Raw genomic sequence first — 60,948 nt, 5'->3', positions numbered from 1 at the left:
TTTAGTCTTTGGATATTAACAGTCCCAAGTATGTGACTTCTTATTTAACAGCGATATTACAGATAGTATTTGCAGGGCAGTCTTTAATTGCTAGTAACTCACACTTTTTTAGATTTAGGCATAAACCAGAGGCCTCAGAGAAATCACTAATCACAGTAAGAGCTGGAGGGATTTGGTTTGCATTCTTCGAGAAGAGTGTGGTGTCATCGGCTAACTGGCTGATGACGAGCTCCTTATCAGCTATGGTGATTCCTTGTACAACACTGTTTGAAATATTAGTTGCAAGAATTTGTGTACAAAGTAAAAATAAATATGGTGAAATAGGACATCCTTGGCGAATACCACGTTTCAGGTCAAATCTCGGGGTGGAGCCGTTAATCATTTTAATAGAACCATTGCCATTTGTGTATAAGGTTTTGACAGCTTTACAGAAAAACTTGCCAAAGCCAAATTTTTCCAAAGAGTGGAAAATAAATTGATGTTCAATTGTATCAAAAGCCTTATAAAAATCCAGGAAGAGAATGAAGCTATTGTCAGGTACCAGATCAGAGTAATCAAGTAAATCCAAAACCAGTCTAATGTTATTAGAAATGTGTCTGTTTCTCATAAAGCCTGATTGTGTCTCATCAGTAATTGTTTCCAAGACCTCTTTAATTCTGTTAGCAAGTATTAAAGCCATAATCTTATAGTCATTATTGAGCAGGGAGATGGGTCTCCAATTATCAATAAAGAGTAAGTCTTTGTTTGGTTTTGGAATAAGTGTTATGAGACCTTGAGTAAGAGGAGGGAGGGTGTTATTCTCTATACTTTCTGTAAAAATCTGCAGTAAAAACGGAGCCAGGAGATTAGAAAATGATTTATAAAACTCTGCAGTCAAACCGAAAAGAGATATTATAGCAGAGGTACGTATAGGAACCAATTCCCTACATCGTTTATTTTGTCAGTGCTCTTTAGGCGGTGGAACCACTCACCGGAAGTGGACTGTCATTCCGATTGTGTCCTTGTTAGCCGCCACAACGGGCAAGCAAATGTGTGTTGTTTGGGAAGATGAATTAAACTGTACCTAAGTAGTGAATCTGAACGACATCTCCGTGAAGCTGCTTTAACAGCATCATGCTGCGTGTAGGGAGCAGAGCTGCCTGGTGAGTTTGTATTTAATGAAGGAAACAGAAGCCAGGGTTAGCTACGGTGTGAGGAGAGCACATATGAAGCTGCTTCCTCTGACAGCTCAGGACGGCCGACCTGGTTCTGTGTAGATGACAGCAGCCCCATGTCATAGTAAGAAAGATAAAGGACACATATTATAGGAGTTATCACGGCTGTCTACGTGTGGAGTGCGTTTGGTTTATGTTGCCGGTGCTACTGCAGCATAAACGTTACCCTAGCATAAACCGGCTAAAAGTCTAGCTCGGTCGCTGAGTGTGTACAGCAGCTGCGTTATTTAAAAACAAAAACGATAGATTGACAGACCCCTGTTAACTGTGTCTGTACACTTAGTTAAGTGATTTATTGTAATAAACTGGGTTGTTTATAACGTTCAATGTCAAACCTGAAAACGTGTGCCATCTGCTTTCCTGCGTGTTGCTGCAGTCTATTGGGGCTACCTTGAACAAAAATGACTGCTTTTGTAACTGTTCTGTGGAAATGAGGTGTCTTTATTTTTTTCATCCACACCTCATCTCAGCGTGGCCTGCAGGAACCTGGTGGCCAACAACATGGGGGTGAGATTTCGGATACCCTTGCAGAAGCTGCACCCTCTCTCCCGTGCTATCCATCACCGTTACTCTGGAAACGGCAACCCTCAGCGCCCTCCTCATCGCACAGCAGCCCGCTATTTCACCTCCATGTCTCGGTTGCCCATGCGGCCGCCGAAGCCTCACCCGGGCTCTGGGGGCCACGGGTACCAGCAGCAGCGCAACTTCTGGGTGGCTCGCCTTGCTGCTCGGTTGCTGAAGCTCAGATATATTCTGCTGGGGAGTGCAGTGGGAGGAGGGTATACAGCTAAGAAGGTCAGTGTGGAGTGTTGTGCTTTGCTTGTCATGTGAGATGCAGGAAAACTGTTAAACATACTGAAGCGGTGATGTTTTTTTTGTTTGTTTATGTTTTCTACCAGACCTATGATGAGTGGAAGGAAATGCTGCCTGATTTTAGTGAATACAACTGGGTGATTCCTGATTTTGTTTGGGAACTGAGCGAACAAATAGATCTTGGTAATTATTTATTTATTTATTTATTTTTACAAACAATAATGATTAAATCCCTCACATTGTTTTCCACCAGCTGTATCATGAGCTGCAGCTCTGTCTTTTCCACCTGACTGTGTTATCCATTTTCACCTGCAGATAAACTGGCCAAAGCTCTACCAGAGATGGAAGAAATAGCCAAACTACTACCCGACTTTGACAAAATTGGGGAGAACTTCACGTTCCTCAAAAGCCTCCTCACCTCTGGTGAGTAAACAAAGCATCAGCATTCACTTAATGCAATTACATATTATTGTAAAAAATAGCATGTGCAGACATCTGAGTGTCAGGATTTAGAATGAAGGTTACAGTAGCTTCACTGAAGCAAACCTGCTTTCCTCTTCTACCTTCTTACCTGTAACATACTCCAAGGGTTGCATTTTTGGTCTCCGACCTCTAAGGGACCTGAGCAGAATGAGCAAGTAGACTTCTGTATCCTGTTACTTGCTGATTTTTCTGCTACACCCTTTCTACCTCTGGTTGTGGTTATTAAATGATTCCTTATTAACTGAACCGTCCAGTAATTGCGATTTTGTTTTATTGCTGACTTTGGTTTCATGGTGTCACCATTTAGATGGGTCCATGTGCAGCATTTATGTGTGGTATTATACCAATATAAATGTATACATGTCTGTTATTTCATGACTTTCATTTAAAAACATTATCTGTACAAACTGATTGTGTAAACTGTATGACGTTTCCTGTGATAAGGAATTTCACTACAGTACAAGTTTGTTCCTGGGAACATGAAAGCTTAGATTTAAATAAAATGGTAAATGGCCTGTATTTATATAGCGCTTTACTAGTCCCTAAGGACCCCAAAGCGCTTTACATATCCAGTCATCCACCCATTCACACACACATTCACACACTTTGTACTAATGAGCCTCACTGAGTATTGTGTAGGAGGCATTTTGACTGGATGAGGATTTGATCATGTTTTTTGTCATCGTACATCAGCATTAATGTTTAAATAAATACTAAATATTATATTCTGCCTACAAATGATGAAGGATCGATTATGCTTTCATAATGAAAAGGCACTAATGATAACTGTAACATTTATGGCTTTTTTCAAGATGACGCCCATTTGAGGGTGTTCTTATCAATTTTAACAGTTTTCTATTAATTAGCTAGGTCGCTTAAAGCTCTGGCACAGCAGTATCTTTGTATTAATATACATCATCTAGCTAGCTGTGTCCCTGCTTTGACCATCATCCCTTTGCTTCTGTCTTTTATGATTTTTATCTTGTGTTGTTCTTCCTTTCTCCTCCCCCCCCTACCCTCCTGTTGTCCTCCACGTTCTTCACAGGTGTGAGTTTGGGTAGTGAAGTCAAAGGAGCTTCTGGTCTGCATCTGTTGTTAGGTGTGTAAACCCAGCTCTCAGTAGTGCTGCCCACTCCCCTCTTTTCTTTCTGTGGCTATCTGACAATTGTCTCGCCACAGCACTGGCATGGTGGCCATGATTTTGGCTCTGAAGGCAGTAGCAGAGCATCTTCCTGGGATATGCAGTTAAATGCTGCTGTCATTGTTCAGACTATTTACTGAGTTCAGTAAGTGTAACTATGAGGGTTAAAAGGTCTAATCTTGGACTAAGCTTTGCTTGAATTGGTAGAAGATTTCTCTACTGCATCTTGAAGTCACCCCAAATTCATAGAAACCTTGAAGTTTACCTTTCCATAGTTAATTTAGAGCATAAATTTTTATTTTTTTATTTTTAAGAAAAATCTACAGAAAGGGTCTGGAGAGCTCATAAATGCAGATCATTGTTTTTACCTGTAGTATCTCCCCTTTTCCGTTTTCCTTTCTTTAAACCGGACTGTCCTCGGCTGTGCTTTGTCCTACTGTGTTGTGTATTCTTTGCCTCCTTTGACTTCCACCCTTTTTTCTCACCAGGGTTTTTTGCTTCTGTCATTCTTTCATCACTAATCGTTGGGGCAGGTTTGTTTTGCTCAAACTTATTGTTATTCAAATGGTTGGAAAATGAACACAAAGCTGATTAAGATGTAAATGAATTCTAATAATCAATCCAAACAATTAGCTGAAATTAATTAAATAACAATAATGTAACCCTTAAATGGGTTAAGATTAATAAAGGTAGTTCATTGCACAACAGTATGTGAAATATTTACCTGAAGGGATTCCCACACAGATGTGACCACGCCTTTGCAAGGAGTCATAATAACAGCAGGGAGTGTCTCTGGCTCTTACTCACGCACTATTAACACTTAATGTACCTGTAATGGCTTCAGGAAAAATATTTGTCCATTGATATAATCAATATACTTATTCCCAATGCTACTACATTTTTCTCTGTACATGTTCATTCTGTTGCTTAGTAGAGTTTTCCTTGTGCATTGTCATAACATGTCTTGAAAACTTAATTTCACCAGTTTTGATTAGGTGCCAAAGGAATATTAGAAAATTAAATGTAAAGATCTTAAAGAAGTCAGTTCTTGAATTGCTTTTTGTCCATCTAAAACTGTGTTCCTAACAAGGTATGGAAGTTAATCAGAGTCAAAGACGTCAGCGTCAAACGGATGGAACCATTTACAGTATTTCAGTGCTTCAACATCTAGTCCTAGCTGTGCTAAGTTTTCTGATGATTATCAGACTGTTATACGTTCCTGAATAGCTTGAAAAACTTATGTAGTGCTACATTTTCCAGACATTTGAATTTTAGTCATTCTGCTCTTCTATTTTTCTATCGGGGGTCTTTTAGCCATAGTCACAACTCTCCTAGTTTGAGCTGCATGTAATAATATTTATGTATTTGCATTAGTAATCTTATCCTGGGTTGTTATGTCTCCTCTGATAGAAACTTCAGGTGATCCTCCACTAAATGCCACAGATTCCTCTGCTGCAGTCGCACATGAAGCTGGTGACAAGCAGTACAAAAAGGCAAGTAGATAGAATCTGCTCACACTTCCTAGTTTTTCTTCTCTTTACTCTGACACAGCTTGGTCTCGCTCAGCTCCTGTCTGCTACTTTTCACTTCAAGGAAAAGAACTATGATCATTTAAATTAAAATGCCCCCCAAGAAACGTAAATGTTAGTTTGTATTACTCGAAAAAATTGTACATTTTTAAATGTAATGTGCTTTGAAGACCTGGCAGCGATTGAGGTCCATAGTCTTTAGCAGTGTACTACTTGGGGTTCGTTTTGATTCAGTGAGTTCTTCTGAATGTGAAATGTGAGTTAAACACAATCTTACCAGCCGATACACAGATATATAAAGGTGTAATAGTGAGAACAAAGTTTGTACAAGAACAGTGTTAATTAAAGATGGTAAATTGCCAAAAAGCTGTCTGTAAGTGCTGCTAGAGTAGTTTGATCTTCATCAAAGTTTTAAACCTGTACCTGCAAACTGTACAGCACCAAATCAAAGTGTTAACTGCAAGTTCTTACACACACTGCTGAACATGTGCGAAGTTTATTGACTGTTGTCTCACGTCGGTGGATAGTTGCTTCTTTTAACTTTATTTCCTTATTTACACAGTTATTTCATTTCTGTTGTCCTTGTGCTGTTTTGTATGTTTTGTACTTTGTATGTATGTTTGTTTTGTTTTCTGTTTCAGCGCATCCATGTCCTATTATTTATTTATCTATTTTTACCTTGTTTGTGTCTGCGTGCGTATGTGTGGTGTATGTGATTGTGTATAAGTGTGCTTGTTTAACAGTCTCTAAAGTTTAAAGGAAAGTGACAGCGACTTGGAGTATTAGGAGGTGCTTTTACAAAACAAAACTTTCCTATTCCCTATTTTTTCTATGATCATGGTCTCCAACATGAACAAAACACCACTTTTTATTATATTATTTGCACATTTCACAGAGTGAAAAAGCAAAAGGATGCACACAATTTGACATACGTCATGGTGGGGACTCTTGAACTATTTTTCCTGCTATTTAGTATGCTTTGTGCTTCACCCTGACCGATATCTCAGTGCCTGCTTCGCTTGGTTAATCATCAACTTCCGACCAGTTGTTTTCAGGTCCATTTAACGTTGTTTTGCAGCACATCTAAACATTTTGGTCAAAACTTGAAACTTGTTTTACAGAAGTTGTGTTATTGAGGAATTATGAACTTCAGGCAAAGTGTTGTTCCACTCATGATGAGCAGATAGCCAAAAATCCTCAGTGGAGCATAATAATGAGCAAATGCAACAGTATCACAGTTGCTGCCACTCGCTGAGAGGCACTGGTTGTCGTATTAGTTGCCTCTTCTGCCTTCAGTCTGACAAAGTTCAGCATCTCTGTGTTTTGGATTTAGGAGAGGCTGACTTTGCTCAGTTACACTGATGATGGTGGCAAGATTAACACAGCCAAAGACTGTGATTCGTTTTAATGACAACCCTTAATTAATACAGTTTAATTTTGACTCAAAAACAAAATAAATCCCAGAGACAAAGACAGACGCCCTCTGCTGTAGCCCTGTGTTGGGTTACTGCAGTGGCCTGTAATGCTGGCCTGCCCCGTGGCCTGCAGATGTTTTTGTTGCGCCTCCTGCCTTTTTCTCACTATGACATACCTCAGCAGGGTCTGCTTGGCGAGCTCATTCTTATTCAGCAGCAGATCCAGCGGCACGAGGAGGAGGTCCGACGGGCCGCTGCAGCCAGTAGTGCACGCCCCCAACCGTCAGAGCCTGCTCCGAACCCCAGCCCCCCTCAACAGTCACGCAAGGTGAAGGTCCAGTCCCGCTTAGATCTGCTCTATCATACAAGAGACTCCTAAAGCTTTATAGCTACAGCACAGATTTAAATCGTTGGACTAAGTAATGTCAGCCAGCGCTACCTTAAAAAAAAAACACTAGAGTAACTTCACACCCAGTGAAAATCAGTGTTTCCTCTCTGAAAGGTTCAAGCCTCTTTACCTCAGCGGTGCTGATGGGCACAATTAAAAGTGTGAAAATAACCACACATGAGTATACTAAACAGTTACTGTAGCGGTGACCTCATAAGATTTTCAGCTGGTGTAAAGTTGGTGTATATATATTTGTTTTTGTTAAACTTGTAGTCCACATAAATTGGCCTGTCAGCAGATTTTATTCCACCCTCTACAGTATTAAAAAGCAGTCGTCTTCTTTGACTGTGTAGTTTGAGTTTGTTTTGCCAGTGTGCTGTTGAAAGGGCTTGCATGGACCACAACAGCTGGGTTTGCTAGAAATGGTGACTATAGCCAGCGTCATTCTCCCACGCAAGTGGCTGGATAATCATCAGCAGTACTGCATTATTGTGCAGAAGCGCTGCATGGAGTGGAGTGAAGCCTGCCGCATGGTGTGAGCTACACTTTTTTTTTAAACTCTCATGAGTGGATCTAACTTTTCTTTATCAATTTACTTCATCAACACGCTTAAGCTCTTTAAGAGCTCCTTAAAGCTCCTTAAAAATAATGAAGCGATCTCTTAGCTTTTCAAAAATCTTTGCTATGTATTGCAAGAATGTAAGTTGAAGAACATTTCTTACCCCTGTTGTGCAGTATAGAAATGGTTTTTAATGAAATAGTTTGGTGTGTCTTTAAATTCCTTTTCTTCTTCTTCTATCATTTGTCCATGTCTGCTGTGCCTCCTGCTTCCTGTCCCACATCTCATTGTTCCAAACATGTTGCATATATATAATATACAAAATAAAATACAGTTTGTCCAATCATTAAAATTAAGCTGTAATGGCAGTGAATTTGTGATTAAGTTCACTCTGTGATTTGTGCCTGTTTGTGAATCATAGTGTGTTGATTGAAGCTGAGCGATGCCAGAATGATAGTATGTGCCTGAAATTTGTGTTCCTCTCTTGCATTAACTTGACTTTCAACTCTCTCCGTAGACAGAATGCACGGATTGAGCCTTTATGATGCCGGTGGGAGTTCAGTTGTTTGAAGGTGTTCTGTGAGAGTCGTGGGGTTAGCTCTTGTATTCAGAAGAGAAAGGAAGCATTAACGTTTGTTGTTGTTGTTTTTTTTTTTTTTTTTTCTTTGTCTCTTCTGTGATCTTTAGTCATCTGACAAAGAAAAGCTAGACCAGCTCCAAGAAGAGCTGCTGCGCACTCAGGTACAGTAGCTGTGACTTTCTCCTTGCTTAAATGTAAATGTTGAAATGTTTCTGGTTGTTAGTTTTGACACTGCTATTTGTCCATTAGCTAAGATATCAGCGCATGCTGGAGAGACTGGAGAAGGAAAACAAAGAGTTGAGGAAAGTGGTGCTGCAAAAAGATGATAAGGGCATTCACCAAAGGAAAGTGAAGGTGGGTTATGAACATATTAAACACATACAGATTCTCTTTTTCCTGGTCTAGATTTTACTTTAATTGGGATTGCTTTTTCAGATGTGAGCATTGCAGATATCTGGAATATTTTCCAGATAGGTCCCAGAGTGTTGGGCAGTTACATTTTATTATGATTAATATCTGTTAATGATAAAAAAAAGTGTTGCCTTTCATAGATTTAGTTATTCTCCAGCTCTTCTTTGTTGTGACAGCTAATTACTCAAAGACTGATAATTAATTACTGTTCTGTCTCCTTGTGTAGAAATCCCTTATTGATATGTATTCTGAAGTCCTGGATGTCTTGTCGGACTATGATGCCAACTACAACACCCAGGACCACCTACCCAGGGTACATATGAGCTTTATTTGTTGAACATCTGTGTGTTTTTTAAGAAACAACATTTTTGTGTCATTTTTGTGTGTGTTCGTGGGTGTGTGTTAGAATTGATAGCTTGACTCATAAAAATCAACAAACAACTTCCTAAATACCCGAAAGGTTGATTCTGTTAATCAACGAATCAACTTTTTGGGATTTCCTTACGTGGATGATTGAGTGTGCATCAAAACTTTGTAAATATGTTGCCAAACTTGCATTTATTGTTACTGGATCACAGAAGGCCTTCTGTTTCATTTTCCATTATCCCAACGCTGTTTGGTTGAGCTGTTTACCTTTCCCTGTCTCTTTGTGTGGTCTCACCCTCTTCCTAAACTTGTGCTTCAGGTCGTTGTGGTGGGCGATCAGAGTGCTGGAAAGACCAGCGTGCTCGAGATGATAGCACAAGCCAGGATATTTCCCAGGGGCTCAGGAGAGATGATGACACGCTCTCCCGTCAAGGTGTGTGTGGCCAGTGTGGTTCGCGTGTGTGTGAAAGATTTCATATTTATATGGCCCTTATTTAATTGAATATTTTTTCACAACATGGTCAGAAAATGTCATCATAAACAGGTTTACATAAGGAACAACAAAGATGTTTTTGAGTGTTGTCACACAAGCATTCTGGGAAGTTAAACCAACATTGACTCATTTTTTTAAATACATAAAAACTCTTATGTTGTGTAGGTAACATTAAGTGAAGGCCCTCACCACGTGGCCATGTTCAAGGACAGTGGCCGAGAGTTTGACCTAACCAAAGAGGAAGATGTAAGTGACACAGTCTTCAATCCATCCATTTGATAGAAACTACAACTTCAAACTAGTTGTTTCATTAAAGTATTTATTGTGCTCTTTCTTTCTGTGTCCCACAGCTGGCTGCTCTCAGGCATGAGATTGAGCTGAGGATGAGGAAAAGTGTGAAGGAAGGACAGACAGTCAGCTCTGAGGTTGTACATATACTAACACTCAGATTAAACAAAGTTTTTTTTCCTGCAGTGTTTCATGAAATGATGTTTTCTATTCTGTATGTTAGACAATATCCTTGAGCGTTAAAGGGCCTGGCATCCAGAGGATGGTACTCGTTGACTTACCGGGTGTAATCAGTGTAAGTCTATATTCTGCGTATAATAATGTTTCAAATTCCTTTGGCTGTATTAGGATTTCATTTGGGTTTTTTTCTATAATTTACCTTATATTGATTTACCAATATGTAATAGATAATTTTTAAAAAATCAAAAATTTATTTGTTTTCCTAAAGTGTAGAAGTTGCTGTTAGAGTCACTATTTCACTTTTTGTGAAAATTGCAGTCTTAAAAAGTTATTTAATGTCTTGTAGACGGTGACTGCGGGCATGGCAACAGACACTAAGGAAACCATCTTCAGCATCAGCAAGGCCTACATGCAAAACCCCAATGCAATCATCCTCTGTATTCAGGGTAAGATATGCATATGTTTCCATTTACAGTAATAAAACCAGCACATATCAAAGTGAGAGAAGAGGTGATCTCTACGTGGACTAACCCTCTTGCTCGTTGTCCAGATGGCAGTGTGGATGCAGAGCGGAGCATTGTAACAGACCTGGTTAGCCAGATGGACCCTCAGGGAAAGAGGACCATCTTTGTCCTGACCAAAGTGGACCTGGCTGAGAAGAACCTGGCCAGCCCAAGCAGAGTAACTAGTCTTTGCCATCTAAGAAAATGTTGTAAAATAGTTACTTTATAGGTAAAAGATATACTATTAACAGCTTCGAAAGCTTTATTTTATTTTAATTTCTTAATGTAGTGGCAAAAATACAGGTCTGCCTAATGATTCTTGACACCTAAAAAAAACATTATCATGACATTGTTGTTCATCGTGTTAAAATGACTTCTTAAAAGTGATCATGTTGATTCGTCATGCAATTATTGCAGTGTGATTAGAGCTATTTGCAACTACACCACAAGAGGGCGCTAAATCCTTACAGTTTAACCAGATTTTCTTGGCAAGTCAGCACCTGGTTTCAGAAAACAGTGTGCACACAACAGAATAGAGAATTTCAGTCATATTTGTCTTTTGGTTTTTTTTGCCATCTTCTTTTTCAGATTCAGCAAATAGTGGAAGGCAAGCTGTTTCCCATGAAAGCCCTGGGCTACTTTGCTGTTGTAACAGGAAAAGGTGACGTCCACTACTGTGAACTCCAGCATGCTACATTTATTTTTGTGTCCCTTAATGATGACTTTTAGGTCAATAATGTCACATTTCCATAGAGAAATTTGTTTTAAAATGTTTTATCTCCACTTTAGCTTAACTAAACAGCAGGTGAAGTAGGTAGCCAGGTAGATGACCCTCCCTGTGTGAGGGAAGCAGAAAGCATTCAGGGATGCCTGCTGTTAAAACAAAGAACATGTGCAGGGAATCACAAGGTGTCTCATTCATCTTTGCCATAAGGAAGTCATTGTTTTCTGTGATGCATTCAGAGAAATGCAGTAATGCAAATGCAGTAATTTTTAAATTGCGAACTGGAGCAGAGCAGCAAGCCTTCCTACATGAGCATGACACGTATTCTACTAAATGAAGGCTACATTTAGTACAAGCTTGCTCTCAAATAAAGGCCTTCTGCCTTTGGGCTAAATAAAAGACTCGGCCACTATTTGATAGAAATACATTATGTAACACACAGCATTGCATAGAATAGTCGCTAATTTATGTTAAATTATTTGCTCATACTTTTTATTGCTAATTGCTTGTGTCCAGGAAGCAGTGCTGAAAGCATAGACTCCATCAAAGACTATGAAGAGGACTTCTTTCAGAACTCTAGGTTACTCAGGCAAGTTATACCATCTAATATGCAGCTTCTAAAAGTTCATCAAATAAGTAATTCCAGAGTTGAGAAATAATTTGTGTGCACAACTAGGGACGGCATGCTGAAAGCTCACCAGGTGACTACAAAGAACTTGAGTCTGGCCGTCGCTGACTGCTTCTGGAAGATGGTGCGGGAGTCTGTAGAGCAACAAGCTGATGTCTTCAAAGGTATGACAGCACCTTCAGCATTTAATTGTATCCTATAAAGAACCAATTGATTCATATAGATTGGTTGTTTGCAATGAAACATTTATATGGTCAGATCTGTTTGCAGTGATGTGCATGTTAATAATGTGAATAGGCGTGTTAGGATTAACAGTAAAAGGAGTAGCTGATCTTACTCTTTTCAGTCTCCCTATATTGGCTTTCCTCAGCCACTCTGCCATACTTTTCCACCCCCTCTGTCTTGACTTCCAACTACAATTAGTCTAGACAGTCTCAAGCTCATTGCTAACAGCATAAGAGATTTATGGCCATGAGACTTCACATCCCATAGGTCCATTGTGTTGAGCATCGATCCATATCCCATCAAATCACATGCAGCCAGCTTCCATCCTCCATTCTTGGCGCCACCACATCTCCACAAACCAGCAATTAGCCTAATCTCCACTGTGGATAGGGAGCTGTGGAAAGGGGCAAGAAGCTCAGTGTGCTAGTGTGTCTCTGTGTGCATACGCGAGAGGTAAAACTCTGACTTTTGATAAAATTGTGTGATTGGCCCCATCTTCCCTCCTCCCCAGAGACCAGTTAGGGAGAGTAAGTGTGCAAAACCCTCATCCCCTGTTATTAGAGAATAAACACCATCTGGTGACTGAAGGCTGCCGTCATATCATGCTATGTGAGAAAAGGCCAGGCTCTCTCTGTATAGGCTCATTGCTTGATGATGATCGAGATCTGTCAAAGGATGGAGCATAATCTCCATGGTGAAAAAGAAAGAAAGATTTAAGTGTTCAGTTTCAGCCAGGCAGAAGAATGAGCACTAGATAATTTGATGATTAGGGTCTGTTGGAGCTTTATGATGTTGCCGTCTATATTAAAATTATAATGTCACGTTTCATGTGTAAGACTGTTTAAAAATATATTATAGCCTCTGCACACTGTCTCACCTACTACTATTTTATTAAATCACAACATCTCAGACTAAGTGACCCTCATCAGGTACAAAACAGTTTTCATACAATCCATCCAGTCTGAATGCTGATGGTCCCTCTTTAGAACTGTGTGGATGTAATCGATGATAACAGTAGTTGCTCTTTATTTAGAGGTTTTATCACTAAACCAACAATTGCATTACTGTCGTTATGGAAGTTTTTACCAGTTAGTTCTCTTATCAGGATTATTTGTTTATTTCCTGTGGGTCATTCAGGTGTGCAGTGATTTTAAACCACGTAAGATTGAAATTTGTTCATATTGAAGTTGAAAATGTTTGTTTAAATATTCCTTTTCATGATCCCTGCTTTAACCAGCTTCACGATTCAACCTGGAGACAGAATGGAAGAACAACTACCCTCGTCTAAGAGAGCTGGACAGGGTAGGAAACACAAACAGCCATTTCTTTGAACTCTCACATAGTTCTTTATAAAAGCAAGCTTGCTCATTAGTGATGGATATTTTATAAATTACATTTGTGTTTTTAAAAAAAAATGTCCTTAAGAAATAAGAGTTTATTAATATGTTAAAATTGCATAATGTAATTTAAAATTACATTAAAGGTTTTTAATGTAGTATTTAATCTTTTTGCAGAATGAACTGTTTGAAAAGGCTAAAAATGAAATCTTGGATGAAGTTATTAGTTTGAGTCAGGTGACTCCACAACACTGGTAAGTTCCTCTTGAACTAACATCATGATTTATTATTCTTTAGTTGGTCTCACCATCATTTCAATGACTTTGTTAGTTTTAGTTGTTTGTGAGGTGAATGATATTTCATGTTATGGGGAAAGAGCAGTGTTAAAATGTGCATTAGTACTTAACCAGCCATGAGCTAAAAAGCAGATCTTTGTCTGCATGTAGCTGTATGTGAATACCACAATGAGTAAAACCTTGCTTAAATGAGATCTATGCATGCTGTTGTGGGAATCCCCTGTGTGCGTGGCATCAGTTTTCTCTGATCAATAATCTGATGAATGGCCCATGGACAGGAGCAGGGGTGGCCCTGTTAGCCAGCCAGCAGCCAGCCAGCATTATTGGAAATGGCTCTTATTGACAGTGAGGAGTGCTAGCTGGAACAAAAGGGGACCTAATGAAATATGGCTCTGCGTTTATGATAAATGAGATAAGTGCAACGCTTCCCTGGTCTCAGCGGGATTTGGGACTCGGGGGAATCCTGGGTTTTGTTCTGCGTCGCTGTGGAGAGTGTGGATGCTGTTAGCTTTTAACAGGGTCATAGTATAGATGTTGGAGTTTACAGTCGAGCGTCCCTCTTTGCTCATTGTTTTCCTGCTCCGGCTGACGACTTAACTGCACTCAGCTGGACACCTTGGTCCAAAGCACTCTTTTTGTGTTTTTGTCTGTCTTCTATCTGTAACTAAAAGATCTTAACATGGGTTAGAGTTATTGAGCTACAAAGTTTGGTACAAGTCGGCGCACATCTCTTTCAGAACTGACTTGTTTTTTTTCCTTCTTGTAGGGAATCTATTCTACAGAAAAAGCTGTGGGAACGTGTTTCCACCCATGTAATTGAGAACATCTACCTGCCTGCTGCCCAAACAATGGACTCTGGTACCTTTAACACCACTGTAGACATCAAGCTCAAACAGTGGACTGACAAGCAGCTCCCGCACAAAGCACTGGAGGTGCAGCACACTTGCTTTATTAGTCAGCTCATATCATGATTCATTCAGTTAAAGTGATTGTTGTTATTTTAAGAATTTTTTTATTACATTTTGGTGAGTTCACTGTAGGGCTGTTTGATATAACGATATATATCGGATGACGATATAAAAACGTCTATGTTTAATTTTACGCTATCGTTTGTTTCGTGGTGTCGCAAAAATAAACTGTTTACTGCAATATTTTTTCGTTTTGATGGTCACTGTAGTGGCTATATTAATTTCTTAAAGTTCTCTCTTTCTCTTATATTTAATATAACCACACTACGGACAGACAAGCGCCTGTATTTATGCGTTGTCGTTAGCAACAACAATGGTAACTCCATCGCGTCACGTGTCCGCTTGTTTATTTTCCACATAAACCTTTCACAATAAAGCTCAAGATCCTGTTGAGACTTTTCAAAATAAACTGAATCACGTGAAAGAGTATGCAGAGTTTATGGATGAGAAGCAAAAAAGAGCCGTCGGGTGCTAAAAAATAGACCTTAGACTCAAACGTTAGAACAGGCTTTTCCCCGCAGCACGCCGTGTAATAAATACTCACAAAGAAAACGGCGGCCGTTACAATTTATGTCTAAAAATGTATCGTTTCATGCATCGGTTAAAAAACTCGACTCCAGCTACACAACGCCCAGCTGGAAACATTTCACGCAAGTAGAGCCGCCAGAGATTCACAGAATTTACAAAAAAAATGTTACATTTTTGTGATTTATATCGTTATCGGACGATAGATGTCTTATATCGGGATGTGAGATTTTGGTCATATCGCACAGCCCTAGTTCACTGTCATATTCTATTGTTTAGTATTTCTTTTCTTTTTGCTGTGTGTTGTTTTTTTTTATGAGTATCTTGACTCTAACTCGATTAACACAGACTGTAGAACTTGTAAAAACAATTAAATCCAGCAGTGGCTTTATTCTAATAGCCCCTTTTCCCTCCTTATATTTTGCATACTTTGCCCCTGTCAGATTGCCTGGGAGACACTGCAGGAGGAGTTTGCCCGCTTCATGGCTGAATACAAAGGCAAAGACCAGGATGACATTTTTGACAAGTTGAAGGAGGCTGTGAAGGATGACAGTATCAAGAGGCATAAGTGGAATGAGAGGGCCCTGGACAGCCTGGTAAACACACAGTAAAATACCCTCACAAGCAGAAAGTGCACACTTGTTTATTGAAGCTCCCAGAGCAGACAGAATTTCATGATGAGATGCCATCAGCATAGAGAATGTAGTCGTGATGCAAAGAAGCACTGATGCTAACAAGTGGAATGTGTTTTTTGTACCTCTGTGTGTGGTTGTGTCAGAGGGTGATTCAGCACAATGCCCTCGAAGACCGCTCCATCACAGACAAGCCCCAGTGGGATGCAGCAATCCAGTTCATGGAGGAAACCCTGCAGTCACGCCTCAAAGACAGTACGTTGGCTATGATAGGGTCATATGTTAAAACTCTCCTCGCAGTCTTAACCACACAAAAACATTTGTAGACTTTTATGGTTCTTTGTAGTTTTGGTTTTTAGTTGGAATCACATCAACACAGTTTCAGGTTCTTACTTTTGTCCCAGACATCAGTCACACACCTGTCCTGACCAGGTTTTAGGTGATCATGCTTTTGTGGTGCTTTTGCTGCCACAATGAGGCATGCTGTTTTTTCTGACGTATGATTTAATTTTGTTCTGTTTTGCTCTTTGCTCTCGACCTGCAGCTGAATCAGTAATCAAAGACATGGTGGGCCCAGACTGGAAGGAGAGGTGGCTGAGTTGGAAGAATCGTACACCAGATCAGGTCAGAATTGCAGGATTTCCTCAGAAGTCATAGTTGTGATGGTGCAGTAGTTTTTATAAGGAGCTTTGAAGCTGTGAAGTGGAAGATCAATAAAAGCTATCACCTTACACAATGGTCTAATTCCATCCACACTGTAGAGCTTACATATAAATATGTAATATTTTACATTCAAATGCTCCTTGAAGTGAAGACTTGCTTTTCTAAACCTTGCAGCATATTCGGAATGAAACAAAAAATGAGCTGGACCGCCTGCTGAAGCTGCACGATGAGCACACGGCTTACCTGGCTAATGATGAAGTCACCACAGTACGGAAGAACCTGGAGGCACGGAGTGTAGAAGTTGACCCGATGCTGGTGAGATGGAACGGATTATTCCAAACATTTTTTTTGTAACAGCAATACCTGGCACTTATGTTTGGCCTCTGTTAACTGGTGAAATATTTCCATACTTGCTCAGATCAAGGATACGTGGCATCAGCTTTATCGGCGACACTTCTTACAGAAGGCACTGTCACACTGCAACCTCTGCAAGAGGGGTTTCTACTACTACCAGAGACACTTTGTTGACTCTGAGGTAAGTAGAAAGAGTTGTCTTTTATTTTTTTTTATGTATTTATGCAGTTTCACCTGAGGTCAGGGTTAGTTTGGAAAAAATGTAACTTTACTCTGGGGCACCCTGTGTACTGAAGGCGGAAGACCTAGCGGGTACACACCCTTGATTTGTGTCTGTCCCAGGCCAAAAATAAAAAATAAAAATGTGATATCCCTGTTTGTTTCTGCAGTTGGAGTGCAATGATGTGGTGCTGTTTTGGAGGATACAGAGGATGCTGGTTATAACAGCCAACACTCTACGACAGCAACTTACCAACACTGAAGGTGAGCACTGTGGACTGGGGCTGGGGGCTATGTTATTTCCATAACAGCAGTTGTAGCTATTTATGGAACAAAGGTAAAACTATAGAATATCAAACCTTCTATTTTTAATGATTTCAGCCTTGTAGTTGTCATTTCTGTGGGTTTGTTTTTCTTGTATCTTTTTGTAAAACCAACAGGTTATTGGCAGGAATTTTACTTCCTCCTTTTGATTTTTTCCCTCCTGGTGGAGTAAGTTGTTCCATCAGTGGTACTTTGTGTGAAACATGTGAAAAATGCAGTGCAGTGAATCTAGTTGCACGCCATCCCCAAAGCTGATACTGAGATCAGATTTCACTGTTGGTTAGAAATGTTTGACTGAAGTCGTCTCTGCACTTTCATTGTTGGGCTTAGTGATTTTTATATCCTTTAGCAAGGTTCCAGTAGTTATCCAGATTATCTATAAAGTAAAGACAAATGTGAGAGTGACAGTCCTTCTCCGAGTCTTTTTAATCATTATAAAGTGTTTTCATAACTTGATTCATCAAAACAAAAGATCGACAGAAAAGTGCATTTCATTGTTGTTGGGCCAGGCATTGATTATTATTGTTTCTTGTGTATCTGTCTCTGTGTCCGTGCTCGCCAGTGCGCCGATTGGAGAAAAACGTGAAGGAAGTGTTGGATGACTTTGGAGAAGACATGGAAAAGAAGACCCAACTCATAACTGGCCGCCGAGTCCAGCTGGCTGAGGATCTCAGTAAGACACACAAACACTTGCAGAGCAGAAAATACACTGCAGATACACAAAGGCTATAAAGAAACACCTGCTGAGTCTGATTGTTCCTATTTAAACTTCACAGTTCTTAACTCAGCGTCACAGTAGTTTGCATGCTAACCTACTACACTATCAGATATTATATACAGTAATGTGCAAAAGTTTTAGCCAGGTAAGAAAAAAAAATGCTGTAAACAAAGAATGAGTGTTAATCATTTATTTTCATCAATCAACAAAATGCAGTGAATGAACAAAAGAGAAATCTAAATGAAATCAATATTTGGTGTAGCGACCCTTTGCCTTCAAGACAGCATCAATTCTTCTTGATACACTTGCACACAGTTTTTGAAGGAACTCGGCTGAAAACTTTCTCTTTTTTTTCCCCACACCTGCCTAAAACCTTTGCACCGTACTGTATGCATATCTTACTTTGACCACTCAGGTCAACTACGTTATATTAAGCACGTGGATCCATTCTATAAAATCCTAGAGTCATCAGTAGGTGGCAGTGATGCTTCAGGAATTTATATTGATTAGTCCAGTATGGCAGTATTATTGCATTTAAGTTAAGCTAACAGTACAGGCCGGCTAAAAAGGCCTGTTTTCAGTTGCCTAGAAAATAGGATGCTCTCTAAGAAGTAGGTAAAAGCAGACAGAAAATATTTGTAAATCATTTAAAGCTGTTTCTATTTGAAAAATGTACAAAGACGTACAAATGAATTGTTCAAGCAGAAGAACATTATTTAAAGGAATATTTATTTATATGTAAGCTTATTTTTTACAGCAATGAGAAGTTCAAACGGGGGAAACAGAATAACAGAAAAGACCAGAAAAGTTTTGTGTTTCTTAAAAACGCATCACGTGGAACATTTCAGAACTAATTTATTGAATTAGTAATAGGTTCAAATACATGATTGGATATAAAAAGAGATGCTGAGTCTTTGAGGAGTAGAGATGGAGAGGAGCTCAGGCAATAGTTCAGTTTAATAAAACTGCTTCTCATTTTAAAACTAAAAAGGGTTGGAGAAATCGCTGAGGTTAATTCATCTATATCAGTCGTCATCAAGTAACAGTAGGTTAATATAAATGACAACACGCACCATAGATGCTCTCACATTAAGCTTAAATAAACAAAGAAATTAAGACATTAGCTAAATAATAGAAGTGTATTTAAATTTATACTTTTTATTAAAAAAAAGAAGCAGCTGTTTTCAGCAATCTGATAAGGGGTAACCACAGCGCCTAGCTCTGCCCGTTTAATTTGGCTGTGTTTTACGTGGTACGCCCTTCCTGACACAACCCCAGAAGAGATTTTTAATCTTGTGCACATAATCTCTTCAACGCCTACTGGGAGTTCCTTTAAATTTTGCACAAGTGTTCACTTGGACTCTAGCAAGAACTGATTATTAATGATTGACCCATCTCCTCCTTTCCTTCTGTAATTTTGAGGAAACTGCTCTTGCTTAAGCACAGATATGTTTTTGCAAATAAAATGACTCGTTCTCAAAAGTAATTCGTACTGATGTTAATTACAAAATAAGACACTCTGTTCCTACAGCGACGCAGTGCACATGTGCTGTATCTCCTCTGTAAGTGAGTTTTGGGAAACTTTTCTCGGGGGTGGACCGATATATCTGCTAATTTTTACCTGTCAGCCTTTTGAAGGCTCTTAATTAAAAGCTGGTGCAATGAGTCTTCTCCAGCATTGGTCTTATTCAGAGAAGCTCTGCTTGCTAAGCAGTTTGTGTTTGCAAAGTGGCACACATGGCTTGCTGCCATTTCAGAAGTATCTGTGACACACACACGAGCATGCGCATGCATAATGACTGTTCCTGTCACCACAGAAGTACACAACAATTTAGACACACTTGCCTTTAAGTTGTAATTTTCTCACATTTAATCCAAGTCAAAGCACAGTGTTAAAACACTGCAAATGCCTGCATGATCTCAGAGTTTAAAGAACAATACGTGCCTCAAATACACACATTAGAGTGAAGTCAGTTTTTGCAGGAATCATTCTCCTGTCAACTTCTTTTAGATTTTGTTGACTTTCATATGTTGCATGTAAGCTCTGATTGTCAAAAACACATTAGTGCTTTTATTACCTTCCATGTAAACAACAGCAGACCACATGTACAGTATTTAAGTAGGCATAGTCATGCTACATTAAGAGGCACTCAGAGAAGACAGAAACACACACGGAGGTTTTTGCTGAGGGTTTTTCTGTCACAGAGCCCCCTCTCCATTCCACACACCGTCAGCCATGTCTAGACCTGCCTGGCCTTGCAAATTCTATAAGGCAAGTGGATCCATAAACTTTTCCAAACATGACATCCCCACTTTCCATCTGGAAAGACTGTCCTCACTAATAGATGTAGGAGTGTGTCTGGAATTTCTTAAGAAACCATGTAGTGTAGGACCACACCTGTGCATGCACACACATTTATTTTGTTTCTTTATGAATTATTTGTAGTGAAGTGTTTACTTCACTCTTTAAATCTGCATCAATACAAGCAGCCATCATTTGGAGGGTCAGATGGGAATTTTGACATCAGGAAAAACAAATCTGTTTATTGTAATTTGAAGGTATAATGAACGTAAATGTAAACAGAATAAAATGCTCTGTGAGTCACCATGAACCACTGACCATGAGATGCAGTTTTCTTTATTGCATTTTACTCCTCATATCTCACTCCCTTCACTCCTATCTCTACTGCCGACTGAAATATAACACCACTTATTTTGTTGTAACTCATAACTAACATTCCAGCCTAACATTGCAGTCTGCTGGAAATGTACCTCACAGCACGCCGCCCTTTTGCAGCCCTAATTTTACAGTGATGTCAATTTTTTTTCTTTTCCTCCTGCTAATAAAATGTATGTTCCAGAGTTTGAGCTTTGTCAGTCTGTCAGGTTGAGTTAGTGGGTGAGTGGAGGATCTGGGTCATTAGCTGTCGGACACTTTGCGCAGGGCATTCGGTGTAACACAGCCTAGACCGAAGTGTGTGGGTATGTGGGTCCTTGAGTCTAGACTGAACCACGTGGCTTATGGACTGAGTTGGTGACATGCCTCAATTTCCTCTGGGCAAAGATTTCTTCTTTTTTTTTTTTTTGGTTCCTTTTTTAACTGAAAGGCTCATCATAAAGGTTTCCTTTGCAGAAGCTTTTCACTCGTGCAAATATAGTAACTGGACATGGCAAAGCATAATTAATAAAACCCAACTTAAGCATTCTTAATTAGAAGTATCAGGTAGTGATTACTTTGTACTTTTAAGGACATTTCCGCTGTTAGGAGACCCTAAATCTGTCTTTAGCAACATCAGGCGGTTACTACATTTAAGAACACATGATAGGAATCACACATGGTTCCTTCCGAAACATGCAGTTCTCGACAGGAGAAGATTTTTGTTTGTTTTTTTTGTCTGCATCTGTGTGAAACAGCCTTATTCAATGTAGTTCCATCAATCATGAAATCATCTTTTCTTTGCAATATCGTTTCTCCTTCATTCTCCAGACCTTTTAGAAACAACAGGTCAGATTGCCTCAGGCCCAAACTATGGCCTGACCCCACAGGTCAGCCAGCTGATACCATAGGCTACTTGATCCAGCTATTTTTTTTTAACCTGGCTCCAACTCCCTGGGTCATTCTGACCCTATTTCACTGCCTCTGTTAAAATCTATCCACCTGATCCTGTCTATCACTTTTCTCCCTTGGCAGAGGGAAAGAAAAACACAATGGGCAAATCTCAGAGGAGGGCTCACCTTCACCTTTATAGCCTCTCCGGTTAGAGAGGAGAGAAAGTGGGAGAGATGGGAGACATTAGAAAAGATAAACACACTTAAAAGCAGAAATGCGCTTCCAGGGGTGGACTGCTGTTAAACTCGTATTTGCCCCTACTCGCAGACAGACCTACGATCACTCAGGTTACAAATACAGGTCAGGTGTGTGCGTGAGGGAGAGCATGAAAACTCTGTTAATTAATAGTACGCTGCAAAGCGGGGGTGTGTGTGTGTTTGTTAGCGTGTGCCGGACCAGCTGTATGGCACAGTGCCGTCTCTGGAGCAAAGCCCAGGCCTAATGTGCAGGCAGAGCCCTCTTAGGAGACCACTGGGCTGTCGCTTGGCTGCTTCATTGACCCTCATAGAAACGTAGTGCAGTGTGTATGTGTTTGAGTGTGTTTGCATGTGTCTGTGCTTGTTAGAGCTACTGTGGTGGCTGATTATAGACAGCGCACTGTACCACATTGTTTCAAGGATTGCTTTTATTTTATCAAGCCGTGAATGTCGTATTTAATGTCGTGAGTTTGCACCATTTTTCTATGTCAGCACTTTGTTTTGTGTGAGATATTTGTCAGTTGTAACACACAGATCTGTTCAAGGAGTTGGTGTTTAATGTTTATGTTAACATTGAGTTTAGTGTATTCATGTGTCTTCATGTGTATTCATGCGTTTTTATACTTAAAAAAAATCATCTGATACTATTATTAGTATAAATGCAGACTCGTTATTTCACCACACATCTGCAGTTCAATTCAATTCAATTTTATTTATATAGCGCCAAATCACAACAACGGTCACCTCAAGGCGCTTTATGTTGCAGAGTAGATCATACAATAATAGATACTGCTTTGCTTGCAGTGTCCACAAATCGAAATCCGGTGTGTAAATGGAAGGTGGAACAGTTTTTTATTTCTTCCTAGAGCCAGTTTGGCTGTTTTGGAACAGGAAGGAGCAGATTCCAGCAGTCACTCCCACATTGGTGGCTTTTTATCTACCTTGTCAGATTGTTGAAGAACGTGCACACAGTGCACTGGTCCCTGAATATATAAATAGAAATGCACATTTGCACCTCCTTTCTACTTTCCCCAAAATATTTTCAGTCCCAAGATTAAAAACTCATATTTCTCCACAAATGGATGGGTTTTTTCAACATACAGTATTACATCCCTATTTATTTATTTTTAATAGGTTAGTTGGCGAGTTTAAAACCTGGTCATGGTTGTTTGTAATAATATATTTCAGATTTGGTCATTACGGTTGAATTTCCAAGTTCCCAGGTGGTATTTTCATCTGCAACGCCCCCCTCAACTCAATTTCCAACTCAAAAAGTCACAGTAGACCCACCAATCCAGTGTTAGCCATCATGGCAGAACTTGAACGTAAACAGTAATGAAACTGCAGTAAGTCTGTACTGCCACTGTTGTGTATTTGTGACTCATTAAATAAGCCATTAACAGAACACTGACTAGACTCTATCTATGAACATGCTGCAGTGGCGTTTTTAAGCACAAAAAAATGTATTGCTCAGCTTTGCTAGCGATGCATGACTACTCTGGGATCTGTTATTTGGGATTTTTTGATTTTTCTAAATGTATTTGATCACTCTTTGATATCTTTTTTGTGAACTTATTGTCTGTTATTCCTTTGTACAAGACTGAGCATCTCTGCTTTAAACGTAAAACTTCTGAATAATTGATTACAGTGTTCACCACAAATGTGTTTGACTGTTTTGAGGAGAAATGATAAAACACATTTAGTCTTTCTTTCCTTTTTTAAAGTTTGAATCCATGTTGACAGCTCATGATTGTCACTACACGGGAAGTTAGGCATTTCACGCTGCTTGGACAACAAAATCAATCAGTCTCACACTTTGGTTGCTGACACATTTTGGGAGGGGTCGATTCAGATGAACACCTGGGACCGAATAACCTTTTACATTAAGTTCATCTCCTCAGCAGCAGGCTCATTGGCTCTGATAAATGCAAGAGCGTGTGGAAAATTATGGATTTGAGCTTTTGTGACACGAGGGTTAGCTGAGGGTCGTGGAATGAAAGGTGTCAACAGAAGGTGCTCTGAAAACAGTGCTAATGTGTGAAGTTTTTGCGTGTTTGCACATGCAGTCACTTTCTCCTTTTTCTCGCGTGGAAGCCGAACACAATGAGGCTGTGGTTGTCTGGGCTTGCTCAGCGGAATGCCCTCTCAGCCTCACGCTCACTTCGTTTCCTTTCATCTCCTCCCCCTCGTCCTCTTTTGAGCAGCTTCCTCCAGAGTGATTAGGGAAGGCTCATTGAGAAGTGCTCCTCTGTTCTCCCCTGCTGTAAGGGATGACGTATCATCTTAAGGTGTTGTGTGCACATGTTCCCTCATTCAGAAGAGAGGGGAGCAGAGGGTGGTGGCATGCTGTTGCTGCTGTTGCTTGTACAAAGCTTTGCGGTGCTTCTGTTGCTTTTCTTTATGACTTTAAGGTCATAATTCATTAGGAATTAATGCTGCTGCTATTGAAGCTTGTTTAGAATTAGACATATTTCCAGATCTGCACACAAACAATCATTAAAGATGCTTAACTAGCTTTTTCCTCAACTATGTTTTTATGTCAAACTACAATGGCACACGGTCAGAGGTGTCTTTTTATTCAGAATGAGAACATTTACAATAAACACAGCTGCCAATTTCCATGAATAATTTTTAATCTCTGTACAACTGCATTCAGAACACAGCATTTCCACACTCTTTCCCAGCGGGTGTTTGAATCCTCTAGGGCTGCCCTTTGTCACTGACTATATTCATGAAACCCAGCACCTTCCAGATTTCAGGATCTCGGGTTGTCTTTTTTGCTGAGGATGTGGGCCTGGTGGCTTCATTGAATGGCAACCACAAGCTCACACTCTTGCAGCGTGTACCATGGCTCTCAACCGAAAAAGGGTGAGTGCCCACTTCAGGTTTAAATATGAGTTGCTGCCCCAAGTGGACAAATTCAACTGTTTCAGGGTCTTGTTCAGAAGCAAGGGTACAGTGGAACATGAGATTTACAGGCAGTTCTGTGTAGTGTTTGCAGTGATGTGGCCTCTGTACTGATCTGCTGTTGTGAAGACAGAACTGCCACTATATTGTTTTTTGTTTTTTTGTTTTTTTACGGCCGACCAAGACAATATTACAGATACAAGCAGCAGAAACGGTGCCTGGGCTCAGAGAGAGGAACTCAGAGCTGTTACTCCAGCAAATCAGAAGGACCGTGCTGCAGTGGTTCAGACGTCTGTCTAGGAACTGTCAGAATGTGTGTGGTGAGGGGTTTGAACATGTCCAACTGGGACTCTCCCCTCTGGCATTCCCAGGAAAGGCTGAAGAGATTATGTCCCTCAGCTGGCTGGGATGAGGAATGTTTGAGTTTAAACTGCTGCCTCCACAACCCAGATCTGACTCCCTCTTCTGACAGTGTGAATAAGTTAAACGACACATTTAATTCCTGAGATATCTTAATATATAAAAAATCAATTACTTCACTCTATTACTTAAATACTTTGGTCCAGTATGAATGGCCTTGGGGGAGGTCATCAGTAGGAAAAGCTGTAAAACTTGTGAAAAGTTAAAAGTCCAAACTGTATGCCCTCTTTCACCTTTTTCTGAAGCTTCCCATTGGCTGGATTCATCTTTGTCAGACGAAGTTCGGTATCAGGGCTTTATGTTTGACACCCATGCTCTACAGTGACCAGTGATTTTGCAGACAGACTTTTCTGCACTCCTATTTTTTTCTTAAATGTTAGTCCTCACTTATTAACAAAGCTTTTTTTTTTGGTCCACTGGCAACTACATAGTATAAAGCTTCTTGTCACCTCCCACGTACTGTGTGTACTACGTTTGTGTTTTGTATATATCTGATCACCAATCAGACGTGTGTAGCTGTTTGTGGTATCCTGCCTTAACTCTAACTGCCTCTGAATGCATCTACACTAGTCAGAAGTGTGGTTTTGTAAACCGGGAGTCTTATTAGTGTTACAAGTAGGTTTTTTTTTCTTCCCCCCCACAAAGAAGGAAACCTCAGACTGCAGAGTCACTGCCAGATGATTCATTTTCTCCTTGGGAGCATCAAGTACACAAACAGTAGATCTAGAAGTTGTCATAACACTGGCAAATATGAAGCAGTACTTTGTGTATTTCATTTCATGTTGTTTGGTAAATGTTGTGGGACTTACTGCTTTTCTGTTGTGAGGCACAATCAGATATCTGTAAATCCTTTTTGGTTTTTCCACATTTTGACAGCTCTCTTTGTTCACTTGTTCAGTAAAGTACAAGTGAAGAGAGACTAAGATGTTTTTCCATAATATCTGCTTTATTAGAGGGAGTTTTATTTCCCCGTAATATTCGCTGATTGTTGCTGTTGTCATACGGAGAGCAGCCGTTGTTCAGGATGCCTAGCAATCAAAAGGTTGTTGGTTTGATTCCCAGCTCCCCCTCTCCTCCTCCTGAACTCCAAATAGCTCCAGGTGTGTGTGTGTGTGTGTGTGTGTGTGTGTGAATGAATAGTGGTTCACAATTGCGTTTTGAGTGGTTAATAAGACTAGCTATCTTTACATAAATGCCAGCTGATTTTCAACGCGTCTTGTCTTGTTTTTCAAGGTAATTTTTGAAACTGTCTAGCTTGAACTTCCTACCACAATAAAGTGGATTGCTTCTTCAGTTACTCCCTCGTTACCTTTGCTCGGCTTAACTGTTTCTTCAAGTCTCCTTTCTGTTACTTCCAGCTATAATACCATCAACAGTTTTTTCCAACTGCTGTGTATTACTGGTTTCTCTTTCATTGTGCTCTTTCTTTTCTTGTTATCAAAGCTCTCCCACCAGCCAGCTGCCACCGTTTACCAAAGTCAAGACCTGTTTCTCTTTCCACTTTCCCATCATCTGTCTCTTCCCCTTTATTCCTCGCTGACTTCTCGCTTCCTTCCTGCACTCTGGCGCATCCATCCATCCATCTATCCATCCTCCCATGTCAAGCACCAGGAATCTTTGTTTTGCACACACACACTTGTGCACACACAGGCATGCCCATCATATGATTGACAAGCTGTTGTTATTGCTGATCATTAGTCATGAGCATTTGTTTAAACAGGGTTAGACAGAGGACTTAATTACCTTTGCATCACCGTTTAATTTAGAAAAAGAGGAAGAAACGCAAGCAGTACAAGATTAAAAAATTGAGTTTCATTCATTAAAACAGCTCCAGTGTTATTCAGTTTGTTGTTAATCTTTGGACTGCATTATTCAGACCACAGCGTCGTAACACCCGTTTGTCTGCTTGGAAATATCCTCCCTAGATAGAAGATCTGTGAATAAATCAAATGGACTACAGAAGCAGGAAAAAAAGCTGCGTGCTTTAGATGACAACCAGGCAAGAGGTGATGATGGAAGTGGTGATGCAAACAAAAAAAGGGGGAAAAATGAAGGAGATTGTGAAGCCATCTCTCATTCCCCTCAGGGAAAGAGAGAGTTAAGTGTGGGAAAATAGGAAAGAGAAAGATGTGTGGTGATGGGAGGGAAAAGCAAGGCTTCTGTTCACATGTTCCCAGCACAGTTTGGCCACCGGGGAGCCATTCCCACTGATCGCCGTGTCACTCACACACATGCACACACCAAGCTCTGACATCAGGTGCTGTTTAAAATGAGGTAATAGGAAAACCATACGCTCTCTCTTGTAGGCAGTTTAAAACAGCACATGGTGTAGTTTTCTGTTTTTGTTTTTTATAATGGATTTTTATTGTTGTGGATTCTGTGTTGCAGTATAGCAAAATAAAAATGTGGTGCAAATGCGAGAGATTTGTTGCCAATATGATGCATTTTGTTTCCATTATACTATTATAAAAGTAATGTAGGATTGATTGGAGAGCTTGCAAGGAAATGGTCCAACTAAACAGGCGCAAATATGAAATCATTAGGTTTCCAAAAAATCTATTATGCCGGCTGGTTTGCATAAGTGTTTTTTATAAATAAAAGGGATTCTCGAGCAGCGTATTTTACAAGAATACTTGTAAACTAAAAGAGGAAACGGTGCTACTTTCTCCATCTTTGCAGGTAAAACACCTGCAGTTCACTAAGTTACCAAGTTTTTGTGGCTCAAAGGTATTTTAGGCGTTTTCTGTCTTTCCGGTGTTATATCGATATAAGGTGTGTGGAGTCCAGAGCAGCTGGAAGCATGTATTTACCTGAGGGTGGAAAAGGGATGAGGAACGCTGGCCCCGTCTTACTTGCATGTGCTTAATGCAGAGTTCATTGGCAGTTAACCTTAGCCGCACACCTGTGGCTGATTCAGTGCAGGGGAGTTTCTTTGAGGAATCATGACAAGATATCAGTTTAGCCAGACTCTGCTTCACATCCCCGGGCTCATGTGGATCCTCGTGATTGATTGCCACTTAGCCTCACAACTGGCCTCCATTTGACTGCACGAGGTGAGTCTCGGAAAACGTCTACTCCTGACGAGCTGTGATTTACACCATGAGTCATGAGCAGATTTACTGTCTCAGACTTGTTTTATAGAATTTCCTGATATATTTTTAATATGTCTGTTATGTACCGTAGAGTTAAAGCCATCGAAAATGCAAATTTATTCCAAATTTGTCCCCAGTTTTACAATCTTTTGCACTAAAAGTCTGACCAGCAGTCATCACCTGGCTCTTTTCAAAGCATTTTGCTGTTTTTATTTAGACTGCCCTTTGGCTGACCCCACGTTTTGACCTGTTCAGACCACTCTGTGTCTTTCCCCAGGTTAAACTGCGTTCTCACAGGCATCTGTTTTCTAGATAAGAGACTCAAGTGCGAGGGCTGATTCATTGCTCTGTCACTGACATGGCGTTAGGGCTGTTGACATACCGGCACTCCCGGGGTCTCCCATGGACCAGTTTCTGTTATAGCGTGACTATCCAGATTTAGTGACAAATCAAGCAATAGCATGCTGAGGAAAATGGCTTTTCTGTTTGTTACATTAAGAGATCAGCTTTCGGAGAAGGAAAGGCCAGAGAGTTAAATATTCGCTGTCCCCACCTACACTATGACCTTGGCAGTCATGAGCTATAAAAAGTTTCTTCGTGAATGATGACAGGCCGGGACAGGAACCAAGCCCCCACGCCACTCTCTCCAGTGGCCGTTCTGCAAACTGTTGCTCTCCTGTCAGAGCGGCATGCGAAAGAAGCCTGAACCTTGGCGCCAAACTCATCCAGCGAAATCTTTCTGTCGCCACTTTTTTCACGACAGCCATCTTTTCTTCACTGCTCCCTCCCTTTCACATTGAATGAAGAAGAGTGACCACATCCCAGAGGAAGGGGATTAGGTTTTTTCCCCTCCTTCTTCACAGTAAGTTGCAGTTCCCCCAGGTCTTTTTCTCTCTCCTCTGTGGTGGCTACTTGTCCAGCAGGGCCACACAGTCTAATTACAGGTCAATTAAAGGCTTTCGGGATCAGTCCTTCTGCCAGCAGTTCAGCCATGGCAGGCTTAGGGGTTTCTACAGAGTGAGAGTGAATGAGATATCATTTCATGTGGAGATCAGCCGAGGGAAGGCCTTGAAAAAGAGGATTTACGGAAAAGGCTCCCCTGTCTTTCTTTTAGTCTGCCAGTCCCTCCACACTTGGTAACCCACACACCACCAAGCATCTTAAAGAAGGGGCCTCTGGGATAGAGGCCAGAGGATTATGGGAATATTCATGACCAGATAAAGGGGTGAGCGGTTGAATGAATGTGTTTTGAGGCTCATCTCTTAGGTAAACAGGCGCTTAAATTGAGTTTTAGATCGCTACTCCCACTGCTCAGTGTGGAACAGGCAATGGTGACTCTGTCCACTTTTTTTGTTGCGTTTCCACAGGACGGTGAAAAGAAAGCCTTGTTGTGGCCTTTTTTTTTTTTATCCGGTCCTTTGGTAGCAAACAGATGGTAAAGGAGGGAATAAATATCTGTTCCTCACAGTTTCTATCCACAGAAAATATTGGCTGTTCTGAAAGATGCCATTCACATCCACCCGTGTCCTCCTGGGCTCCTGAAAGCTGCTCATTTTAAAGTCGTTAAGCATCCTGCTTTAAGAGAATGGTAAATGGGCTTTGCTCCTTTGATCTACATCTAGTCTAAATAAAATATATATGGCTATTTGATGTACAGCTAATTGAGCATGGCTGCAAGTGGAACTGATGAATTACAGCAAGTTACTTCATAAATCAACGTTTTGCTTTACTGCAAACTCCGCTACAGTCTACCTGAAGCCATTACACTTCATGTATGCTTTTGGTTTTTTTACACGGATCTAACTTTACAAGCAACCAGCCTGTTTTATCAGAGTGCTTTCCTGCTATTCCATGTGTCAGGTGTTTTCACGTCTGTGGTGTTTAGTCTGCTTAAATCGAACTGGTTTGTTTTCCTCTTCGGTGCAGTTCATTTGCGTAGAGGTGAAGACAGTAATCACACTCGGGTGCTAACCAGAACAGCCGCACTGAGACCCTTCGGAGGGTCTCCGGAGCGGTTCGTTTATGGTGTGAACGTGCTCCGACCTCGATCTGAACAACTACCAGGTGTACATTGTAAGTATGAGCTAAAAACAGCTTCTTGTTCTGGGATGAGGCAAGCTAAAGAGCTCTATGGGCTAGCAACTAGCTGTAAATGTAAATTCTTCATGCTGTCCAATAGTCCAGAACACAGCACCTGCTTCCTGTGTTTACTTTTGTTGCTCCCGTCCTGACCAGTAAGCGGGCTGAACATTGTCTCTGCGTAAACATTAAGCAGAATCACAGGTAAAAGCTTTAAGTTTACAAACCCGTCAATGAATTTGTAACAGAGTAAACAAACTGTCGGCGTGAAGCCTGTAACCCTTTCACAACATAATCAACCAAACCAGCTCTGACAGCTTCCCTACAGGCCCAGATGTCAGAGTCTTAAAATAAAGTTTGAATAGCATTTGTAATGCAGTAACAAGCCATTGTCGAATATTTCCAAAATATAATGGTGACCGGCAAATTACCGTTTCGCCCCCAAGGCAGCGAAAAAGAGTTGCATTCAGCAGCTCTCTACCACTATTATTCTCTAAATACACCTGAATAGTAATGACATCTACTTAACTTGATAGGAGTTAGATAATACTGTGGTCCACTGGATGAGTGATGGGTTTTCAGTTGCCTCAGCAGCAGGTGTTATAGAAGAGTGGATTTCACCCTCCCAAGCTTTCTCAGGCGGTTCGGGAAATTAGACTAGTGTCTTTTCTTTATCGCAAACCCCCTAATCTCACCTCTAGACCACTGCTGCCTCCAGTGAGCTAGCAGAGCTCAGCATCTCTGCCTGGTAGCTGGAAAGGATCCTTAATGTTTGACCTGTGCTAAGCAGTCTATATTTGAAATGCTGAAGCTCTATAGAGCACCTTATCATCAGCCACATCTAAACCCACTGCAAAGCTTTGAAGCTTGAGCCAGGGGATTTCCCAAGTTTTTGATGATCTGACAGCCAGTATCCTCCTTTCCTGACACCAGCCAAAACCCCCTCACCTCCCCCTTCACCCCATAACTCCCATCTCTTTCTTCACGTCGGACAGATGTTGCTAATCCCGTTCTTATTGGGTCGGATTGAGTTATGTTGTCCTGTGGTCAGGACACACAGCCTGTGAAGCCAAACTCTGCGAGCAGCCTTTGAGCCGTGCCTTGTTGTGCGCTGCGTGTTCGAATGGCATACCAGAGGTTTAGGTTTCATTCAGCCCCACACCTGCTGCAGCGACTTGTCAGCGTGCACCTCGACAGGCCCCCTTTAATGCCTCCATTAGGTGTTGTAATCTCCCCCTAACGCCCTGCCATTTTGCCCGAGTGTGTTAACGGAGTATCAAAGGCCGGGGATTTTTTTCCTTCGTTTTTTTTCCCTGCCACCTGCCAGCGGTAAATGTGTGGGAAGGTGAAAAAAGGTGGAGGTGACATGACTGTGCAGCGCTTGCTGGTTTTCAAGACATTTGGGTGGTGTGTGCGTCTCACAGCCAAGCTTTTCTGGCTGTCAGTCAGTTTTTCTCAGTTCTGCCTACCTGTGTGTGTGTGTGTGTGTGTGTCTGTGTTTTTTTTTTTTTTTTAGGTTATTTTTGTAATCCAGGACTTCTCAGCTTTGCCAGTTTTCAGTTTTGTAGGACATAAGTGTGGGCGTGCCTTCATCTCTCCCAACAACTGTTTCTCTTCCCATCAATCAAGGAAAGGATACCTAAGCAGCCATGCTCCCTTCAAAGGGGGGGCTGCAAACAAGCGCCTGAGTGTGATATTTAGTTTCACTGCAAAGCACGCACGCAGTTATCACTTTTGTACTGATGTGAAATGGACACTTTGGTCACTGTTGCTCCGGGGTCCAAGCCTCAGTGATTTATCTTCTTTAAAAGTCTTTTAAAAGCCGTGTTTTCTGCGGCCTGCCTCGTAGGAAAACAATCGACAATGGTTCGTCTCTGGATCTCTTTGCCGCTGACTGATCAATATAGTGCACTGCTAGTTTGTTTTTCAGAGCTCATGTTTGAGTTTGTGCTTGGGGGAGATCCAGACAGATTAACAAGGGTGACAGAGAAGCTGCGCAGCCAGCCAGCCGGGCCTGGAGGTACAGCTGGCATCGCAAGCCACGGCTTCCTTTTCTCCCGCGCTGGCCCGCAGACTTCCTTCCACCACTGTTTAATCAGCGATTAAGTCCGCTTTAGACGGCTCGCTCATCTCGTGTGACAGTACACGTTGGGTGGAAGGATTGCTCGTCTTACGCAGTCTCAGGACAATAGGAGTTTAATCACGAAAAGAAGTGAGTGACTATTTCTTCAGTAGACCCCCATTGATGTGAAATGTTGTTGTTACGGTGTCTCTCTTCGTGTCTGCCCTGAAGGTACATAGTATTTTTTTGGGGAGGGAGAGCTTTGATGTGGTCCGTGCTAACCGGGAATGGGTACACAAGCCGTCATCATGATGTGCGAAGGAGGCCTGCCTTGAGGTTTTGCTGTCACTGTCAGAGGGGACCATCTGGTGTATTGGTGGAGAATGTGTTGAAGTGTCTAACTGTAGAGGTATATCACAGGAATGAGAGCAGATTTATTAAACCTCCACCTCATCCTGGTTCTGTTTACTGACATTTTAGTTTTCTTAACTGCAAAAGCTGCAGAAATCAAATTCTCAGTTTTTAAAGAAAATTGGCTGATGCACAGGAAATCACAGTAAAGTTCTGCAAGCAAATAAAAGCTCAGTATTTGTCCACATAGTTATAGTTTTTGTATATGTAACAGAGAAAGACAAATCAGATAACTTGTATTACTCAACAAAAGCTGAATTCATTAGCTGCTACTTTTTTTTAACAGTAATGCAGTACGTTATTTAATTACTCGTCACACAACTCATTAATTACTGTTATGTTCCTCACATGTACGATGATCTGAAAGCCAAAGTGGCATAATTACCAGTTCACTGTATAAATCTCAGGTCACATCTCCACACGCCAACACAAATCCCCATCCTAACGAGGACACGTACGTACTTTCTCTTAGTATTTAAGTATGAACACAAAGCCAGTAACACAACGCAAAGATGAACACATTCACAGAGAGACTTCAAAGCAATCTTCACAGTGATTCTACCTTAGAAACATGAACAGGTAGAAACGGAGGCTTAAAGTCCAGATTGGTCATCACTGCCTTTGTTATGTTAAGTTCAGGCTCTGGCTGCTGGGCTGGTGTCAGCATACAGTCAGCTTCAGCATCACTCTGGGTTCTTGGGTCACTCTGTGTTAGCATGCTGTCTGTGCAGATGGTTGCAAAGAGCTGAGTTTGTGTTAGCAGTAATAAATCTGTCAGTAATCACAATAAATAAATATTATAACATCGTCATGAACTGAAATCAGCTCATGTTGTTTTTTACATTCTATTTATTTGCTTTCTGTCTGCCTGACATGCTGATAACTGAAGAACTACTCGACACAAGTAACAACATAATTGTAACTTTAACCTCCTAGGACCAGGCCATATGTGGACATCACATTTTGGGTTATTTTGACCAAAATACAGAATTTTGCTCTACAAGGCTCTAAAATTTTAAACTAATATCCTCATATGTGGCTCTTATTTTTCTTAAAAATAATGTAAAAAAAAAATTCTGGTAATTCTTTGTTTTTACATTCATTGGGACCCAATGTGACCAAATATCAAAGAGAAATTAAAAATGCATGCCGTGGAAGAGTTCGGGTCTTAGGAGGTCATTTTAATTACTCAATTTCATACAGTAACATGTTACTTTACTGTGTTATTAACAAGACCTGAACTCTTTCATGGCATTCATTTTTAATTTCTCTTTGCTATTTGGGCTGATTGGGACCTGATGAATGTAAAAACAAAGAATGATGTGATTTTATTTTTTTTTCTTTTCTTTTCTTTTCACCTCATTTTTGTTTCTGAGAAAAATAAGATCCCCGTAGGAGGACATTTGCTTCAAATTTCAATAGAACAGTGGCAGTATAACATCCTCATAAGTGGATATCAGGCCCTTGTAGAGCAAAATTTATTATTTTGGTCTAGACAACCCAAAGTGTAATGTCCACATACGTGGACGCCAGGTCCTCGGAGATTAAAAAGTATGACGTGTTCCCAGTAATATATTAACTTTACCTCTGTGGTTTCTTTTATTAGTGGAGGACAAACAATTTTAAAGTTACTGAAGTTATTGCCAGCTAATTTTGTGTTTGCTGACGATTCTGTTCTCTTAACAAACCCACCGTTTGCTTCTCTGCAGAGAAAGTTCGTGAGATCCAGGAGAAACTTGAAGCCTTCATAGAAGCTCTTCACAAGGAGAAATAGATGAACCAGGTATTTGTCTCTGTAACTGTCAGCTCCTAACCAAACTGATGCCCTGTTCACTAAACGCAGCCCGTCTTATATTCTTGTTGTTATCAGAGCTCTTGAAAATAAAGTTTGGATCACAACAGAGAAATGCACTGAGCAAAGACGACTCATCTGTAAATGACTGTCTTCGCCCCAAACACTCACCACACACATCATACCCACCCCTCCACCCCGCGGACACCTATGGAGAGACGGACCTGCACAGAGCGATAAGATGAAGGAACAGTTTTCAGGCTTTCTCTGCGATTTTCTTGTAACTTTTTCTTGGGGTGACCAGAGGGACTTCTGTACAGGAGCCCAAACCTAATAAGAAGCTTGCAGAGTCCTGACAGACGTCTGACCGCTTGTTTTCAATAAATGAGTAAATTGTGTACATGTTTATCTCCAACTTTCTTATTTCTTTTCCACTTTACGTTATGTCCTGGTTTTCTTTGTGTATATGTAATTATGCAGGTGTGTATTCACTGATCTGTGTACAGAGAGACCCTATTGCCATTGGCTCCTTTTGTCTCACCTGGTGCTCCTAAAACATGCCAAGTTAGTAGGCTGGTAGGCACAGAACAAGTCTTGGTTTAGTTTGGTTGCACTTCCAACTTAAAGCACTTACCGTTGTCTCTCTGTGCTGCGAGGGGATTCTCCATGCAGGCTATATGTTCCCCTAAATTAGGTGTTCCTTCTGCAACCTGCAGAACATAGTCAATTAATACTGCATACTACTTCTTTGCAGGATTAAGAGGATATGATATACAATATACAATGCAACACTTTGATTTTATTTCTTATTATTTGGTTCTTTTGAAGTTTAATTAGCAAAAATTAAGTATTTGCATACAATTACCTGATTTAGCTCCAAGCTCAAATGTCTGAGTCCATGCAGATCTGTCTATGTGGCGTTTCTTGGTTTGTGCAATACAAAAACAAGTATTCTAAATTAATTAAGAATTAATTTAGAATACTTAAGCATAATGTAAACACCTTACTAAAAAGACCTCTGCAGTTTGCTTGAGGCGCTTTCAGTAAACAAACACAACAGGTTACATAACCTTTGAAAGATCAGAGCTGATATCATCTGTCAGTTATCGCACATTTCTGTGGACTCGTCTAGTCCATCCCGGTCCAGTGTCCAGTCACTCAGGGTGGGTTTGGTTCCAACCTACACCAGGTTTCATGTTCTTTCGCGGTAATGTTTGTGTATGCAGCACAGGCACGATTGTCCCCTCTTTATGCTGTTGTAGCTTAAGCATTTGATCGCGCACAAAGAAGAAAAGAGGAAGGGAAGATTTTAAATGCTTTGGTCAAATCACAGATTCTCCCATCAGCCACTAGTTTCCAGTCTTTTTGCTCTTTCCTCGTTCTTATCTTCAGCCCCTCTTATCTTGCACCTCCATCACCCACGTAGACATCTGCTCATTGTACCAAGCTGGGAAAACTGTTTATATTTGCCTGAAGGGGGGGGGGGGGTGGTGAGACCGTGTTAGTTCCTCTTCCTTCCTTCCTATCTGTACATGGGGAAAAGATAAAATATAAAACTTAATGGGCAGTCGTGGAGCTACTATCATGTACAGCACCTGAACGCAGAACTGTGTAACAGAGTTGTTGAGTTGGTTCAAAAACGTGTTTTATGTTGTAGAAAATAATGTTTGCATGGTGTATCCCATCCGCTGTGCTTTATTTATTAAATTGTGTTTAAAAGTACAAATTGAAAATAAAATTGACAAATAAAGAAATCATTATTTCGTTTGTTTGGTTGTTTCATGACATGTCAGCGTTAAACCGATGTTTGCAGCACTGGAAGCTTTTTGCAGTTTTGCCTGCTGGTTCATGCTAGTGGCCTCTAACAATGCTACTCAGGTGAGTCTACACTGACATAACAGTTTTATATTCAGGATCCAAAACATGACTAATTATACTATCGTGACCCTCTGATTTGTTTAAGGTACCATCATCAAGATGATTGCTTTTTCTGGGTGACTCGTGATAGCTTTGTGCTGCTATGATTTTCTGAATTACATGAAAAAAACTTTAATAGGTTGTTTTAATGTTAATAGACTAACGGGTAAACTAAAATTGTGCAGTCTACCTGTTTGCATGTGAACATTATCACTGTGAGCTTATTAGCTTGCAGTTTAATCCACAGAGCAGCTGTTCTGGCCATCCAGCAGTGGAGGGGGTATTGTATTAACCAGCACTTCAGCGTCCTACAAACTGCTATTCCAATTTAAATAATCATTCATTTCCTTGGTCACAGAGAAATAAAGTAAATTCTTAGAATCACTAGAACCTCTTGTCATCTCATTCGGCTGTTTTGCTCTTAATAAATTTTCCCAATGAGTTTAAGGCAGAATTCTTTATGATTCTCTTATAATGCCTCCAGTACACTAACTGTACGTAGTTTCCTTCCATTCTTGTCAGTCTTTAGGTGCACCTATACTGCACATTCATAAAAATATCTATTTAGCCAATCACATGACAGAAACTCTAGACATGATTAACTGGAATAACCACTTGTTACAGCCAAAGTATGCAGAAAGGCATCTGTCAGTGCACAGTATGGCAAACCTTGATGCAGATGTGCTACACAGCAGGCTTCGCTCCTGTCAGCTAACAACAGGAAACTGAGGCTACAATTAACACAGAGCCACCAAAACCAGGGAAAAGAAGAAAAAATGCTGCCTGTTCTTCTGAGTCTGATTTCCTACTGCAACATTCAGATGGCAGAATTAAGCATAAAAACAACATGAAAGCAGGATAACCACCATGTTACAAAACTGAGTTTACTGTACTCGGATGGCCTCCACAGTCACCATGTGATGGACCGAGCAGTGAAGGAAAGCCAGGCACAGGTTAAAGTCTTTTTGTTTAACCCAAACACAAACGTGGTTAAATTATGCAGAGAAATCTAAATCTTGGGCCCATAGAAGAGGTCAAAGTAACAGAACTCTACTCAAAAGCTGATGACACCCAATAATACAAACTCAAACAAGCAGACCTGCCTAAAGAGACAAAGGGGAAATAAATGGTGGCTGATCAGCAGACAAAAAACACCCTGATGTTTGGTAGATATTACCACTGTATGGCTGTAGCTGCAGCCATCACACACCAGTAGAGCATGTTTGGAGTGAGGTACAACAGGAGCATCTCATGAAAGATGTCCAACAAAGCAGCAGCAGCTGTGTGATGCTATCATGTCAACATGGGCCAAAATATCTGAGAAATGTTTCCAGCATCTTGTTGCACCATGAAGAATGAAGGCAGGTAAAGGGGATCTAGTCCAGTACCAGCAAGGTGTACGTAATAAAATATTAAGAGTCGAGACTCCATCTGTCTGAACCTTCAGTGTTTGTCTGCTCTGTAACATGAACCGTATATAAAAGACAGATGTTTTTTTAATTTACCTTCTCAGTAAATGCTTTACTGATAATTTTGTGGTCTCAATCACTAGTTTCATTCATTATTGAATGAAAATTTAATGAAATGAATAAACAGCCTACTTGTGGCTGACAGGTGAATATCATATAGACATACAAATCTGCCCCACGCTCATCACATCTGGTTTAAAAGCACACTCGTGGCAATAGTAAAAATACTCAGCCTGAAGTTTGAAGACAGAACAAGTCGGGGGTGATGTCAAGCTTGCTACTTCCCTGTTTCATGAAGCGTCTATGTGTTCTATGTATGGATTTATCATGTTGTGTACTTTTATCATAAAGCTGGCTGCTGCTGTTTGGAGTGAAGCCCCTGGCCCGGGTTTGAACAAACTCTGCAGGCTGCTATCTTATCCCAGATCAGACTGAAACTCACTGTAGCCCAAGGCAGCAGGGAGAGGCTCTGCCTGATTAATAAGTCAGAGTCCAGAGGTCCTCCACTTCTGGGCATTTTCTCTTCTTTCACAAGAGCCTGGTTGTTATTGCATCCTTGCATTACTCAAAGGGCATCAGCCTCTGAACCATCACCTGAGGCTTTACACATGAAAATGCTTCTTTCTGTCCTACTATTATATCCCGCTGTTTTCTTAAAAACAAAGTGAAAAAAAAGAAAAAAGCCTAATGACTCTAGCAGTCATGAAAAGAAAGGGGGAAAAGTCAACCTTCAGCAGAAGGCCTTTGTGCTATCAGATAGCCATGTTCAGGGAGCGAGGGAGGCCGGCCTGGACACACTATAACCCATTAGCATCTGCAAAGACCGTCACGTTGACTAATAGCCAGGCGCCACAACAGCACAGTGACGCGGTTTGTGTTTTCTCTCAATCCCCTTTATGCTGCTGACACAAAAGCAGTCAGGCCAGACCTGTCAAATGTGCCACAGCAGTGGACCTGCACAAAGCTTCATTTCTAGTCTTTCTGCAGAAAAAGAAAAGCCCAATCTTGTTGCTTCATTTTTTTTAAATCCACCATCTAATCATACAGACACATTCAGGGCCTTTTCACTGGGGGTGTGGTGGCTCGGCAGATGATGAAAACCTTGAATGAGTCCAAGAAAAGGGTAATAAGTTGTGGGGATGGGCGTTTTTTGGCAGTAGCAGCAGTGTTAGCATTTGTTTGCCTTCTTGTTGGCAGCACCCACTTTGTTCTCGCCTTTCTGTCTCCTCTCTTATCGGCTTGCTGGTTGACTCAGAGGGAGAGGCAGAAATTCAGAATTTATTGTACATGTCTGCTGATTTAAAACATCCTCTGGTGGATGAGGGTTAAAGACATCCACTCTTGTGCTTGCTCAATGAATTGTTCTCTATTGATTTTGTGCAAGGCAAAGTCAGAGGACTTTCAATTATTACATCCATAACGGTGGAGTCACAGTCTCCCAGTAAAGACAGCTCTTCATGTTTCTGGCGGTATGTTGTTGTAGTCGTGTTGCAAAATGAATTTGTAACCAGTCAGATGGCATGATGAGGATTATTCGTTACTTTTATTTGGCATATTTAATGCTTTGTTTTTAAAGATTATTCTAGTGTTTATGCTAATTATTTCACCTCTTGTTTGGTGAAAATGCCAAGACCTAAAGAATCGGTTATTTGTTGATATAATGTCAATAATTGAATGACAATAAATCTGAGTCTGATTTTTTTTTCTTTATCTTTGTCAAATATAAAAATGTGGTGATTTGAAGCATCTGGGTGTGATAAATATGCAAAAAAATAAGAAATGATGAATGGGGCCAATCCTGCTTTTGTAGCACCTAACATCTGAATACATCAATAACAGTCAGTAAAATGCTAAAATTACAGTATATTTAAAGAAATGGCAATTTATTCCACAGACCATAGGAAATATACTACAAGAAACACTGTGTTAGTCTCGCTGCATGACGGGCTACTTGTAAAATTTAAGGGGACACTATTAATACATAAAAGACACTGATTTGGCTGATGGGAGGCACTTATCAGCCCCTCAGTGGAAACAGTGGATGTAAATCTAACACTTTGTGCCCCAGGAGACAAACGGCCACTGTTGAGTCACTGCTGATGAATCTTATCAGAAGCTTGTTGAAGCAACAGGCTTCCTCCTCTGATTTAACCAACAAACCTTCTACTGTCCCCGGGGCCCGCTGCTTTCTGCCCTGCAGAGAATAGCGTCACAATTGGCCTTTGTGTTCATTATGTTGAAGCCATCTTCCCATTGCTCTGTGGGGTCCATTCCAGAGCTGAATTAGGCCCATGGGGATTTTAGCCAAGTCATAGAGGTCACTGACCTTCCCTGTCACAACCCAGGCTCACACACATAGAGAGAGCCGGTTCCTGCTCTGTGCCAGTTATAAATTATTGCAGCGCTCTGTGCTTATGTTGAGCTCACGAAGGCCGACCGTGTGAATCCCGTGGTGGTCCTGTATCTGTGAGCGTGTGTGTGTCCACGGGAGTGGCGCTGCAGAGGTCCGCCGCATGTTCTCACCATTCATGTCTGACATCCCGCCCGAAAGAATCCATGAAATGACCTCATCGTCTCACAGCGCAGGACGTCATAAATGAATCAGGTCATTGTCGAGGGGAACCGGTCCCCATGAATAAATCCCCACAGGCCGACCTGTATTTTCCTACCAACCCACACGCAGGCTCAGCTGTGTGAGAGAAACAAACATACCCCAAACCGTAACATGAAGTATCACATCAAAGGGTTATCTCACATCTGAATCACTTATTTTTTTTAGTAGTATTAAAAATGTGTCTAATTCTTCTGTTGCTGGGTAATCAATGCGAAGAGACAAATCCAGTCATAACGGATGCTGAACTCTGTGTGCAGACTAGTATAACAGCATTTTATTTAAAAACAAGTCTGCTTCATACACGTGCCTTTATATGGCGTGTCTGTGATTAGGTGGCTACACCGATGAGTGATTGTGCTGAATGCTTGATACGACCCTTAAAGTTTACCCAAAATGCACTTCTTGAAATTAAGGAAGCAAACATGTTATTCCAAGCCATCATAGTTAAATAATTAAATTCGATTTTACTATTGAATTGAATTGAATAGATTTACTATTTTACTATTGAAACTATGATACAGTATTTCTTATCAGATTGATGCCTAAAGATGGTTATAGAAACATTTTGCTGAACAAAGATGAGACTGTAGCTTTAGATTGTGGAACTTTGAGTAAAATTGACTTAGTTGCATTTTTTAAAGAGATCAAATGTGCCCTTTTATGTGGCTCTATTGTGAACTTGTGATGTTATAAAGGTTTAATAATACAGGAAAGAAAACTTAAGATATAATTCAACCAATCCACGTATAGTTCAGGGGCCTGTAAACTAAGACAATTTTCACAGTATGAAGGTAAAATTTTTACAAGTTATTGTCCTAATTTTGTAGCTGATTCTATAAAGAACTGAGTTTACAGTGTGACTGCAGTCTTAATGAGTGACGCTTTTGGAGGGATTCAGGAACATCCCACCTCAAATATTCATGGCAGTTAGGCTCAGCTAAGTGATGAAATGCTGAAACCCAGGGCAGAGGTGTGTGTGTGTGTGTGTGTGTGTGTGTGTGTGTGTGTGTGTGTGTGTGTGTGTGTGTGTGTGTGTGTGTGTGTGTGTGTGACAGAGGGGTGGGAACTTTCCCTCCGCAGAATAGAGATATGCAAAGTTGCCATGGAAAAACCGATCACCCCACAAACTGTTTCTTGATCGAGTGGAGGTCTTAGTGAGAGGGAGGGATGTGGAGCTTTTAGCACATGAAGCGGCTCTGGGCTTGCATGGACTTAGTGGGATTATGTGAGCCTTCATGGCAACCAGTGAGGCCAGCAGGTGAGGCCTGGGCTCAGCAGCCTTAGCCTTTAGGTAAACAGAGGGGAGGGCTGACAGATCCTGGCTGTGTTGCCAGGCTGAAATTGTATCTGTCCACACTACTTACATCAGTCCTCCTGCACAGTGGCAGTGGCAGGGGACTGCACTTGTTGCAGGATGGGGGACGCTGAGGACCGGCTTTCATCGTCTAAGTGCCATAGTGAGGGCAGACCAAAAACGGTCTGGTGACATTACTTGACTGGCCATCAATAGTATCTTAGCAGGCACTAAAACCAAACGCAAACACAGAGCGTGGCTGAATGTGAATGTTTGAGGCGAGGCTCTGTTTCATTAGTGCATTAAAGCCGAGCAGAAATGACGACACCTTTGGTAAAGTAATCAACTTTGCGCGCCTTTTGTCTTTTTTCACCGAGTCCTAATCTCATTTTCACTGAGCTTACACTTTTAATTAGATTTGCATTTTCAACCCGGCCTGTTTTACATGTGTTCAGGGAATTAACAGTAAAAAACAGGCTTAAGTTACGTGAATGGTTCAGTGTTTCCCAGAATACTTGGACTTCAACCTGCCTGACATGACGCCGGATTAAGACAAGAGAATTGCCACGTTACGTATTCAGTGTTGTCAGGAATTTTTGCGCGTTTGTTTTACACCTTTTTTCACATGACCTCTGCACAAATGAGACCTGAAAATGAGATTAAACGGGATTCAGCAGGATGCTGAACCGAATGACGAACAGCCCAGAGAAAGGCACGTTTGTTTAAATTGAACATGACGCCAAAACTGTGTGGTGTTGATTTGCTGTATTTTCAAATAAACTTGCCTCACTCTTCTGTGTGTGCGACTTTTAGCTCTCATTGTCTGATCGCAGTTTGTCAGGGATGTCTTCAAAATGTAAACTTTAAGCTTTTTGTGCCTTTCTTTGGCCCCCGCCCCCTCTTCCCCATGCATCTTGCAAAACTAAACTGTCAAAGTAAAACCCACCTCTGTGCCATTCGATCATCCTCCTGTTTGTTCACCTGCTGGTCAGTCGAGTCAGAGCTGAAAGGTCAACGCTTCGCCCCGCTGAACTCCTGACCTCCTGCAACCTCCACACGCCTCCTCTCTGGACCAGCAAATATTGAACCAGTCAGTCAAGTTTTTTCTGCGCCCACTGAGTTTGACTGTTGCTAGAGAGCAGCTGTAATACTGCTGGACAACTACAGGCCGTGTGTGTGTGTGTGTGTGTGTGAGTATGGTTTTTTTCATGGAGTTTAAGCGTGGGGTGCATCAGTTTAAGTTGGTGTCATCATTTGAATATACATAAAGAACATCAATGTCCCAAATCTTGACTGCATACTCACTCACTGTCAAAAGACCAGCAAAATCCTTAATGTTTGTCCTTAATGTTTTCCCACAATGCAATGCATTTCATAGATTAAAACAAGCAAAAAGATACAATGATATCAATGCATGTAGTTCTTTGCATGTAGTGTGTTTGCATGTGCTTGTTAACAAGTCTGCTTCCTTTAGATTAAACCTTCATTTCTATCAGCCATTGCCTGGGTTTGTGTGTGTGTGTGTGTGTGTATATGTAATCCTGAGTTCTCAGGAATGTTTGCTCTGCCAACACTCGGCGACTGTAGTCGTCGTCGTCTCTCCAGCCTTGAGAGAAACACACTTAGCAGCCTTTTATCAGCCAGACATGGCCTGTCCTTTTAAGAGGAGGGAGGTAAATAAGGACTTTAATAGGTGGATAATGTGGTCACAGGGCACAAGACTGACTGTTCTTGAGCAAACACGGGCATAGCAGTGCACACACACACACACACACACACACACACACACACACACACACACACACACACACACACACACACAGGCCAGCTGCTTTCAGAAAACACGAGATATAAAGAATGTGAAGGAGAAATGTGTTAGTCTTTGCCTCATCTTTGCTATGTGTAAGGATCTGAGGATCTCCTACATGTGTTCAGAGTACTGAAAGCCACGCACACCAACACTGGGGATCCGTCTGTCTTACTAAGGTTTGATGAGCCAAAGATGAAATGTTTCCATTTATTTGCTTTGTAGGTTCGTTTTTTGGATCGATCATTTTTTCTTGTTTTGCTCATTTGTTTCAAGTCAGTTTTTCTTTTCTTTTGTATAAGCTCGAGTGTTCCAGCTGAATCCAGCTGATGTCCACTTGTAGGTTTTCTGTGCCCAAACACATTTCTGCTAACAAACACAAAAACTCCTCACACTTACGTGCACATCATCATCATCCTATCCTCTTATTTCATGTCCATAGAGATACAGCAGGTTTATCTTCCCAGACAGTGAGCACTCACACACACACTGTAATCTCCAGAGGCCAATTAAGATAGTCTATCTACCTTGAGGCATGTGCACCGACCACCCCCTCTGCACCCTCCCCACTCGCCGCCCTCGTACCCCCAAGTCACCACCAGTGATAACCACTACATCCCCCTCCCCCCAGTAGACCCTTTGACCCCCTGACACACGACCTCTGTGCTGAATGAGTACACACAGGGGCGTTAGAGCGAGACCCCCAGCGATTATTGCTCCACTGCGACACACATGCACACAATAACATACAAACACGCACATACCCTGGACCACTGGTCACACACAAGGCGTCTCACTACACTGCCTCCTACATATGCGCACAGCGCTGCCAGGTGAGGGGTTAGCTGTGGGTCGCAGATTAATACAGTCCAAATGGGCCAAATGGACGGGCCAGCTACAGGATGCAGGGGGCGCTGTAGAGATCAGGAACGGCTTAGTCTAGATTTTACATTTTTTATATGACACAAAAAAGAAAGTGGTATTGGATTTTATAATTCTTGATTAAAACATAAGATCAATAGAAGGAAATGGTGAGAAAACGAAATAAGACGAGGAAGAGCAAAGCTGGCGAAGTGTAAACCTCAGTATCAAAAACATGCTTGTTTGATTTTATCCACATTGTTCATGAATATGATGGCAAATTAAAACCAGCGTCTTCATAAAAGTTTGGATGCTGAGCAAAATGTCAACAAAAATGGAATTCAGTGACAGTTAAAAGAAGGACATGTTTCAATTATTGTTACTGTAGTTTGGACCTTAAAGTGTTTCCCCTCCTTACTTGAGAAAGAATTTCAGCTCCTCAAGTGTTCAGGGTCTCCTTTCCAGGGAGGATTTCTACAAACAGCTTCAGATTTTGAAACATCATACCACAGAAGAGGTTTTTTGGGGTGTCTTTAGCTCAGGAGAAAGAGGGAAAACTGTGTAGGTAGGTCATCTACTAATTAGAAAGTTGGTGGTTCAATCTCGGGGTGCTCCAGCCTGCATGTCACAGTATCCTTGGGCAAAATACTGAACCCCAAGTTGCTTTCAACAGAGTGTGAATGTTAGATAAACAACACTTAGGCATAGAAAAGAAGCGCTTGCACGAATATGTGCGAATGAGTAAATGAAGCATGTTGCATAAAGCGCTTTGAGTGCTCAAGTAGAGAAGAAAAGCTTTACATGAGAATCACTACATTTACCATTTTCCACTTTGCACCAGTCAATCTCGAATGAGCTCGAGGTTTCGAGTAGGTTGCACCATTTTTGGAGCTGTTTTAAGTTCTTCTCCTTTTCTTTTAATGATAGAGTTTTACATGCATTTGTGGATGCAGGCACAAAGTGTCTTCACTGACAATTATGTCTCTTCATTTCTAAACCAGCGTCATCTGAGAACCGAAGATTCCTCAGGTTATTAGTTTCTGGCCTTGGCACTTGTGTACCGAGTTTATCCGATTCTCTAATTCTTTAAAGTTACTAAGCACTGCAGCCAATCAAGCCCCTAAATTCTGTGTAATTTTATGCTCAGAAACAATGCTCTTAAATTGTTCAACAACTTGTCCACACAGTGGACAACTCACCATCTTTACATTTGAAAGTTTCATCATCACTGGATGCTGGCACGAGTTCAGATGATTTGAAAATAAACAACTGCATTATTTTTTTTATCTCATTTTTGTTTTTGTTGCAATAATACGTATGTATGTATATGTTACAATATAGACTGGAGTTTAAATAGAAGCCCGATAAACACGATTTATGATCAAATATTTTTTATTACTGAAGAATTACTTCCTGTCAACATGTCCTGTGTATAATTGCATTGTAGTAAAAGCCAAAGTTTCACCTCATGTACAAAATAATGATTCAGTTTCACCCTCTGTGCTGCGTGTCCCTGACACACAGTCCGGGCAGGTTTGTGCAAGGATAAACTGGGAATTGTTGCAATCTGGTGGTCAGTGTATGGGGACATCAAAGGGATCAACTCACTGGTGGCAAGACTACGAGGAGAATAAGACCAAAGCCAGCCAACAAAACTAAGCCCAACCTGAAAGGCAGGCAGGCCCAGTAATACGGGATCATCCCTGGTGTAATTCCTCCCTCCTGGCCCTGCAACAAAGAGACCTGAGACAAGAGCTGCACATCAGGGGGAGGTAAGGAGGGGGTTTCAGCGAAGGTCCGGTGGTCTGAGGTCCACTGACCAGGTCACCATGCCAACAACATACACACAGATGCAAACAACTTGCCTGCAACAGTTCAGAGCCCTCTTGCCCGCCTTCATCGCCACATATTCTAATCACCAGCTTTAGGCCACGCATTGTGTGTGGACGTGTCCAAACATGGCGGGAGATCAGAGGTCACCTTGGCCGCTGACCTTGGCCCCTATGCCCCCCCCAAATGGGTCAGTAAGAGGGGTGTTGTTAGATTTCGTTGGGGTCAGACCATGTCGCTGTCCCTCTGTGGCTGGTCCGGTTCCTAATCGGCTCAGAGGCCGGACGACATTTGTTATTGTCCAGCTGCGTTTGAAAGGCCTTGTGCTGAAAGGACGGGGCATGACAGGGTCAGACTGGCCACAGCGCTCTGCTGCTTTTCAAATGCCATCGATACCCTCCTTCATTCTGGCCAGCACCGCGTGACAAGCAGTCAGCCACAGACGAGCTCTGCCACGATGGCGACGAGGATGTTTTCAAGAATATAAAATTTCTCCTCGTCTCCTTACCAATCATCAGTAGAATCAGAAATGGCCTTTAGTGAATTATGAGAGTCAAGAGTTTCATTTTGATTTACTGTTACAATTAAACAATTAAAAAAAATAAAATAAAAAATATTGCTTGTTGCTGCAGTTATGTTTATCAGAAGAGCTTTTGTGTAACTAGTTTTTCTAATTGGAAATAGGACTAAAAAAGAGTCTTGGAGGAGTGTAGCAGGCTATTCAATTACAGAGAAACACACAGTACTTCCTCCAGTTGTTGACTCAGGACTGAATTAGCAGCTGATTAAAGATGTTGCCAGACTCCTAATTCACTTCAGTTCACCCAGCTGCTGATGGCTTTGGGCCGCCTGAAGAGACTGACTCGCTGACTGACTGAGTTAATTCTATTAGAACTGTCTCCCAAACTAATTTCATCAAGGATCTCCGGCTAACTTACTTCACGCACTGCTCACACATTCAGCAGAGCAAGTACTGATCAGTTACACGTGCAGGGAGAGGAAGCGTGGTGGGTGCGAGCGGGGCCACTGAAAGGTCCTTCAGGACCCAAAACGAAGGTGTGCGAGGAGTTTGCATCATTTAAAATAGCGTGTTCAGCTAGGTTGGCTAATGACGCAGGAGCTTGTAAAAAACATCCTCATACAACTACTTACTGCTGCTGGGCTGGAATTGAACTCAGTCCCCAATCTGAGCAATCAGCTACTTTGACAATTCAGTTATAGTATCACATGATGGCCAAAACTAAGACCCAGGTTATATAAAACTTGAATTCCTCTTTAATAAATGGCCTTCCTGTTTCCCAGCTTCTCTACTCCTGTACCAACTTACTCTAGGCCATCGAGTCTTTGATACAAGACAGCCACATTGTAGCAACTCCAGGGATGTCCAGTTGGTCTAAATGAGTGTATTTTAATGAAGTGCACTAAGCCCTACAAGTCCTCTTCAAACACACAGTCTCAGGAAATGCGACATCCCAGACTCTTTAGTGCTCGTCGCCTCACAGGCTAATAGGACCTGCCAATGAAACTGTCTCTTTTTCCTCTCAAAGCCAAGAGAAGGGAGAGCAATTAAATCCAATTGGAGCCCACAGTAATGCTGGGACCTGGTCCCCAGGAGGCCCCAGCGGTCCGGATGTTTAATCATCATCTGACCTAGTTGTGGGTTCTGATAAATGGGCCTGGGGAGGGAAAGCGTTGGTTGGTCATTAATCTAGAGCGAGATGGGGGACAAGCACACACGGTCGTCGCTGAGTTAATTGGCCACTTACTTTAGCACGAGCGAGGGGCTAAGGCGAGATGGAGATGGATGTCCTTTCGTCGATCCATAATTTGGCCCTTCGGGGTGCTAATACAAGCAAAACAAACAGAGTAGAAAGAGGTGAAGGGGATAAAAGGAGAGGAGTGAGGGGGAGAGGGTGACATCTCTGAGCCACTTTGACTTGGACTTTAGAGGAAATAGGCTTCTGTGTTGAATTTCACCGACCTGATTTGTTATTAATTTTTTAAGCTGTCATTTAAAGTGTATAAAAACTTATGTTAGGCTTTCAAACCTTTACCACGTCAGGGAGAAAAGGGCTGAATTACAAGAATGTGCTCACTTTTCTTATCCATCTTATCTTTTCTACTTCTCTGTGTCATTTCTGCCTGGATGTCCAGTCAAGTTGGAGTGAGGCTCCAGCAGTCACCCAGGTTGCTGCCTGCCTGATGGATGATGGGAACCGAGGGGGGTGAGTCCCGGCTATGATAAGGGCCCTATCTTGACAGGGGCTTCCTTTCCAAGCCTGAGCTCAGTCACATAGCGTCGACAGAGAGAGATGGATGTGTTGGTGGGTGGGTGGAAGGATGGATGGGTGAGGAGGAGACAGACATGAGACTGTCTTATGGGACAAGACACAACCTGTCCTTTTGTGTTATCAGTTCACCTCCTGACCCCTGCACTTTTTTGCCCTTTCCCTCAATCCAGCCTCAAACCCAGAGCGCCTCAGTACGTGTAGACCTTGCGGTGTTCTGCAGGGTGCTTTTACTAATGCTGGAACTGTAGAGAAGGCGATGTTGGTTAATCTACCACTATTTTCCAGTGATCATCATTTCCTCTTGTATTACAGTGAGACTGACATCTCTGTTATTTTTTATTTGTTTTCTTTTTTCATAGCACAGTGGACAGAAGGCAGGAAATCTGGAAGACACAGTAACATGGACGGATTCAAACTTGGGCCTCTGAGTCACCTGATCAATTCCTCTAACAGCTAAACCGGCACCAGTATCTCATTATTATTGGCTGCCATTACTTCTAAAGGTGAAAATGAAAAAATAAGACCCTAAAAAGCAACAGCAAACAGTTTAAGTGATTTATTAGCAAGGTTTGTAGATTAACTAGAAGAGCATGCAACAACTGAGACTCTGGACATTTGGACTGACAGGTTGGGCGGAAAATGCCAGAAGAAAGGAGAAGGAGATTGGTCGAGGCACTTTTTAATGCGGGAAGCTAATATTTGGGAATAGAGCTCTCACTTGGAGAATCTGGGTTGAGTGGGGCTTAGGGAGTAACTCCACCAGCAGGTGGACCCCAGGCAACTCCAACCTTTCCTTAACCTGAAGAGCAATGTTGAAAAACAGCTAGAAAAAACACCCTGGCCAGGACCGTGACAATCTAAAATACAAAGATACTATATAAGACAAAAAGCTATCTTACATTCTTGGTAAAACTCCGAGGTTTGCTGAATGCTTTACACATAATCTTCTGATGATGAAACTGCAGGCACACAAGCAAAATTGTGCAAAAACATGCACATACAAATGAGATGAACTTTTGTGGACTTTGTGGTGTTTCTGGCAGTAAAAAGAAAGAAGTTTTCTGACTGCCATGGCCTTAAGCATTTGGGTTAGTGGGTGAATGTGGATCTCTTTTACTGTCATGTAAATGCTTGACAGTTTCTCCCATGCTTTGTTAAACTGATGCACGTGTAATCTAAGAAACTATCACCATCTGGGTTTGTTAGTGTTGCATTTGAAACACTCTATCCTCCCATCATGCCCTGTTGAATGTGAGGAATTGGACTAAACACCAGGGGTCTGATCAATCTGATCAATTGGGGGGCGTCGCTGCCCCGTGCAACCTAATTCCAGCTAATTGGGACTTTTCACACAAATCTTAAGAGCAGAATGCTTTCTCTAATGAGCATGGCTGCTTTCACGCTCTGATCTGTGGCCAGCAGCAGGAGCCTGGCCCAGCTGACCTGCTCCGTCTCGGGTGGTCAGTGCTGAACAGGACACAGCTCCTGGTTCAGCCACACTGAATAGATGCTCTTCATGCTGTTCTCTGCAGGAGATCTCGGTCCTCGGAGTTGCAAGCCTGACCCCTCTGGATAAGACTGGGCCAGGGTCAGGTACCAGAGTCAACAACCCTGGACTGACCTCCACACCAAGAACTGTGCCCTCCAGCCAATAGCCTCTGCTGCCCTGACCCTGCTCAGGCCTGGCTTGGCTCCCTGTGGTGAGTCAGGGGGTCAGTCTCCCAGAGGCTCATTGTAGCAGTCGCTAACCAACGATAAAAGAGCTTGTGGTCAAGCCACGGGGGCTGCAGGAGCGTGAAAGCGAGGGCATAGCTGCACCCCTGCCAGTGCAGTCTAATTTAGCAGGATGCTGGTACGTAAGCCACACCAACAATGGACTCTGGACTGGTAAACAATAATGTTTGTACAAGGCCTCTTTCTTGGGGCCAATCTAGCACTCACAAAGCCCATCTGGCATCAATAAGATGTCCCGAGATGCTATTCAGCACATCAGTCTTCATTTTGTGTGGCTTTTCAGCAAAAGGTCCTCTCTGGGTGCTCAGTGCCCAGTATTGGCTAACACTTAAGAAGTGACAGATGCTATAGATCTAAAGTTTTGAAAATAAAGCGACCATGTGTGAAATCTATCAGTTATTAGATTTAAAATTTCAGGCTGTCCTGCACAGGCATGAGAAAGCCTTTAGAAAGTTGAAGAGACCCACCATTTATTTGTCATTATTATTATTATTATCTTTAATTTATGTGGAAAGGATGAAAGGATAAATTCATCAGAGTGTGTTTAGGCATTTTACAACAGCATGCATCATATTCATTAGCTTTGCATTTACACGAAGAGAAGTTTGCAACCCTAAACTTCATAATTTTCACAGCTGCACCATTTATTCCCTTTTCCTCTCTCTCTTTTGGTTAAAATTTAAACACATTGGTAAGGATTGCTTTCAAGTCCAAAGTAGGACACTTCATTAAACTACCCCAGCATTCTGAGAAGCCCCGCACATAAAAAACCTCCTCATTCATGCTTGATTCAGGCCTATATGAGTCATGTCTTCGAACGGAGGAGTGTGGGAGGAAGTTTGGAACAAGATGGCCAGTGAGTATTTTGTTCCCAGTGCTGGGGCTGGACCGTCTGGGCCGGGGTGAATAGTCAGGAGGCTAATGAATAAGACTGAGAGACAGAGAGAGCGTGAGAGTGCAGGAAGTAAGCGCAGCAAGTGGCAGATAGAAGCCAGAACTCTCTCTCTCACTCTCTCTAGTTCTCTCTCTGTCTCTCACCCGATCTGGGACAGGAAGTGGGATTGTTTGCGACCAGCACGTGTGATCCATCGCTCAGCATGCTCTGCTCTCCTGAGGGAGGTCAGGCAGGAAGTGGCCAGGCGTGGGCTTTGACCTCTGGGTAATGAGCGAGGACCCTCAGGGGGAACTGCTGCCTGCTGCCACGTTTCTCTCCACTTACAACAAGACGCACTGAAACACTGAGATCAGGCATGTGAAGAGAGTCGAGCCGGGTAAAGCAGTGCTGTATCACATTCAGCCTGAATCACCAGTGAGTGATTTCACACTGCTGAGTTACACTGAGTGCACACAAAAGGACAGTGGGGCAGGCGCAAGCAGACAGTGTGAGTGATCATTTGATTAATGCATTAAAGGTTTGGGCTCCGTCTGCTGGCTTCAAGTTCATGTTGAGCTTTAATAACATTTTAAAAATGAATAGAAACAGGGTGTTTTCACATAAAGATAATGATGTTTTGCATTGGTTAGTTTGCAAGGCATCTAATATGTGGGCAAATTTTATAAAAATAAAAGGAAATGTCAATACAGACGAATGCAGTTAAATGACACCACCTAAGCAGATTTAATGAATGGATGGTTGGAACTAGAAGCTAGTTCATGCATTTATTACTTCTAGTGTGGACTATTGTAATTCCTTAATATCAGGGTGCTCTGAAAGCATCTTGAAATGCCTTCAGTTGATCCCGGCGGGTATATTTCTCCCACATTAACTTCTCTTCAAATCCAGAAATGTATTTAAAATCCTTCTCCTTGCATTCACAATCTTCAATAATCAGGTCCCATCTTAACTTAAAGACCTCATCGTGGGCTTCCCATCATACACTGAGTGTTTTTTATTCACTCACCCTTGTTCACTCTCTATATGTTTGTACACCGCTCTGCATTTAATCATTAGTTAATATTAAATTCTGGCTCTCTTCCATAGTATGACTTTTGCTCTGTCTCTCTCCCGTTATACCCGGTCGCAGCAGATGGCCCCGCCCCTCCCTGAGTCTCGTTCTGCTGGAGGTTTCTTCCTGTTAAAAGGGAGTTTTTCCTCCCCACTGCTGCCAAGTGCTTCTCATAGGGCTTCTTTAAAGGGTCAATAGCTTACAATATACAATGCCTTGAGGTGAGTGTTGCTGTGAATTGGCACTATATAAATTAACCTGAACTGAATTGAAAAAAGTTTTTGTGAAGCCACATTATGAAAAATTTAAATGAGTGGATAAACAGATTATGAAAGAAGCTCTGCTCTCCCAGCTGAACGGTCCTGCATCCACAGACTGACTCTCTGTGTGATAGTTTGCATGTTCTCCCCATGCTGTGGGTTCTCTTCAGGTACTCTAACGTCCTCCCACAGTCCAATGTCATGGAGTTAGGTTAATAGATGATTCTAAATTGGCTGTAGGTGTGAATGTGAGCACGAATTGTTGTCTGTGTAACATCAAAACACATTTTAAGGTCAGTTTAGGGCAAGAAAAGTAGAAAATTTACAGCTTTGTTAATATTTGATTCTCCAGGGAATAAATTAAAGTCAGTGTACTGTTCTCTGAAGATTGATGCTGCGTGTGTGTGTGTGTGTGTGTGTGTGTGTGTGTGTGTGTGTGTGTGTGTGTCACATGCATGCGTGTTCCTTTCTGTTTGTGCAGTAGAAAATTCACTCTGGCAAATTGCTCTTTTCCCATGCCTCTTGGCCTTTCTCTGGCAAACTGCTTGTTAAACTCTGCCATTGTCAGGAGTGTGTGTGTGTGTGTGTGTGTGTGTGTGTGTGTGTGTGTGTGTGTGTGTGTGCGCGTGCGTGTGTGTGCATTTTGGCTTGTATTTGCTTGTCACCATGCCTGTGTGTTAATGTGCCTGCTTTATATATAGTCATTGTGTATATGTAAAGCGTGTGCATGTCAGTTAGTTGCCAGCCTCAATGTCAGACATTGGGATAACAAGGGCTAATTCAGCAGTCCATCCTGAAGGGATGGGGGTGTGTGTGGTGGTGGTGGCGGTGGTAGCAGTCGGGGGGCTGTCAGCGGGGAAGCCAGCCAGGTTCCCAGGACACCCTCTGCAGACCACTTGAGACGAAGAGAAAGAGAAAAGCGAGGGAGCAAGAAAGGAGGAGAGAGGGAAGAAGGGCGAGTCGTTCCCAAAACAAAACACAAAAACCTGAGGCCACAAGTCAGTCAGGGAAGCATTCAGATCCCACGCAGGTAGCTGGGCCAGAGAGAAGCCAAATTGTCCTTTGTGACACAAGAGCCATTCAGTGGGAACAGGATGCTGTCTGCGGGATGTCCCAGACCCCTCGGCGCTGCATTGTAGTGTGTGTGACTCAATGCGTGTGCATGCATGTCTGGCTCAGTGTTGACTTTTGGAAAAAGATTGACGAAGGGAGGACTTGGCACTCTTCTCTGTCAAACATCTGACAGTGAATGAACGCTTCATAGACAAACTCAATTAGCCAGCATAGAGGTCTGAAGGAGGTGTCTTGTGCCACAATAGGACCTCTATTTTGACATATGGCCATGGTGAATGTAAGGCAAACATATCTTTTTGGTGGTTTTGAGACAGTGGCAAACAGATCAGAGACTGTCTGAGACTGTGAGAAAGCCGGAGTGACGAGGCAGAGTAAGACAGTGATAATAACGGCGGATGAAGATCTTTCAGAGGCGTGTCCTGAGACGATTCTCTGTATCTCATTTAATCTGTAATCTTAAAATGGGTTAAATAACATCATATAGCTTTGTCCTTATCACACCATATTACATTAGCTGGTTTATGTTTATTTGATAAACGTGTCAGACAGACAAAATGAAGTGAATTTTTGTGGCACTAATTAAACAAGCTAATAAATAATCAGACTTCCCAAAATAAATAAAGTAATCAATAAATTAATTAATTAATTTAAAAAGTCCTCGCTCCTCAAAATAATCCACACACTTAATATTGTCGTCTGTTTACTACAGAACAGAAATTTTTATTTTACTCTGTGAGGTCCGTATATTTACCCAAGTACTGTACTTCAGAAGTTTATCATAACAACAACAACAACAACAACAATAATAATATTAACTTTAGTTGTATAGCACTTTCCAAAATTACAAAGTGCTTCACTGTTTGAATAAAGACTCAGACTAAAGAAAAGTATACACGTTCAAACATACAGAGATATAACCAATGTGTGGCATTTATTCTAACATACACACTTTCATACATGCAAATAATTGCAAATTATGGCCAAAAATAAAGTGGAAAAGCCATTTGAATCCTGCTTTATGTACTTAAAAACTCTGTAAACATTTATTCAAATATAACTACAATTGTTAGGAAGCTGTGGTTGCACAGCTCCACTTTATCACACTTTAGAGGAAATTACTGCGTTGTTTTCTGTGTCTCTGCATGAAGTTTTCTTGGCAGACTTTACATTGGGTCATAGTTTTATCTTCTCCTTTTACACTGAAAGTAAAAACAAATAAAGTGCATAAAACAGCTTAATTACTGTTTGAGCTGTAATCTTCAGACAGAGACGACTGATTTAGATTTTTTTACTGAAGAAGAATAAGAAAAGCAGAAATATTAATATATTGTGAAGCTCAAAAACTGGGAAAATGTAGTATTTCACTATTTCACAGAACAGCATCCACTCATGGTTCTCATGCTGAGTTCATAGTTTACAGTCTGTACTCTGATCGTGATCACCTGGTTTCACGTTAAGCCTGTTTCACATCCGTTTTGTGCCTCCTTTGAAAGCTCTTATGGATAGCACCATCAGGTTGCTGTGGCACGGCCTGAGTTATACACGAGACCTTGTTCTCATCCCAGGCCACAGCATCATAAAACATAGTCCCCCCCCAAAACACCCACTCCTCTTATGTTACAGGAACACTGAGGTTTTTCGTTCATATATTAAAGTTAAAGTGATGAAAGCAGCGGCTGCACGGTCGGAGACGAGAAGGCACGTCCCGCTCAAAAGAATGAATTTATGTCAGCTAAAATCAGTACAAGAGGGGGGCAGTTGTGCACTTATGTGTGTGTGTGTTCATCCCCATGACAACAAGGATGAAAGCACGCACTTCCTTGCACAGTGAGCCCATATAAGGGGGCCGCTGGGCCGAGCTCAGCTCAACAATACCTTTAATGTCATAGCTCAGTGACTGGTCTTTGTGAGCGGACCAGCGCGCTGCGACCCACACAAAAACTCAAAGGCAAAATGGATTAGAATATAAGAGAAAAGATGACTGAATCAAACCCAGTGGATTGGAGGAGATTAGCTGAAGGGATTATGGGAGAAATGACACACTAATTACTTTCTGTTGGGGTTTGGGACAAATCTGAGTTTAAAACTTGAGCGAGGTGTGCGCACGGTTGAAGTTTTGTGAGTTACTTCTGGACACAGTGGCTTTTGAAACATAGAGACATAGACATCAAAATGATGAACATCACTTAGATCTGGGTTTTATCTTTTATACGAATTGATAAATTTCAGAGGATTTATATCATTTTGCATGAATTTGAAGACTGTCACTGATATTTTCTGAATTTTCTGAAATCTAAAAAAAGAAATCAGACAATTAAATTAAAGTTTTAGGCCCTATTAAAAATGTTTCGACATTCTTTCTGAAAATATTCAATTCAGGATTCTCAAATGAAGCCAACACTAGTTTAAAGAATGTGCACTCTCCTCTGAAAATGCTGATTTTTAAAGTAAAAAACATTTTAGAAACTTAGAAACACAAAAAAACTTTAAATATATGCAGAGCATAATGACAGAGAAAACTTTTTTTTTCACTTTTCCATCTACTGGAAATGTCTGACCTTTTAAAACAAGTCAAACACTGCACAGCTGTGTCTGCAGAGCTGGTTTAAATTTCTGATCTGTATCTCCTCGAGTACTCCAGTGCAACCTCTTGTGCTTGTGAGGAATTCAAACTTCTGTCAAACACTTTAAGAGAAACAACAGAAAGCCACTCAGAACAGCAATCTGACTTTCTAACTTCCACTCCTGTTGACCGAATGCTTGTCTCTCACTGTTAATTATTTGGCCAAACTGGAGTCAAGGGGTTTGGAGGATGTCTTGTCTGGAGTTTGCTCTGCTCTCCAGGTCTCCAATTAGCCTAAAAAGAACACAGGAAGGATAGCAAAGACAAAAGAGGAGAAAAAGAAGGCCAAAAAAAAGGGAAAGAAAAACACAACAATCAACAAGACCTCCTGGCGTCCTCGTGGGGGAGGACACACACACACACACATACGCATACACACCTCCTTCCATTCCTCACAAACTCTGTGGTGTTTTCGGGGCTCGGGCTGTCACTGTGGAAACCTGGAGCGTCTTTCGTCCATTTCATGCGTTCAGTTCCCTTCCTCCCTCCTTGTGTTTTTTTCTCTCTCTCATCACATGCACACACACAAACACTGACTTCCCCCCAAGTCACCACCTCCTCCCGCCCCTCCATTCACGCCCTCCCTTCTTTTTGAGCTAAAACAAAGCACTGGACTGAAAGGGCTCTGAGGTAGGTAAATGTATTCAGTGACACCGGCCGGATGATTCCTTTCTGTGCCAGGCCTGTAACATTTGTTTCATGACTTGTCTGAGGGCAGGGACAGCGTGTTGGGCTTTTTGTCCCATGTGCCCTCTGCACAGCCCTGCAGTTAATGGTGGCCTTGTCCCAGGCTGCTGGACCAGAAACCTGCAGCCCCAAGGGACGGGCAGACATGGTGACATGGAAGAAACATGGAAAACTAAAGAGCATGTAGGGAATGAGTTGTTCCACACGGTCCACTCTGGTGTTCACGTTGCTCAAAAAAGTAGAGAGGAGGGCTGTCCTTTCCTTTCCTTTCCTTTCTCAGTGAGTGACAGGCAGTCGAGCCAAGGGGCCAGGTGCTGCTGGAGAGGGTGAACTTGATCGCTTGGGCAGGGGGGAGGTTGGAGGCAGACACCCCGCTGCTATCTGTCCAAAGATGGCCCCCAGCATTTAACAGTGAGGGTCCCCTCGCTTTCACTGGCTGCTGCTCAAGAGCGCATCTTCACTGCCGTTTTGTGCGTCTCCCTCGCTGAGACATGAGTGGACTTTGGGGCCGAGAACTATGGTGCACTTGACTCTGGTAATCTGCTGAGCACCAAAAGACCTGAAGCCTTGAGTGATGTGAGAAGAGAGCATAGCTGCTGGGGCTTTTGAAGAGTCTTTGGAAACACGTGTAAAGCATATTTTATGACTGTCGAGTGGGACAAATATTAAAAAGCTGAAAGATTTGAAATGTTTTGTTGGAAATAGATTATACAGCACAGGACTGACAGCACTGTTGGGTTTTGTAGTTTTATATACTGTTACACTGCTTTATGTAAGAATTCTTCTGTTAATAGGACGATGGTGTGTAAACTCTTAAGCAGTTCTCAAGTGCTAGCACTATAGAGTAATATCTAAAGGCCAGGTTAATAGTTAAATAGTTTTTACATCGTTCATCAGAGAATTGCACCAATTTGCAGAGGTTGCTGAGGGTCATATACAGAAAATGTATCTGTTATGCTGCCAGAAATGTTTTTGCACTTTAATCATGCATTTTGTGATCTTTTAGAGTTCTTATTTTCTTGCACTGGAAAACTTAATGACTAATATTTAACATTTCTTTTTGCTACCCATGGGTGAAGGTCAATCACTGACTTGGATATAAAACGGTAACTCTTTTGAAAATATCTCCTGGCCATGCTTGCTGAGTTTTTATTTCCATAATTTCACTGCGGCATTGAAACGTTCGTCTTCTATTGTGCCAGAAATCTCAGGATTCCCGCCGGAGTATTTGTGTCTTTGTGTAAGTGGGTGTGTATATTCATAAGAGCCAAAATCCAAACCCACCCCTCCGTCTCTCTTTCTCAGTGTTCGGTGACAAAATCAGCCCTTGTATCGGGGGCCACCACTACAAACAGCGTATGAGGGGATTAGTGGCTCCTTGACCGCTCCTTCAAACACACGCCCAGCATGGCCGCCTCGATTATGACCATTAGATACCCTGAAAATGAGACTGAGATGAAAGAGTGGAATACTGAGGGCTTTTCCCAGGGACGAATTTGACCACACGTCCAGCAAAAATGAATCTATAATCCAAAAGCCCACAAAGGCCAGAGTGGAAGCTGTCCTAGAGTGTTGTGCTAGCTTGCTGAGAGAGGCTTTATGTTTCTATTGCTTTCATTGTGCCTGGGAGTGCCATAATAATGATTAGAGACTTTAAAGGCTAGATTAAAGTGAGGACAAGGGCAGCTTAGTCTGTGAAGTAATTTTAGGGCAGCTGAGCAGGTTTTTTAATGGGAAAATTCCTCTGAACATCACTGAAAAGGACGCGGGATTCATTTCTCTGAGATCAAGCTGACCCTTTGTTTGAGAAGTTAATGTGTACACATGTAATGTACTCACACATAGTCTGCTTTACACTACCCCGACACATACCTCCACAGACACACACACATGCAGTTGTCATTGAACAGCTCATCCCCAGGCTGTGTGTGTAAAATGAAGCTGCAGGCAGTGCAAGGTGATCCTGTATTATCCAGGCTGCCTTCACTCTGTAGGTGAAAGTGCTGTAAGGCAAAGGGGCTTAACCTAGCAGCTATCTATTCACCGTCCGAGGAGGCACAGGATGCGAGCAGCTGAGAGGCTGAGAGGCCTGCAGCATCTCAAATGACAGACACACAGCAGGAGCAGAACACACAGGCCAAGGTGTGTCAATGCTACAAACCCACGTGTCCCTGAGGGGGTACAGTGAATCAGTCACAGAGAGCAATGCTTTTATCTGTTGAAGCCTGTGGTGCAGGAAGCAGTCACACTTTAATAAAAGTAGTAAAAGACCTCTGTGCTTGTAAAAGATCTATGTAGAATATGTCATGTATGTAAGTATAACCAGAAAAATGGACCCAAACAATTAAAAGTCCTTTATTCAGAAAATGTCTCCTGTGACTTTTATGCTCTTAAACTTATTATTTGTTGCATGATGGATCATAGTAATAACTAAAAGTGTCAGATAAACATTTCCTTTTGAGACTCAGCGGCGTGTGGTGTGAAAAAGAAAAACTCAGAGAAAATCTTCCTCGAAGTTGCTCATGAAAATCCCTGAAGCCACAGTCATTACTGACAATGTGAAGAACTGACTTGCCAAAACTGTGCTACAGAAAAAAGTCACTTTTGTTTTATTTGGAGGGTTGTAACTTGGCAGAAAAATTTCAGAAAGCCAAAACTTGACCTATTGTCACCTAAGTTGTACTGAAAATAATATGCTTATAACTTTATTGTGCATTAAACATTTTTACACAAGGTGACCAGGAAGCCCCTCTTGAATGGCTGCACTCTTCACTTCCTAAGAGATAGGGTGAAGACTGCAGTTGTTCAAGAGGGCCTCAGAGTAGAGCAGCTATCCCTCCACATCGAAAAGAGCCAGTCGACGTGGTTCAGGCGTCCGACTGGGTGAGGCGCTCTGAAAATGTCCTACCAGGAAGAGGCCCGGGGCAGACCCGGGATTAGCTGCAGATTGTATTTCTCCACTGGCCTGGTATTTCTCAAGTTTGAATCTACCCCAGTTAAAGATCCCCCCCCCCCCCCCCCCTTCATTTAAAATGCATCTTATTGTTTTGCACATTAATTAGTTTTTATACTGAATTCACATTTACTGTGTCAGGCTGCTTCCCAACTCCTGACAGGGCAGAAACACACACACATTATATATTTTGTTTATTTTGTATCAGTGTTTTACTAGCTAGTGCACAGCCAGCTTTACGTGGTGAAAAACAGAGAAGAAAAACGTATAAAACCATGAATACGAAAGTTGTGTTGATCCCGTGGTTTAGGGAGTGACCAAAAGAACAGTTCATTTGAGTTGAATCTCGTGTTTTTCCTTCATCCTGATGTGACATGATTTTCCTGTTCACCTAATGTGTCAACAGACGAACCCTGACAGGACGTGAATGATGTCCCAGGCTAAAGTCAGTTAAGTTATGCTCTAATTAGCTGTGTGCTAAAAAAAACAAAATGTGCGGGAACTTTGAAATAAAAGATAAAATTACTTATTGCAGGATTTCTTCAGTTGTTTCAAAAGCTGAGGTTGGACAAGCACGTTGTTTCTGGAAGTTTCACTTGTCTGAATAATTGTAACTCAGATTACAGCTTCCCTGGAACAAAACATATTTTATAGTAATGCACAGACGCACTCACACACACATGCAAAAAACCCCCCCAAAAGACAAAAAACAAAACCATCCTGATGTAAACCATAGACTCTAAAAGTCCTGTACATGTACTATAAATCAAACGGGACAGATCTCTCCCTCTCAGCTCACAGCCCAGGATTCCCCTTAAATATCTAAGAGTTCCCAACTGGAGTCGATAACAAAGCTGTGCAGGATGCCAACAAAGCCCCAGGAGATCCTGAAAGATCCCACTACTAGCTCCCTCTCCCCTTCAGCCAGAATAACCCCCTTTACTGCCAAAATTCCTTGTCTGTTCATCTCAAGCCAGACAATATGTGTTTCAGAGAATCTGAAACTTCATGCAGATGTACCCTCAGGGACATGTGCTCATCG

At 41.7% G+C, this 60,948-nt stretch overlaps 1 protein-coding gene across 5 annotated transcripts; it reads left to right on the top strand.

Annotated features, from left to right (window-relative positions):
* Positions 1-965: 965 nt before the first annotated feature.
* On the top strand, positions 966-36,297 carry opa1 (OPA1 mitochondrial dynamin like GTPase). Of its 5 annotated transcripts, none has more exons than XM_086263304.1 (31): positions 966-1,142; positions 1,685-2,009; positions 2,114-2,210; positions 2,343-2,450; positions 3,556-3,609; positions 5,062-5,144; positions 6,780-6,923; positions 8,230-8,283; positions 8,372-8,476; positions 8,760-8,846; positions 9,219-9,332; positions 9,558-9,638; positions 9,743-9,817; positions 9,904-9,975; positions 10,207-10,306; positions 10,411-10,541; positions 10,952-11,024; positions 11,604-11,676; positions 11,764-11,879; positions 13,178-13,242; positions 13,455-13,531; positions 14,340-14,505; positions 15,510-15,662; positions 15,845-15,953; positions 16,243-16,322; positions 16,536-16,676; positions 16,780-16,896; positions 17,105-17,198; positions 17,821-17,931; positions 34,464-34,537; positions 34,625-36,297. In XM_086263304.1, the coding sequence occupies exons 1-30, from the start codon at positions 1,114-1,116 to the stop codon at positions 34,526-34,528; spliced, it is 3,099 nt and encodes a 1,032-aa protein (XP_086119430.1). In that variant the 5' UTR covers positions 966-1,113; the 3' UTR covers positions 34,529-34,537; positions 34,625-36,297. The 5 variants fall into 5 exon arrangements, with proteins under 5 accessions (XP_086119430.1, XP_086119432.1, XP_086119433.1 ...); XM_086263305.1 differs by lacking the exon at positions 966-1,142 and adding an exon at positions 1,143-1,278; XM_086263306.1 differs by lacking the exon at positions 3,556-3,609.
* Positions 36,298-60,948: the final 24,651 nt, after the last annotated feature.

Source organism: Aulonocara sp. 'chitande type north' Nkhata Bay, linkage group LG15 (genome assembly GCF_057382095.1).
Source record: "Aulonocara sp. 'chitande type north' Nkhata Bay isolate Kocher_YH1m ecotype deep benthic linkage group LG15, A_spYH_male_GT1.1, whole genome shotgun sequence".
NCBI classification, from domain to species: Eukaryota; Metazoa; Chordata; class Actinopteri; order Cichliformes; family Cichlidae; genus Aulonocara; species Aulonocara sp. 'chitande type north' Nkhata Bay.
The sequence above is the reverse complement of the archived record's forward strand: the minus strand, read 5'-3'. Positions and strand labels throughout refer to the sequence as shown.

Excerpts from the sequence above, each read along its gene's own strand:
- opa1 (XM_086263304.1), top strand. The coding sequence starts at position 1,114 with ATGCTGCGTGTAGGGAGCAGAGCTGCCTG. Across the intron at positions 8,284-8,371 it reads AAGAGCTGCTGCGCACTCAG|CTAAGATATCAGCGCATGCT; the intron begins GTACAGTAGCTG and ends TTTGTCCATTAG. Across the intron at positions 16,677-16,779 it reads TAGAAGTTGACCCGATGCTG|ATCAAGGATACGTGGCATCA; the intron begins GTGAGATGGAAC and ends ATACTTGCTCAG.